The sequence below is a fragment of the Falco cherrug genome, chromosome 7, assembly GCF_023634085.1.
Source record: "Falco cherrug isolate bFalChe1 chromosome 7, bFalChe1.pri, whole genome shotgun sequence".
Classification (NCBI taxonomy): Eukaryota; Metazoa; Chordata; class Aves; order Falconiformes; family Falconidae; genus Falco; species Falco cherrug.
Genome location: NC_073703.1, coordinates 9326141 through 9398229, shown reverse-complemented (window position 1 = coordinate 9398229; position 72089 = coordinate 9326141). Strand labels below are relative to the sequence as shown.

The 72089-nt window shown below is 40.3% G+C and overlaps 1 long non-coding RNA gene across 2 annotated transcripts; it reads right to left on the bottom strand.

Annotated features, from left to right (window-relative positions):
- Nucleotides 1-26162: 26162 nt before the first annotated feature.
- LOC114015237 (uncharacterized) lies at nucleotides 26163-44364 on the bottom strand. Of its 2 annotated transcripts, none has more exons than XR_003559042.2 (3): nucleotides 44260-44364; nucleotides 36550-36665; nucleotides 26163-27567 (listed from the first exon to the last, which is right to left on the bottom strand). It is a non-coding gene; the product is annotated as an uncharacterized LOC114015237 (long non-coding RNA). The 2 variants fall into 2 exon arrangements; XR_003559041.2 differs by lacking the exon at nucleotides 26163-27567 and adding an exon at nucleotides 33413-33585.
- Nucleotides 44365-72089: the final 27725 nt, after the last annotated feature.

Below are 72089 nucleotides of genomic sequence, written 5' to 3'. Positions count from 1 at the left end.
CAGTGGGAAAAGTGTGAGCAGTCTGGGGAGATCAGATGAGGCTGTCGGTGTTTGTTTGCTCTCAGCTGCATGCTGAGGGACACATGTGTGATCTTGGGTGCCTGCAGTAACAAAACTACTCGGGAGTCCAGGTGGATCCAGCCACCACTGATTTTTCAAGGTTTTCTGCCTTCCTTGGGTGTCTCTGCTTACTTTTGTATCAGTTACAATTTACGGTTATTGATGGACAATGGTTTCTCACCATTAAAAGCTTTTCTGCTAGATTTCTGCCACTGAAAGCCTTTGACAGAGAGAGTGGTCTCAGACACTTGAATTCAGGACAACACAGGTCCCATGCTGAACAGGGCTGGCAGCCCTCTCCTGAGAGGCAGGTACCAGGAGCAAGATCTAGGCGTCTTGAGGCACTGTAATATCAAGCAATATGTTTTCTTAATGGGCCCAGTACACTTTGCCTAATTTTTCTTTCAGTGCATGGGATTGTTATTGCTAAGTGGCCTCAAACAGGTGTTTAAGCAGCTCGGTGATGTGATTTTTTTCAGTAGCAGCATAAGATTTTATTGACTGTTACCTAAAGAGCAACTTCAGAGGAAATGAGCATTTGCAGCCAGTTGTGATGGGTACATGTGGAGCTATGACAGAACGCTTAGGAGCCGGTGACCTCTCTGTCATGGTCTGTTGTGTTTGGGGTAGGAGTGCAAAGTAACTGAAAAAGGACATGGCTTTTCATGCAGCAAGAAGACTTTGGAGGAATGAATTTACTAATTTATTTGTTTCCCCAGAAAACTGTTGGCTTCTCAGCTCTGATAATACAAACATACCAAGGATAGGTCAATAGGTAAATTAAATTCCAATGTTTGTGAGGATATGAGGGTGTGGGGTTTATTTTGGTCTATGAACGTGCATTACATGGCAAACTAGGGGACTCTGGTCTCTGAGTGGTTGCCTAAATTATAGAGCTTTTGGCAAATAAGAGACATCTGACCCACAGCTTGGCCTTGTTCCAGTTCTATAGTAGGTCAAAACTCAGGTGCGTAACAGCCATTTCTCCTCACTGCCACCAGCCTGTACCTTGCCATCCACAAAAAGGAAACCCAGGTGCCTGGCTGGTTGGAAACCCTGCACCCTCCAGTAGGACCCACTCAAGGCATGTTCCACAGCTTGTTTCTCTGGACAAGATCTGAGACTGTGCTACTGTGTCAGCAGCAATGGAAACATGAGTTATCTGATGAAGAAAGATTAATACGTCTATTTCAGAATACATAATCTTACCACATATGTGAAGTAGTTTAACCATTAGCAAGTTGTCAAGCATTATTGAATGGAATTAGCCTCTTTATTTCTGGTCAGGATCAATCTTTCTTTCCCCTTCCCAGTACAATGAGTGCTTATATGTTACACATTGCAGTGCCTGGGGCAGATGACACTTGCCAAAGGGTTTGATGATCACTTCTGAAACAAATCTGACATGAAGAGACTTGAGAGAATCTGGATCAGATGATCAACAGCAGAGGTAAAGCCACATTTAATGCTCTTAAATATCTGTGTGTGTTGTATCCACCTCAAACGTATTAGTATCCAAAAGCAAGAACAGTGCGCAAGGATGGCTAGTATGTGGATGAAGTACAGGGGTGAGGATGATATTTCACATGGCTTTCTGAATTGAATATTGTGGCAGTGTGGGATTGACAGTCCTCTACAGAAGTATGATATTAATTACAAAACTGTGGGGCAAAAAATAAGATAATGGCATCTCGTCCACCAACTCTGTGGTACGGAGACCGTGGGCAGGAAAACCACTTTCCATGGGTTTTATTCATTGAAATTCTCTGCTAGATTTGCACCTCCAACTCGGAGATGAAAGAGAGACCTATTACCAGTCCCAGACCTTGGAGCCATGCCTTCATTTACCACCAGTCGGCTTTGCTCCTCTCCCTTTTTCTTGCCAAGCCTGGCTGTATATGAGTATTCATGAACGCTCTTTATTATTTTTCCCCTCACAGTTGCTTTTTTCTTCCCACACCTGCCAATATTAGCTCCTTCCTTTGAATCACGCTGCTGTACAGCCTAATGCATGTGATCTCCATGCCAAGATGTTATTTAATTTCCCAACAAAGTTCTTTTGGCGTGGAATGAGCCGAGCAGTAAAAGCACAGGAGGGGAGGCATAGACGAGGGTGGGAAGGGGAGCAAGAAGGAAGGGGGACTCAAATTCACGTTGCCTCTGGCTTCGCGTATCAAAGTTTTGTTGCAAGTGGCTGGGGAGCGGTGTGGGTGGGGTGGAAGTGGCAGCAGGGGGTTCATCGGTGGCAGGTTGCTGAATCAGGAACCCTGACACTTGTGAAGTACTCTGTCAGGAACATTAAGTATCCAAAAGTGATAAAGCTTCAATTTGCTAGTCCATTAGACTAATTACTGCAATAATTAAGTAACTACTTGATTAGAACTAATGGGTACCTAATTATCCAGGAGAAAAGTATCAGGTGGCAATTATCAGGTGGCAATTAATAGACTGGAGTTAATGTCTTAGCACTGTCTTTGTATGAATTCATAAGCAAGGTAAAGAAAACAAACAATAACTTATTAATATTTATTGGTGCCACAGTGTTTTTCAGCTTGTTTCATTTACACAAAACCAATTAGTGAAAAGACAGTTAGTGTTGCAAAGATGTAAAGTGACTGAAGCAGGAGTTTGATTTTAAAGGAACAGGATCACATTAGCACTTATAAGCAAAGACAAATGTGTATCAGCCAGGGAGTTGGTTCTGGTGCTACTAATTCATCAACAGAAGAAATCGGAGTAATTGAACGCAATATTAATAATGAAACACACAGGAAGGAAGCTCCTGTCTTAATGGGGTTTACTTTAGTTTTGGTCCCTCCCTGAGTCTTCATCAGCACTTTCTACATTTCACGGGAAATGGAGGGAGCATCTTGGTGAACGAACGGGAACTTCCCGCTGGCGTGGGTGGAAGACACCATAATAAAATCTTCTAGATCAATGCTGCACACTCTATGAAGGAGACAAATTTCCTGGGCAGCTAATGCTTGTTGCAGTGCTGCTACAAATGCAGTTTCCACAATAAAGGCAAGGTGGTAGAACTGAATTCCTGCCCATATGCTGTGTTTACCTGTGTAAAGAAACCATAATGACATCTCTGTTACCGGCAATTTCCCCTATAGCTGAGCACCCATTTGAAACATCACTGCTAGGTCCCACGAGTGAATTCTAAAAACAAATCTAACCTGATTTAGACCTCAGATCTTTGGGTGGATTTGTGTTTCTTATTTTTTTGGGTTTGTTTTGGTTTTTTTTTTCACGCCTGTGCAAAGGGTCAGCTTCTCAGATTACATGTATTGACATCGAAAAAACAACAGCAATTTAACTGCAGTGATTTATGCAGAATCAAACTATGGCCTAAGATCTACTTTTGCCACTCTCTTCCCCAAATTCAAGAGGTTTTAAATTTCCCAGCAGAAAAATGAAAAATCCCAGGGAATTCTTTCCTACAGATCTTTATGGCCCTAATGATCATTGCGCCTCTTAAATGAGCTTCAAACCAAAAACCGTTGTGCATGCAAGTTGTCTCCTTGTCTCTCTATGGGAGCGCTTATATTAGCAATAATTACTCTCATGAGTAATAGTTTTTACAGTGTGATATGCAATGAGCTGGCAACTGCTTTTAGAGCACAAGATGGAGAATTCCATTATAAACCTTAATCCTTTAAAATTCAACTGTTGGCAAATGAAAGACCAAATTCTTAGATGGATTTATATCAGTGTATTGAGATGCAGCTTTGCACACTACATGGGTTTCTGGAAGTTGAAGATCTTGCCCCTACAATAGCTATTTCCCCCCCTCCATCCTTTTCTCTATGGTATAAATAAATGAAAGGTGTCCTAATAATATTTTAGACTGTGCGCAGAATCACACGCTAAACTGTAATGTCTGTATATTAGAACATGAGGAATGATAAATGGAGATAAATCTAAAATTTATAGAACGTGAACATTTGCATAAACTGCAATATCCAAACATATAGGCTGTTAAGTAACAATTGTCACAAAGGGCATAAAAAATTCAACTTTGTTTCATGAAAAGAACTCAGATTCCTAACATGATTAAGATAATATATCATTTGTTCCTATCTTATTAAAGACATAATTGTTGTTAGACACAGAAGTGGCATTAACTCTAATCTGGCTTTATATATGTACAAATAGGACGGGAGGTGAATGTGAAAATTGATGCTTTTGGTGATCCATAGGCATTTTATTAATGTTTGAATAATAACTGCCTGGAGGGCCTGTTATAAATTAAAGGGACGAATTGAGATATAAATTTTTATGAGGACTAGTTATACATTTCCATTATGTGTTTAAAAATGAAGGAATTACTGTGAACACAGCAGAACTCACATTTATTTGAGGTGATTTGGACGGGAGGGAAGGTGCAGTGAAGGAAGCTGCATGCTGGCTGTAAGAAAGATGTATCTGTCCCTTTGAAAAGATATATCATATGTCATGCGTGAACTCTGTTCTACAGGAGACTTTTCTCTGCAGCTGATTTTGCATGATTATTTATTTGACAACAGCAAGTGATGATATAGCAGCAAGTTTTAGGCCACTTAGAGAAGAATTCTTATTCCTAAATCATAGAGGAGTTCCCAAACCCCAACCACTGTCAGACTAGAGTTAATGTAAGAGAGGAACCCGGTAATCTCTTTGGTATTTATTTCTCATTATTCCTCCTGTCTGGATATACACATCTTCATTTGCTGTGCATCTCTGGGACCAACAGCATATTTCAGAGCTTTCTCCTGCCTGGTGCTGTGGCTCTTTGTGGGAGCTCCGCTCTCATTGCTCCGCGAGCACCAGGCCCCCTGTGTTATCCACCAGCACAGGTGCCCTGCAAGATCCTCAGATAGTCCCATCAATGTGCTTTTGATGTGACATAGTGGGTGATGATAACCCCCTGTCTTCACTCAGGCAGGCACTTTCACCCCAAACCACGTCTGCTCCTAAGGGAGAGGATGCACGATCCCAGTACTCAGCCAATCACTTAATATATGGGGATCTGTTTTCCACCTCCTTGTTTATTGTGACTGACTTGGAAGGGCAAAGGCTTTTCGATCATGTTATCCAGGTTATTTAGTGTTTAACCCCTGTTTAAAGGCTGGATTGCTCTTGATTTCAATAGGTGCCAGCAAACTGATGCCTTGGAGGTGCTGAGCTGTATTCTCTGTGCCTCAGTTCCCTGTCTATAAAATGACAAGAGGCACAGGAGTGGTTTAGGGGGGAATGTGTTTGTTGCCATGATGCCTGGAGAGACGACGACGTAATATTACCTGCAGACATGCCACACCACTGTAGCAGCGGCACTAGTGTGTTCCAATGGTGCTTTACTGTAAGATCTGCACAGGGACCTTCCATTTTGCAGTCTTTCCTGTGAGTGAATTAATCAATTTAAATTTTATAAGCCTTCCCCCCCCCCCCCCCCCACTTTAATCAGACTCACAAGGGCTAGGTGGGTACCTTCTTTTTGGACTAGGTCTGACTCATTGGGAAATGAGTTTTGCTGATGCTCTTGTCTTGCAGAGAGCCTGAAGCATCAATGAATCTGATAACACGTTGAGACCTAGCTCAACCTCATTTCCCACCTTTGAAGCATTGCCCTTGGCTCTACCGTTCGTGGAGATCACTGTGCACACTGGGAGAAGAGTGGTTGAGAGTGTCTTTTGATCTACAAACAGTAATATTTCCCCACCACCACCACCCCCCAAGGTGGAAATGAGTTGGTCTACGAGAAATATGACAAAATGTCCTCGTGGTTGTCATTAAGGTTCCTACTTTTAGCAGCCCTTGGAATTTGGCCCGGGTCCCCAGGCAGCTCACTCTACGACAGTAAACCTCAGCTCTACCAAGTTTCTTGTTCGTTGGCAGAGTTGGTTCAGCTTTCCATGACCTCAGTTCTTTGCCTCCAATCTTTCAGCTGAGGAACCCAATTTCTAACACTCCTAATGTTACTCAGGTCAGGTTCCTTCTGCTACTTTCAAGGATAGTACCATGGCTGTGTCTATCCCTTCTCTAAGGCTACTTACATAATGCAGGTTATTTCCCATAAAATCATACAAACAACCTGATTGCCTGGAGTTGTGAAAATATCATCCAACAAGCACCAAAGCAGCAAAAAATATTCTTCAGTCAATAGGAGCTTTTTCTAACTGCATTACAGTGCTGGACAAGTGACTAATTAGGCAAGAGTCGTACTGTCTGTTTTTCAAAACTATGTTTTTTTCTGCTTGTGTTATTGAAGGGACAGCTTCACAAGAGTTTCTTTAAGGAAGGTGCAGGGGAATGTTGTAGAGAGTAAGTTCTATGACAGAATTAGCAAATGTATTAAGTACAGTGCCAATCTGGTATAGCAGAAATGACTAAATACCCATCAGGGCCTGTCACTCGTCAAGAAGTGAAATCTTAGACCCATTTAAGTCAATGACAAATGTTCACAGAATCTGGCTGCAAGTTAATAAATGTTTGGAGCCTGTATAACTCAAACTCTGATATTTGTCAGATTAATTATTTGATTGATCTTATTGTCTGTCAGATAATTTCTTTGTAGAGTGAGAATGCTTTGTGTTTTATTATCCATAATTTTGATTAAGAAAACATCATACAAGTACAGAGATACATCATTGCAAGTTTTATATCGGGTCATAGACAGTTATTATACATAATATGAAATCATATAAATAAATACAGGACTGTAAAATGTTCAAAATGGGCCACAGCTGAGGCTGCATCTTCTGCCTCCTTTGGGTCATTTCCTGGATTAGGAGTGCTTTACTGGGCGACCTGGATTTTCTTTTATCTTATTCTTCTCATTAGGCTGCATATATGCAAAATGAGAGAAAACAACTCTACATGCTCACCAATTCCTTCAGCTTACCCTTGCCTTTAATACAAAACAGAGGATTTCAAGACTATATACATCAGGTGTTTTCAGCAAAGTAGCAGCAGCAAATCATAGACATTTGTCATTCCTTGGAGCTGTCTGACAGTTCTGACAATTCATTAGGCTGGGCTGAAAAGGGGTTTAGAAAGCAAAGGAAGGATCACAGGTAGTGGAGTTGCTTTTGCATGATCCAGTAATAGCTGATTTCTATCATTTTTGGTGATGGATACACTGTTCAGATTAAACTCAGCTGAATTTTTCCCCTTTATTCTTCTCTTTTTTTTTTTTTTTTTTCCTTTCTCTTTTTCCTCCAAGAGGAACTTCTGGGCACATTATTCTAGATTTAGACTTCAATTTATCCTAAGAAGGAGATGCCAAGGAAATTCTTTCTGGTAGCTACTGATATTTGTGGCTTACCAGAGCTAAGGGGAAGTGAAGTGACTTGCTATTCAGTTTCTACCTAGCGAGGTTTTTCTTTTTCATCATGTTCGAGTTTCATTCTTTTCTGTGTTTATACCATGACATGTGCCATTCTTCAAAGTCAGAGTCATTCCTTCCTGAATGTATGCAAACCAAACGCATGACTCTGTTCAGCAGTAAGTGCCTCCATTATCCCACTCCTTCCACTTACTGATTTGCTTTTGAGACTCATACACAAGCAAATTTTTGACTTGACGGGAAATCCTTTGCAATAACGCTGAATCTGCAGAATAGGCCACCTGGAAAACATTTGATCTTCTGTTGGAAAACATTTCCCTTTTCCAGGTTGGTGGACTGTCTCAAATCATGCGACAATGTAAAATGCTTGGGTCAGATTCTGAGTTGATGAGGCAGTGCTGTTCGGCCAGAAAGTGTCTGTGGGGTCCGACAGATGATGGTCTCAGGGATCAACTATATCACGGAGCCCACTTAGCCCTGCAGAGAGTGAATAGCTTTCTATCTCCATTCTGTCTATTTTATAGCTGCCACAGAAGAAGCAGTCTGAGGTTGATCCTGACCCAGTAGTATTATATGCAGGTTCTACAAGAGCAATATTTGCTCTTGGTGACCATTGGAACATACTCATTTTAAGAACTCTAAAATACCCTAAAAAAACCCCCTCTAAAATAAAAGAAGGCCTTGTGCACAAGGTTTTTTTGTTTGATTTTTCACACATGAGGTATCCCAGACCCTCAAAACCATCTGAAAGTTCTAAGTACTTTCAATTATTTTTTTTTTTCTCTAAGGTCCAAAGTGCTGACAGCACCACCTCACCATCCATCTTGGATGCAATTCCTTCAAGCAGAGTTGCCTACCTGTCTCAGCCAAGGGCTTTGCAGCGTTTAGCTGCTGAATACCCGTAGAGACATGAATAAGGCTTTTCAGCTGGACAATCCCAGAACTAACTGCAAATTATGTTAGCATGCTGCTTCTTCCAGTGTGTCTTTCTGGGCATAAAGTCAGCCTCTTTCTTGTGGAATTAAAGATATTTTTGGCTGCCTGATCCTATGTGCAGGACTAGGCAGTATAAAGCAATTGATGCTGACACTTGTGGATGCTGGCTTATGTATCATGTTGTCTGATGTGCCTCCGTATTTGCTTGTAGGTTGTGTGATTTTTGCAGTTGGTCGTGAGCAGCAGGCTGCACTTGCTGGTTTATTATTCTGGTGTTGTGCATGTGGGTTGAACTGTTGGCATTAATTATTTTTAATAGTGAGTCAGACACTGAATTACAGGATCCTACCCACGGATGTAAGAGCAAACAAAGAAACAAATGGCCTTCCTCTCCCTCCCCTGACATAAGTCATATTTTGTCTCCTACGACCTCAACCGGCCCTTTAAATTTCATATCAAACATTAGAAAGAAAGAGGTCAAAGTAAGAGCCCTGTTGGAAAATAACCCACAGCCAACCCAGATATGAACTATGGGAACTTGTCATCTTATCATCCTAATTGAAGTCATTCTGCAATGTATGACAGTCCATCATATATTCTGCCAGTCAGTGTGTCATACATGATGTGTAACAAGAGAGCTCATAAACCCAGAGGGGAAGCCCCTTCTTTTTTATTACTTTATTTGATCATTTTCATAAAAATTCCCCTTGCTCAATACAGAGGGACGTGTTTATTAGCCCCATTAAAGCTTTGTCCATTCATTTGACACTGTGATTTACACAGCTTTACCCACAAAAGAATCCCATTATTTCCAGTCTGGAGAGGTGTCTTTTTTATTGTGTGATGAAAAATAAGTATTTAATTCCACAGGTGAAGGCAAAGAAAGAGGACGTTGTTGTCAGAGGCTCAGAAGTAAACAAAAAGATGCTTTAGGTATAATTGACTCAGAGAAAGAAAACATGCCCAGTAAATATAGAAAAATAAATAAATAAAGATGCTCTTCCCAAGGAATAGGAATTGCACCGGGCTCAGCTGAACTTTTTTTCCCTGTGTGCCTTCATTAAAAACAGCAGAATTTGGCAGAATTTCCCTCTGTGTTCTACTCATGAATGTTTCTAGAAAATATCAGCTTTCATACGCAAATATTCTTGAAGTGAAATTGGTGGCTTCCTTTGAACACAGTTAGTGCCTCAAATCCCATCTGCTTTTCCTACAACACGCCCACTCATTATCTAGCTTATTTGGCTTTATTTTATTTTTTTAAAATGAACACAAATTAAGCTATTTAATCAAATATGTACATGATTACATGGCATTTTTGCATAAGAGTTATACACCCACGGAAATCATTAATCACAGATAACAACACTATGTTAAAATTAGACATTTTGCTTTCTTTTTGTGTGTGTGCTTTTTAACATAATATCCTGTGTAGCTCTAATTTCACCTCTACCCTCATTTGAATAAAGCAGGACAGTTCTACATCAAATTATTCATTTGTCTGTAGCTCTGATAATTTGTATTTATGTTTAGGCTTGATCTCAGAGGAACAAAAATGCAGCCCTTGAAAATAAAATTGGAATGGGTCAGGTCTCTTTTCTTACTTACTTCTTTATTTATTTTCCCTCTTTTGCTTGCACAGAATGTCATCATGAATGTCCATTGGCAAACTGGATAAGAAAGAGTGTCACAGTGCAGGACAACCTAGAAGATGACAGGTATTTCCAGGCATAGCAATGATGAGATCAAATTCCCCTCAACCTGCCTTGTTTGCTGATCTTTTAATCAGATTCAACTTCAGTGCAGCTACAGCACAAGATTCCCTGACAATGTATGACAGCATGTGACAGAATTTTTTTTTTTTTTTGGGGGGGGGGGAGGCATTTGATACTATTTCAGATAGATGCTGCTGGGGCTTCAGATTTGATAAATCTACCAAACTATTTTAGTGGAGGTTTTAAAATGTGTATAATTGAACCGGAGAGTTTGGGGGTTCTGTTCGTATGTTTTTAGTGAAATCCAAACAGGAAAGTGGGGAAATGATCTAAACCCTTTGAGGTTAACATGCCATGAAAGAGCATCAATGACCGAAGAGGACATTATTAAAAAGCAGCCAGCCTAGCTCAAAAAGAACCACTGTGTGAAGCAAGAGCCCACAGAACAACACCCAGGGCTGTCTGTGATCCCACAGGGATATGTATTTCATCCCCTGTCTTCATGTCTCCAAATTTCCTCTGAACTGCTTCTGAGCTGCATTCTTGAAAAAGAAAAACACCAGCAACTATTGAATGCGTCTTATCAACCTTTTCCCTACAATCTGCTTCTTATTCCTCTCACACCCGTGTTCTCACAGTGTCTTGGGGAAATGCTTGGATCAAAGATAAGAGAGAACAAGGAAAGGAATGAAGCAAGAGACAAACAACAAAACAAAACCACCACCCCCCAAACTTTTTGACTGAACTCCTCTGTGAATCGTGTGCATGATTACAGCAAAGTTAAAACTGCCTTCTTCACCAGTACTTAATTCCTGCTTTTAAAATCAGGCTCTCTTTGATCTTGAGCATTGAAATGATCTGGAAATGAAACAGCCATTGCTTTGCAGAAAATCTGGATAGGCTCCCAGACATGGCTTTTACCTGGAAGCCTTCCAAAATAGGATAAATTTCTCTCTAGTTTCAGAACAAATTGCAAGATTTTTTCTCTATGTCTAGTCCAAGTGTGGAACTCTAGTCCCAATGTCTGCTGGTTCTCAGCAGATGTAATGACCTCTTAGTTGAACTGAGAGCATTATTCCCCCATCTTCTCCCCTCCAGCTCTTCTCTGAGGGTCAAGGGCTGGGAGAATTTTATTAAAGTGGAAGCTTAAAGTTCTGGACAAACTTAAGATGAGGAGACAGTTGGTTATAACCCAGGCTAGAGCCAGCCACAAGGGTTGGAAGTAGACAGAGGACCAGGAGCATCTGTAACATCTGGATCCTGCTGCAGGCACAGAAATATCTGCCTAGGTTCACGTGACCTGGTGCCAGAGACAAAAAGGCTGAGAAATGTGGTTTAGAGACACTGGAGCAGGCTTTGCCCTAGCAAATAAGTCCCACTGCGAAAGCAAGCACGTCGATATTTTTTTTGGAGTGTTTCTTTTAGTTAATATATTTCCATATGTTTCATGAATATTTCTATTATTGGTGCTTGTAAATCCATCTCATACTGGTATTGGGAGGGCTCGAGCTGACAGATCCCTACACTGTGCTGTTACACAGGGACCTGGACTGCCCTTACAAGCACGGGTAGGTGGTTGGATAGAGACAACTTCTCCTCAGCTGTCTTTTTAATTAGATGAACTTCTCAAATCAACCAGGACAACCAGGTTACTTAGTCGATAAGCTCCCACAGTGCCATTTTTTTACATTACAAAATGGGTATGGGCTCTGTAGCTGAGCATAGCAGTCCACAATAAAGAAACCTCTCTCTTTGTGCCGGATAGCCAGTTGCTGCTCAGTGCAACAACCCTGATCTAGGAAGTGTAAAGTAGAAAGGATGCCTGGACATCAATACTAAGCAGAAAATGTGCTGAAATATACTTTGCCAAGACAATAAGAATCACTTTCCCTTGTATGTGTTATTAAGGAACTGGGGAATAATTATCTACTTTAATACAAGCTTTTTCCTTCTGCATGATTAACTTCACTGATATCAACAGAGAGTGTGATGACTCTGAAATGACAGCTCCTGGTAGCACGTTCTGGGATTAGCAAAAACAGGTTGTCACTTTACCCCAGTCAGGAACAGTCAGTCACTTTGTGCTGAGTGCTGGACAGAAGAGCCGGATTCTGCACCAGACATCTGACAGCCGAAGCATGCAGCAGGTCCAGCCTCCTGCCAGGTGGCTCTCAGGTTGGGCGTGCAGGGCTAGCTGCTTTGGCAGGAGACTCGGCTTTCTGATGCAGCACCATGTGATTTTTGCCTGTGCAGCTTCCAGACTGAAAGCACTATGTCCTCCTCGTGCAAAACTCTGACCTGTATTAGCCTGGAGTTCTCTGATCAGCCCCACTGCAAGGCACAGGGTTCTGTCTCTCCCATGTTCACTATTCTTTACAGCAGCGCACAATGCATCGGTTTGAGTTGAAAATATTATGTATTTTAAAGTGACTGGCTCTAACGGTAGCCCTAACTCTGACTACTCAACATGCAAAGGGACAGCGCATACACCAGTCCATGGAAAGGATGGAATGAGAGGTAGGACAAATGTGCAAGAGAGTAAGTCAGAGCAATGACGTGAAACAACTAAACGATCCTTTCATTCTTACTAAAGTTGTAAAAGGTCTGTCACGGCTTCTGTGGAAATTAATCAATATATGGAAAACTGCATGGCACCTGTGGGGACAACAGGAACCTGCCTATAAATTAAAGCAAGCTACTGTGAGTATGCAGAGCTATCAGGGGAAAGCACTGGGGCAGACTAGCAGGGCTCAGTGGAGCCAGGACAGGGTCCATGGAAAGGGATCTTTTGGTAAAGTCCATGTTTTGTCACTGTCAAGGTATGTAGAGGCTGTAAAACAAAGCAAACTGTGTGCATGGAAGCAAAATAGAAATTCAGTTCAACATCACATTTCTTTGAAAATGTCATAATCATTTTAAAAAGATGATGAAATATCGGTATATTTTTAAAGAAAAATAGCAGGTAAAAAGGCTAATTCTCAAAATTGGTGAAATAAGCAGTGATGAGTTATTGAGGATTGTTGGTGGGGGTGTGGGGTGTTTTTGTAATTCTGTAGGCATCTCAGTCCTCTGGTGAAATGATGTATGGGGCAATCGTCTGGTAGGGGCTGATGGGATGTAAATGAAACTAATTAAGGAAATGTCAAACATAATTAATAAAACAGGTTTAAGTTGCAAAAGCACTGACAGCTGAATGAATGGGGAAGAATGCTGCATTCCCATTGTTTTGGGGCTTGCTTGCTTATTTATGTATTTATTTATTTATTCCTTGCCCACCCCTTTACTCTCCCACCAGTTTTTCAGCTGCATCATTCAATTAGATCTCAGAAAGCTCTTGGTAGCCTCTTGCATTTCCACCTTGCCCCCCTTCTGAGCTGGGGTCCCATAGAAAAGGAAGAATATAAATTTACCCTGTCGGCTTGTAGCCTGGGAAGAAAAAGAAGAAAAAAATTAATTGCTAACTCCTTGTCTTCCCCAAGTACTACAGGACATTAACATAACCAATTTGCTTGAACTCCTCACTGGCTGCTTAATAGAGCATCTGACCAGCTGATAAGACTTGGGTGCTGCTGCCTGTGATACCTTGTTATTAGCATTTTCATAATATTCAAATATTACAGCCCCATAATTCACTAGCCTCTATTCATTATTGATAAGTACAAAAAAATAAATAAAAAGGGTTTATAAATAGCAAAGGGGGGTGAGTGACCTATAATTATGGCAAGCAAATTAGGGTGCATGGTAGAGTCAGTTACATTTGCCTAGGAGTAATGATGCTCAAGAACTTTTTCTCCCCAAGGACCAGAAAAATAATGGATTCCCTGGCAGCTGCAGATGGCTAGGAAAGGCTGTCACCCAGGACACTGTTTATATAAGTTAGGCCGAGCATATGGCTCTGCGTCCTGCCTGTAGCCACCTCCAGATATTGCAGTTTCAATGAAAATAAATAAATACATAAATAAAAATAGCCCCTTGCTGGAAGGTGGTGGTAAGGGGATATGAAGAGGAGAAAACTGGAGGGGAGAAAACATCAAACAACCAAAGTGAGTCTGCTCAGAAGTTTCTGTTGAGAGCAATCCCAGCAGCTCAGGGATCAAGTTGGGGTGATATCCTTAAAACCAGAGGCTGTTTAGCTGCATCACTGAAGACAGAAAGATGAAATGTGACTTCTGCTAAAGCAAAATCTTTTCCATGTTGCAGTCCAAGACAGTCGTACTTATACATCGAAGCTTTGAGCCTGAGATGATAAAAATCATGGTTGCAGTTGAAAGTAAGATCTACTAGAAATAACCACTGGATACTTTATAATTTAATCCCTGTGGTTTTATTTCCATTAATCCAATCAAAGGCCTTTTTTCTTTACTAATGAAACTGGAATGAAACACAAAAGGGAGGCTGACCTGTTAGCAGGTGACTGCTTCTTATAAGTTATTCATTAAAAACACCCTAATGCTCTGGTGCTGAAGGAGGCTGTACCCGCTTCTGTATAAATTAAACATAAGTGAGTTAGTTGCAAGGAAAAAAAAAAATATATTTCTCCTAACTCCAAATCATTGTACAGCATGCATGTAGAGGAAACTGAACCCCTGCAGACAGCTGCAGAAGACTGAGGACTAATCCTTACATACCATCTCCCCCATAAATTTCAGTTCCAAGCAGCTCTGAATGTCCAGTTCATGCAATACATGAATATTACCAATACCAGTTACTGTACTTCAGGTACGACAGGAATGGGCCTTGGCTTGGCCCTTCTGGCCAACGTTATAGAGTAGGCCCAGAAATAGAAGGGAAGAACTTTGGCAGAAAAACTGCAGTTCAGTGTTTTCTCCCTTTAATTTGTCTTTATTAAATCTAATTAAAATATTAATGTGACCGGTTTTGGTGTTATATTGTTGATCTGCATCATCCAGTCCTTCTATTTGGAACTTTGAAGAATGTGCCGTTGACATTTCTTGAAAAAAGTCTTGGAAAACGTCAGCTTGCCTGTAAACTTAACAGGGTGGGTTTTTTTCCCCAGTATTCCCAGTGTTATTTTTAGACTCTCCCAGCATCCCTATGATCCAGGATTATTAGCACGTATCCTCTCTGGACTGCATTCTTGTCTGAATATACAATTCCTGAGAACTTCCCTGCATCTTAGCAAAATGAAGAGAGGATATTTATCAGAGCAATCTTCCAGTTAGCCCCCCTCAATAGCCTGTGCCTGCACACTTGTCCATTTTAATGTATGCAACAAAATTTTCAAACTGAAACTTATTCATCTTTATTCTCTGAACTCTGATGAGGTTTACAAAATAGACACAAGCTCAGCAGTGGACCGTACTTCTGCAGCAAGCTTTCTCCCCAGAACATCCCCATTCCTGTGGAGGCTCAGGCCTGGGTCTGAGCTGTCCATCTTCAACACATGCATCCATCTTACAGAAGGATCCTTAGGCGTCCTGTAGGCTCTGGTCTGCCTTAAACCTCACATTAACATCATCGACAAGAAATACAAATTTAAACTGACACAGACTTGCTTGTCTCTTCCTTTGTGTTTAAACACAGATGGTTGCTTTTGTTGTGCCGCCACATTTCAGTCAATGCAAGCAGCAAAGTACTTAAGTGGAATTTATATCTCTTCTCCAAACATTCAGAATTTTTTTTGTAGGTGAAAAATCATTCTTAAGAATATATACAGTGTTTTCATGCATCTTGATCTAATGCACTGGTCCTTATAATTTATTGTTAGCTGCTTGGATGTAGGAGCCATGAGAGCTTTGAGTAAAGCATTTAAGCAGGCATCTGCTTTGTATAAATTACAGGAACCTTGGTCACAGAAGTTTTCAGAGAGAGGCAAAGGTCACTTACCAACGTCTGTAGCTTTTGGGATAGCAATTTTTTTTTAAATTTTTTTTTTTTACTGTAAGAGGCCTTCAATCTTGGAAAGAATAAAACTACCTGCAGACTTGTTATTTGCATTTCTATTTGGTATTGTGCTAATGGCTCTAAGGCAGAAGGAACGTGATTGACAATGGGGTTGGGAGCTGGAAAACACTTTGTTAGTCTCAAATCAGCTCCTTGGAGGCTAAAGCCCTGATTAACTGTAACTGGAGTGGATTGTCTTAATCTGACTGTTGTAGTATTTTATGTCTAGTCATTTAGGCTTATTTCTGTAAATAAATAAGCTTGAATCAATTACTTCAATGTCTCCCTTTGTCTCCTGCCATCAGAAATGGCATGGTGTCACGATTATCAGTAAGCAGAATACCAGAATCAGGGAAATGACGCCTTGCGTGCACTGAGCAAGGAAGGTGTGTGTTAGAAAAACTTTTCCTTGGAAGGTGGTTTCTCATATGTGAAGAAAGACATTTTATGTTCTTGCTTTTTTCCAAAAGAAAACCTGATAACCTGGTAAGGTTAAAAAAGCAATGTTATTCTGAATATTAAACTGACCCAAAATAAAGTGACAGGCCTTTATCTCCTCTTTTGATCACTCTTTCTGGCTTTAGACTGGCCATGAGACATTTGAAAGGGCAGCAGGACTTTTGCTGCTGATACGCAGTGGACCAAAGGGCTGATGTGCATATGCTCTTGTTGCCTTCTCACTTGTGCTGCTTAGATTAATTTGGTTCACTCATGAAGCTTTACACATTGCACATCTCCTAACTAAAACCGAAGAAGTCTGACAGAGCAAACTAATTGAAACACAGTACTCCGCATCTCACTTTGGCACCATCATTCTGTGCTGGAGTTGTGCAGTTCAAAGTTAATAGAGTGCCATGTCAGGCATGCCACTCACCGAGGTGAAATGCAAGGCAATGGTGGACAAGCCTGGTGAGTGGTTTTCCTCTTCAAATGTAGCTTGGAGACATGACTTCACTCTCTTTAGTACCTCTGGATGCACAAAGGCATAGCTGTGAAGGTGACGGGATCATATCAAATCTACCCGAGTGCAGAGCTTTGGTTTAATTTTTTTTTTTTTTTTTTTTTTTTTTTTTAATATCAATGGCTGGTCTCAGCTCTAATTAACCTACTCCCCTATCAGTCCATTCCCTTCCCACATGCTGCCTTTTCCCTTTCCTCTCTGTGATCTCCATTTCACTGCAGAGATGGCCTGGCAAAGAGACATTATTCTATTTAGAAGCTGAGCACCTCACTAGGGGTGACAGGCCTGTTTTTAGGTCATTTATCTAATTGCTCTTTGCAGATAAGAATTAATTAGCCCGATTATTTTTCTTAGTTTTTGGATGGGTTCCCCACCTGGAGAGAAGAAATTCCTCTATGTCAGTGATTAATTGCTGAGCCAGAAGCTTTCTGCCTTGCATTTGTAATAAATGCCGACTGGTTCTTTAGGTCGCATTAGGAACCAGGCAGATTGTGGTTAAAATGCACAGGATAATAAAGCATTTGTACAAACAAGATCACTGCCATTAGATTTTGATTAAATATTTTAATTTATCTGGAGGTTGAGGGACTGCGGGAATCAAAAGGTTTAAGGTCTCCTATTCCCAGCACTTTCTGATGAGAGCCGCCCTATAGCCCTTTGATCTAAAACAGATGAACCTCATGGCAATGCTTCAGTTCAGGATTTGGCACAGCTGGTTTGTCTCATACTGGGCTGAGTGCTCAGAGGGTCGTGAGTGTGTAGCCAGCTCAACTCAGTTGTGATAACATTTTGTGAACTACAATGGAGCAGGAGTTTGGTCGAACTGAGGGAGGAAAGGTTAAGATTTTGTGTGAAATTATGGCAGGTTTATATCCAGCTGAATTTAACACAGTAGAAGTACCTCTTTTTCCCTTTCCCTTCCTTTTCCTTCTCTTCTCTTCTCTTCTCTTCTCTTCTCTTCTCTTCTCTTCTCTTCTCTTCTCTTCTCTTCTCTTCTCTTCTCTCTTTCTCTTTCTCCTTTTTCTTTTCTCTCTTTTCTTTTCTCTCTTTTCTCTTCTCTCTTTTCTTTTCTTTTCTCTTTTCTCTTCTCTTCTTTTCTCTTCTTTTCTTTTCTTTTCTTTTCTCTTCTCTTCTTTTCTCTTCTTTTCTTTTCTTTTCTCTTCTTTTCTTTTCTCTTCTTTTCTTTTCTTTTCTTTTCTTTTCTTTTCTTTTCTTTTCTTTTCTTTTCTTTTCTTTTCTTTTCTTTTCTTTTCTTTTCTTTTCTTTCTTTTCTTTTTTCTTTTCTTTTTTCCTTTTTTTTTTATTTCCCTTTTCTTTTTCCTTTTCTTTTTTCCTTCTTTTTTTTTTATTTCCCTTTTCATTTCCCTTTCTATTTCCTTTTTATTTTTCTTTTTTCTCTTTTCTTTCCATAATGATTCTGAGCATTCAGCCCAGAGAAAATGGTGGGTTTCTGCCAGGATCTACTAAAGAAAACATCACAGTGGCCCTGAATCACAAGCTGGTCAGGGGAGGACAGGTTTCCTTTCCAGGAGCACACAGCAAGTCAAACAGTATGATCTCTTGTGCCCTTAAAACATGTTTTCTGCCCTAGACAGTTCATGGGAGAAAATTGGAGTCTTGCCATTTATTTCTCTGTGCTCATGAACTGTTTGAAGCCCCTGATGTCACAATAGGAGAAATTAATTGCTGGAGTTGGAGCAGTTTCTCTAACACAGCTTATCACAAAAGACTTCGAGCTGCCACCTTTATGGTGATCGCTACCACCTCGGAGAGGCGAGGGCAGAAGAATGGGATCCTGTGTCATCCCTGGGTCTGGCTCCCTCTGTCTCACAGCTGAGAGACATTCGGAGGGCAGTATCAGGGCATATAGCACTGAATGCCTTTGCTGGGTCTGTTCTCTAGAAAAAATAAAACTTCCTCATCCTTACACAAGCTTTAAATTGGAGAGAAGTAAATGATGGTCCGTGTGTGGAGTTTCACTGTTAGTAGGAAGAGTCATTTTACTGGGGGCTTTGTCTGGTTGGTTTTTAATGGAAAGGGGGGGGGGGGGGAAACGAGAAAAAAATGAAAACATGACAGTTTTTCTCCTGACAAGTGGTCTGAAGACAGAAGAGGAGAACTGATATTTCTCTAATGTATAGGAACAATATTGCATTGTGAAAAGTAACTTTCTATGGAACTTTGATTCTTACTCAACGACAGTATTTTGAGAATACCATTCCCAACTGTGAGTTAAAGACAGAAAAATCTAGTGCTTCACTGATGGTTAGTCAAAAATCAATGCTTAAAAATTGCTCCTACCTTCAGCTTTGAGCTATGGGATGTTATTTTGGCTTTAAGTATTGAGTAAAGCTCATGTGTATTGGATATAGCTGATATTTCTCACTACCTACAGAACGATCAAAATTCTTTTACCTTTTCTTTTGTTAAATTGAGATTTCATTCTGGTCACTGTTGCTGCCTACATTTCATAACTAGACTGGAATACACACTCAAGACAGAGCACCTAGCTGTTTTCTTTACTGGATACCCAAGGGGAGTCAGATACTTGAATTTCGTGGGAGTAGAGCTGCTAAATACTGGTTTTGATCTTAGCTATTGGACTCTATTTTAACTAATCCATTACATAATAATTTGGGAATAAAGACAATATCTCACCATGTCACTGGGATGTTACATTACAACCAATTTTTCAGATGTGGAAATTGAGCCCCTGTAAGTCTGATCTTTTTCCCTAATGCTACAAAATGTGTCACTGGAAAAACTTCACACAAAACCTTAGCAATGTCTGCTCTTGTTTTAAGCCCACACCAAACCATTTAATTTAAGCAAGATTTACCTCCCCCACCTGCAGTGTCATTTCTGGCACCGTACATGAGGAAATTTAACAATATTGAGTGGCCTGAGTTATGATAATGAAAGATGGTTGCTAAGAAAAACCATGATGATAGCCAAGAAATTAATATTACAGAGATGAAAATCTTCTTATAGAACCAAAATAATAGATGTTCTGTATCAATATATGACTAATCAGCACTCAAGGATTTATCTTTCAAATTACAGAACATAGTGGAGACATTTAATGCAATATGGTCTCCCTTCAGAGAGATACAGTATGTGACTAAATATCTCCAGTGAGTAATATTCACACTTACTCAAGTACTGTAAATATATCCCTGATAAATCTGGAGAGCGAATTCTTGTAAATTCTTGTTTAACACTGCAAGGAAGCTTAATAACTTTCCAATCTATCAACATGTTTTAATTTCCTACTGTGTAGTTCCTAACTGAAACAGGGCATTTAACAGAAGAGATTCAAAACTAACTGAGAATGGGCTATCATGCGTTACAAAACCTTGGTATCAAATGTGCCACTGAATTGTGTGGGTTTGGGCAGGACGTTTTCAAATGTGAATATTTCATTGCTGCTATGCCTAATTATGCATGCAATTTTTCATGTAGAATTAAGTGCATGTGCAATGTGCAGATTAAAAATAAAAAATCTCTTTCCACTAATAAGTGGAAATAGCTAAAGACCTGATAGATAGCTGCAGCCAGGTGGTTACATCAGCAAGTTACAGTATATGTACTTATGCATGTTTTCTAAGGTCCAGAATGCAGGCTGAGTAGAATACTCAGTAAAAATCATGCCACACTTAACAAAACCAAGCTATTTTTAAGTGGGATTTAATAACGTTAACCTACATGTATTTTACAGGGCTTGGAAGGATACGGACTGGTTGATTAGTAAACCAGGTTTATGTGATGTTTCAAGCCCCTAATTTTGTCTGGGGTTTTTTTGGTTTTGGTTTTTTTTCTAAGCACGGGTCTGGTGTGCCTGACAAGTGTACCTCTACTCAACAACTTAAATCCAACAAACTTATTGACATCAGGCTAGGTTTGGTTTTTTTTTTGTAGAAGACTGAACCTAATTTCTTTAGCCTCTTTTCTGAAAAAAAAAACCAAACCAAAAACCAAAAAACCCAAACCCCAACCACCATTGCAATGGTGTGCACATGAGCTTGTCAGAGGGAAGCCAGGGCATTTGGGCTTGCTGGGTCTGGAAGGAAGCAGGTTTTGGAGTGAAGATGCCATTGCTGTGACATCCTCAGGACAGGGTTCATCTCCCTTAAAGCAGTGCATATTCCTAGGTTAGGGTAAATTGCATAATGCTATGTTCTCCTCCACTGCCGTGAGCGCAGACGAATTTATACTCAGGCCTTTAAAACAGCTGGGACATAGGCTGTGCAAAGCTGTAAGGAGCACTAAGAGGAAATCTGCGCAGCTCCTTAAAATCTAGGCGACTGCACTGCAGTAAAGTGTCAGCAGCCATGCTGCCCAAAATCTGAGCTGCCCAGTAGTTTTCAGATATTGCCCCAAGAAGGGAGATCAGAAATAATCAGAGCTGGGGTAGCTAGATGTCTGAATTATAGCTGCTACCATTGGGTGTTACATGAATCAGTCTTTACTGATAAAACTGAAAATACCTCATCTTTTTTTTTTTTTTTTTTTTTCCATAGGTGGTAATTACCTTTGGTTATCTACATTTTTTTTCCCTAAGCATTGGGAAATTTTCTAGGGAATGAATTTCAGAAAGCTGAAGTGGCCCTTTACATGAGCAAATATGGCAATGCCTGTATACTATTTTACAAGGTGTGCAAGGTTTTTTAAAAATATAAATTATTCAGTTATGATGCTGATGCTGCTACTGTGTATATAAACATTTCCAGTCCCAGAATGGGCATAAACTACTTACTCTGAATAGCAAACATCAAAGAAAACAACCGAGCTGAGAATTAATGATCACTATTTCTGTTTTTTCAGCTCTAGGGGTCTCTGCAAAAGAAACATCTTCCTACAAGTGATAGTATGAAATCTTCCTGTTCCTCCTACTTGCCTTTTCCTCCATGGGGTCTTTAAACTTCAAGTATTTGAAAAACTTCCTACATTTTTCTTATAATGTTCCAAATCAGGTTTCCACAGTTTGTTGAAGACATTTTAATCTCCTGCTACCTGACAGGATTTTCCACTGTTCTCTGCAAAATTGATAATATCTGATTTTTCTTCTCTTTTTTTTTTTTTTTTTTTTTTTTTCCCTGCATGAAAATGTTAGATGGGGAAATAAACACAGAAAACCAAGTACTCAAAACTTTACAGGACACCTGCAATAGGCCAAAGAATGAAATCGTTATTTCCTGACCCCCTCAAGTCACCTTTTGCCTACCACAGTGCAGAGAAACTTGGGACTACAGAGAGCCACCTCCTTTTTGCCTGTTAGCCATGTGATTAACAACGTTGCAACAACTCACAATAGTCTTTCAAATGTGATTATTATCAACATTGGTGCTTCCATTTGAATAATACATTCCTAGACATCTCTTGTTATGATTCACAACTGTCTGGTGCAATCGAGCCCCTGGTAACTCTCTCAGAAGTTCTCGAGACTTATATTTATTTCCATCATTTCAGGGCACTCTTTGTAAAGATGAATATCTTTTAATACCTTTTGCCTGGGTGCAAGGGGTGACCCTGATTTTTGCAAAATCTCATTTTGCAAAACACATGCTGAGTATATTAAGGCCCTGATGAGATACAGCACTGGCGAGAGAAACCTTCAAACATTACTTTTTTTCCTCCATAAAGTGGAAAGCTCTAAATGATATTGTTGATTAGATACAACATATTGGTAAAGGTCTGGCTGGCTCTCCTGAGCATGTCTGCTTGACTTCTAAATTCGCAGCACTAAAATGTTTTCATTCCCTTTCCCTTCACTCCCCACTTAATCCTTAAGCATTTTCACCTTAATCCAGAAGTTTTCAAATGCCCTGACAAACCAGCTAAATGTAAAGAAATAGCTGCTTCTCTTAGCTTTTTTCCTGTCAATCATTTAAAACCCTGCAGAATGTGTGATGAGGATGACTCAGTTTGTAGAAAAGCAGCAACTTAGCAGTTGGCTAATGTTTTGCGAGCTGCTCGGCTTAAACAGATGGAATACTTGTATTTCATATCTTAGCACCATCCCTGATTATGGTTTTTCAGTAGTCCCAGGTACTAACTACCTCGGCATCAGAAGAGATTGGTGGCAGTCTGGTGTTCACAGCTTACTTGTGATTCTGTAAGGTTTTCTTATTATATTCAATAGTTCTGTCAGACAGGTGTTGAAGGGAGGCAGTTGTGCTTTGGGGAATAGCAGGTAAATTTATGCATCTTTAAAGAACTGGCAGATTTAGCTGCCTATATATGATTTAAGGGCCTGATCCCAAACCCATTAAACTTAATGGGAGTTTTTCATTGACTTAGTTGGCTTTGGATTAGCTCCTAAGTGAATTTCCAGTAGAAGGCAAAAACCCAGCCAACAAACCTGTCGATTTCTTGGCACACTCAGATCCTTTTAGTGAGCAGTGGCATAGCCAAACCTTGCAGAGCTGCCCAGTGGAATTATTCTGACAAACACAACCTTTACCTGCAGAGACTTTTACCCCTCACCTGGAACCCCCAGGATACTTGTTAAAAACATGAATGAACAAGTAAATATATTACAGGATTTTCCCCACAGAAACGTTGTTAAAAATGGGGAAAAAAAGAAATGTAGGCTTTATTTAAATAAATTAGCCTCTGTTGCCTTAGAATAGAGAATTGCTGCATCATGTTGGACCTAAGGGCCATATAACCCGGTGTGCTCTCTGGATTTGGCTAAGAGCAGCTGTGGAACAATACAAGGATATTTTTCTAAAATACTCTGCTGTTTTTCAGTGACCTGTGGCTCAGAGACTCTCTGAACAAGAGATCTCTATGCATTGAATAGCTCTCAATGTTTTTTTCTTCCATGAATTCCTCCACAGATTGTTTTTGAAGCTATGCAACCACCCTAAATCTTGTTGCAAGGAATTTTACAAGTTGCCTTTGTGCTACAGAGAGAGAAGTCTTGTTCGTTTTGAATATACCCCTTGCTAGTTTCATTTGATGACTTAAATCTTAGACTTCTAGAGACAGTGAACACTCATTATCTATTTGCCATTTCCAGGCCAGCCAGAATGTTAAAGACCTATATCTGACCTCCTCTTCCCCCTCCTAGGTTGTTCTTTTCCAAGAGAAAAAGTCTTGATCTATTCAGTTTAACTCGGAAACTATAATGTAACTTTTTCTAACCTCAAATAATTATAGACCTGCAATTAAATTTTGTGGTCAGCTTGTATTCCATCAATACATTAGGCTTACTGGACATGATGATATTTGTTCTGGCTTTTTTTTTTCTTTTTTTTTAAATACCAAAATTAGTCTGACTCAGCCTCTCTCATGAGATATTGCAGGGGGAAATGTGTGTGTGTGTGATTTTTATTCTGAGGATTCTTGCCATTGCATTAGTTAATAATGAGGGATATATTAGTATTCTTGAATTTCCTATAGTCACTATGCTTCATACAGAGCTGTAAAATAAAACATCCATAGCCATTAATATGCTAATGTTATATGCTATGACCATGTTGCTCTCTCTCTTGAGTATCTCCACTGTCTTCCTATCTCTTCCCATATCACATTAACACTCCCTGGGTGAAATCCTGACCCTGTTGAAGTCAATGGCAAAACTCCCATTGACTCCACTAGTCAGGATTATCTCCTCCAAGAAGCCTTATGACTTTGCTCCTGACTGCTTTTCTGTTTTCACATCCTACTGTATCCCCTCCTTGCTCTACTTTTGTGATAAATGCTCACCTTCATGCTCCCATTTATTTTGGTCTTGCACTCCGAATTCTGCACCATTTTGAAATGAGTCTGTCAGCATGGAGAAGTCCCCCTCTGCTCTGCCTGCCCATTGACTCCTTCCTCCTGTTACCAGATCCTGCTTAACTTTTGTAGGGCTAATCTCTCACTGCTAGCCACTGTTCAGGCATTCTCCTCTCCTTTCCCTGTATCCGAGCATCATCTAGGATATAGTAAAACTGTGAGAATAGGTGAAAATTGCCTGCCTGCCTCCTTAGATGACTTCAGACAAAGTTTTCATAAGCAAGGCATCTACAGTTAAGGAAATGCTTCCCATGCATTTTCTCTCTCTCATTTTTCCACCTTGTATTCAGTGCTTGCATTAGATAAACCTGTAATATTAATTCCTCACAGTCCAGCCTTATATTTTTAATTTAATTTTATTGGAGTTATGCACAGTTATAGAAAAAATAAATTACCCTAAAATTTGCATGTTGAATAGGCTAAGGAGTATTTAGAAATGAGCAGAGAATAATGCTTTGTAGATAATTTATCATGCAGGCAAGAAGAAAGGGTTTGCCTGACTAAGGACTTCAGACTCTTCATGAATATATAGTGTAATCAGTAAAGAGTTTGCATGATCAAGCACTAACCAGGAAAAGGTCACAATGCAAAGTTCATTTAAATCAATAGGGAGTCTCCAGTTGTCTTGGATAGAGGGCTAAGGAAGGATTTCAGGATTTGACCCATTGCATTACACTGCACAGAAACCTTGTAATGTGGTTGTGAGTTGGTTGGTTGGTTGTTGTTTGTTTTTTAAAAAATTAAGTACATAGGATGAGCAGCTTTATACTGTTGACTTTGAATAGTTTTGAGTCTAAGCTGAAAGACCCCAGAAACTATTAATACCCTCCAGAGAAATATCAGCCTGCAATAGTGAGTATGGATCCCTCTTGTTGACCTAGTTTATATCTACAGAATCAACCTACACAATTCTTTCCACCAGCTGCTCTGTGGCTTAGGGAGATGGGGTGTTAATTAATGAGACATTTGTTGAAATTTATAAGGGCTTTTCCTATCCAGGTTAGACATAAATTATGAAGGCTCTGGCAAAGTGGGCAGAATATTGTTGACTGTAACTGTTCTGCTTATTTTAGCCAGTACTGGAGAAAATAGGTCTTCAAAGAACAATTTACGTGCAGAAGCAAGCTTGATGAGAAAAAGAGAAGAACATTTGGGAAAAAAAAAAAGTCTCAATATGAAGTGATTTGTTTTTTCCTGTTCGCTGTACTATTACTTTTTGAAATTTCTTTTTCAGTAGGGCCTCTTAGTCGCCGATCTGTTAGGTAAAGCATAATCGTATGCTTATGAGATTGTGATCTGTTTCAAATGGGTATGATGTCATACAAAATTCAGTATTATCTGCTGCCTGGATTCCACAGAGATAAATACATTGGAAATGCACACACAGAGAGAAAATTAGATAGATTCACTTTGAATAATATGTAGTCTCCTTTTTAATGTTAATTTCTCACAAATATCCTAGCATGGGAATTTAATGGCAGACGTGTTTGTAGAAATAGCTACTTTTAAGTGAGTGTTGGAGAACAGTGGTTTTCTTAATAATGAAAAGCAAATTTCCATTTCTGAATCATAACTATTGTCATTGTCAAGCTAATTCAAAGCCTGACATTTTATCAGTCAGGAAAAGAAACATGTAACATGCATTTAATTATTGTCTCCCTCTGAGGGTTCGAACACACACAGGAGTTTATGATAGCCCTTCATTTTGCAGTCTTTCAGTTTAAGCAGTATATCCAGATCTGGAGGTCCCTGTTCCAGTTCACCCCCAACCCTTTTCATTTTTTTATTGCGCGTGCCAGATTATACATTGATGGAGCAGTTATTTTGCAATGAAATATAATTTAATCAGAAAACGCTGATTCACAAAAAGCAAAATGTTACGTGGAAACATATTGCTTTTGATGAGCTTCTAAGAAAATACAGGTGGGCTCTGCTAAATGTTCATGTTTTTTCCATTCAGCTTGCTTGATTAGCTTCTAGGATCTGCTTGAAGATCTGCAAATGTTGAACTTTCTGGTCTTGAGATCTGATTATCAGTGAGATCCAGTCCTAGCCATCCCCCCACCAAGGAGACAGCAGTGCCTGAAAACCCTAATTCAACATTCACATCCTTGCAAACCTAGAAACCTTAGGGAAGCCTGTACAGAACTACTAATCTGGGGGCTTGGCTTCTGAGTTCCTTTTTTATTTTTAAAAATTTGCTTTTATTCCTAGTTTTGTAGAAAATTTTGTTTCATTCTGAAAGTTAAAAAAACGAAAACCAAAACCAAAATCCTTAAACAGTTACTTTCTTCCTGCTTTTTCTCCAGAATTTCTAGCAAAATGACATTTGCTTGATTCATAACAGTTTTGTCGATGAGCGCCAAACACAATTGTCTTACAAACCATTCTCAAGATGAGAATCTGAATTCAGTTATCAGATGGTTCCAAACACTAAAAGCAGCTACAAGCTGAAAGCACAGAGTTAAATCCATCAAGCAAATATCTTTCTGAATTACTGCTGTGGTAAATTCAGGCAGGAGCAACTTTCTTTCATGATTACTAGACCATTAACAAAAAAAAAAAAAAGCACAAGTCTATGTCCTGAAGGCGATGGTTCAGCCTTGGTGAAGGCATTTCATGAGCTACTGCAAATCCTGTTTTCCTGAGAGACCATAGGTTATCACAGACTCCGAAATCAAAGGCGGCCCTGTGTTCAAATCGCTCAGATCGTCCTTTCCTCTTTCCTTACCACAGTCTTCACCCTGGGACCCTGTTTTCCTGTGAGCCAGGTGGGCTCCTTGCTAGTCCTCAAATGCAGTCATCTGCAGGACAATCAAATAAACCATTCCGTGTTCCTTGTCAGGCGCTGGGCCTCCTGATCTCTTATCAATTATCTGTCAAAAGAAAAGGGTGTTTTTCTTCATTAACACTTTGCAGTGTGGTAATTAACAACCAGATAGCGCGGGGCTTAAAAAGTGGCCTCTCTTGACCGCATGTCAATAAATATTGACATAAGCACCAGTCATATGGGTCTGGGCTAAAAACAACAAGCAAGAAAAGAGAAGAAAGGCAAACAAAGTGTATCCACGAGTTGTTTTTTGGAGAAACCTTTATCAGGTTTTAGCAGCAAATGGAAACAATTTGGGCATTATTTAAGGCCAGGTTGCGCTGTTTCTTGTTTCTCTCCCGACTAAAGATGTGTCCCACTCCTCCTGCTTTTGGGTGGGGGGCAGAAAGGGGAGTTACCTTCCTGTTGAAATAAGCCAGCAAGAACTTTGTCAAGGAATGAACTCTTACTGTAACCCACACCTCATTTGTCACCCTGATGGGCTGAGGAAAAGTGACATTTACAAACTGAGAATGAAAGTACATCCATTTCACCAGTCTGACACCCTGATATAATAACTATTTACCTTGAGAAAGAGGGACTGAGATTTCCGATTCTTGTGAATCTTCTCACTTTGGCACTTATTTTCTCACTCTGTCAAACAGCCCCAGATTAATGGAACAATTTGTTCAACAAATCATATTAGCAGAAAGCGCACAGGGTAAAGAGAAGGAGGCGGGGGAGCAGGAAATTTTTACTCATTCATAGCAGTGGTATCTCTGCAAATAAAAATGTAGTTATGCCTGACATTTACAGAGGTACAATGTGAAAGGGAAAAAGTGTAATGACTTTGGGCAGTTGAGAGATCACTTTGCAAGAACAGTAGCGCTCAAAAGGGAATAAGATAAAGTTACACATAGCATCTAGATTGAGCTTCTTTCTGGAACATATTTGTCAAACACAGCAGGATCTGTCTGTTTAAAAAAGAGTTTTCCATTAAAATTAAGCACCGTGTGCTTTCCTAACCATAAAGGAATGCTCCCTTACAGTCTGTGTTTCAGAAACGTTAGGTAAAGAATTAAAGTAAGCTGGAGCTGTATGGTGAATGCTATGCATCCTCCTTGCTGGCTTCATACTGTTCAAGGGACTGATATAAACTCCATCTAAGTCAATGGAGGTTTTTCCATTTACTTCACAGGACTCCAAACTGAGCACAGAGCAATCAGAAACCAAATGTTTCTTCTGCATTTACTCCTCATTTACACTGTATTATACTGCTGCAATAGCTAAATAGGCAAACAAGGTTTCTTCTGTTTTCCTACACATACGTAGTTCTTACCGTGGAGGTGAGAGAACTGAGGAATGCAACAGTAGTTATTCCAGCTTGATAGGGGCACAAATGTAAGTATAATAAATCCTGAAAAGTCATCTTGGGTGTATGTTTTGTTTAGGAATTGGTAATGAGTTAAGACTGTATTGATAAGTAATTCACTGGGCAGCAAACCATACTTAATCCTCTCAGTGCTTTAACCCAGAGCTCCCTGCAAAACTGTGTGTCGGTATTTATAGTATATACAGAGTAGATTATCTTTAAAATGTGTTTCTTTTTAAGTCTGTGTTGCCCGTTTCTGCTAGCCATGAAAATATACAGAGCAATGTGGCAACATCCCCCAGCATGCACACTCACACACTTACAAACACATTTTAAGAGGACACTCTAAGTTTGCCATCACGTTAATTTATTTCTGTTAGCTTGGTACAGCAGCACTGTACCCTGCATCTTCAATGAAAATTGACGCTCCCTTGTTCCACGTTTCTTTATGCCATGACCTTGGGTGTCAAGGGAAAATATTGCTTTGCATCCTTGTGTTGCTTGAGTCCTGCTTCTCTCTTTATAGCTTATTACTTGGCACACTTCAGAACACCATGTACTGCAATGAGATATGCACTGTACAGCTGGCAGCGTAGGGATACTTCAGACTATGGAGATAGGAAGAGCTGAGTCTGCTGCACAAATAATATTTTGCCCCAAATTCAAAAATTTAAATGTATGGTTCAAAGATTTCTGATGGTAAATTTTTGCTTCCTTAATAAAATTTCTTCTTTTATTGCTTGTTCCGTAGCCCAGTGAAATCATAGATCAGCCCTTCTCCGTGAAGATGCTGATTCTCTCAGGACATTTTAGGTATTTTTGCATGCTGAGCAGGATGAATGGGGAGGAACCTTCTACATGACTAGGAAAAGCTGAAAAACCAAAGTCATTACTTATTAATTCAACTGGGTTTTACTTGTGTTAGTGAATAAGATACATGCAGAATTTGCTAAGGATCTGAAGGAAGGAAATCAGCACAAGGAAGTCAGGATTTACAGTAGCACCACAGGGAGCAGAATCTGTCCTCTTCAAAATACGGTATGGGTAAGGGTGTTCACTGCCAACATTTCCCGAGCAAGCACAGAGAATGAACAGTTGTTAAAGCTGATCTGATTTTAAGTGGCTCAACCTCTTCAACCTATTTCAGTAAATTGAGAGCTTCTGAGAAAATGTTGCCCCTTCCCCTCTCCACCCACACCACGCTGAGCAAGACCCAGACGTTAGGAAGGCTGCATAGTCTCTCTGCTGACCCTTCTCCTCCCTTTGCCCCTACGTACAACTTTACTCTTTATAGGTTTTGTGAATTCCTGTTCTAGATGGCCCTGAGGGCAAAAACACTGACATCCCCTATGGCTTGAACAGTGACCAAGGATGAAAGTAGCAGAGACTTCTTGGCTGCTCTTCCTTGGAACCTCCAACCTAGCACACACAAGAGTAACAACATAATTACTTCAGAACAAAGGAAGCTTTGTACACTTTAAGGTTTACACCTCACTGATCCTTCTGGATGCATCCCTGTTCCATGGAAAGTAAATTACAGCACAAGGACTCAGTTGCAAGAAGTCTGCGAGACTTGGCACATGCTGTGGTCAGATGGCAGGTTCTCCTGCCAGTCTGCAACCCCCGAGGTAAACAGAGATCAATCACAGCCTGGTAGGAGGAGTTTCTGGGTATTTTGTTATTTTTTTTAAACAGCAATCCTTTTCTCTTATTTTGGTAAACTACCACAAGGGGGAAAAAAAAAACCCTGGTTTTCTATCTTGAGGGTTCAAGAGACTATTGGATTTTTTTGGCAAATTTTAGATTTTGTGGATGGAGCATCTGGACAGTTTTTTATGTAGATGTGGAAATGATCTCCCAGTGAGGGCTAGTCTTCCTTATGATAGCATTAAAAGAAGGGAAAAGGAGGTGCCAAGGTGGCTATATTGCAACTGGAAATATGCCATAGGGAGGCTAAAACCAAAACAAAACTAAGAAACAAAACAGCCCTCCCTCTCCAGAGAACTGGAAAAGAAAGAAACACAAAGCACTGATTGTGGGTCTGTCTCTCCCAAAGCATCTCTGTTTGCCAACATATTCATATTACAGAAGCAAGTGCTCTCATCTTTTCCCAGCTGGGGATTCTCCAGCCCTCCAGGCCTGTTCAATCCCATTTAGTCACAGACGTAAAGATGGGCTAGAGGTGTTTGACACCTTTTCTCATTTTCTAGGAACGACTAGAAAACACAAAGGACTCTATTTCAGAAATGGGCTCCACAGCCGAGGTCAGTTTGAAGGCTGTATGAACAGTGAGGTATGCTCTAAGAGATGGCCCTGAACCTCTAAAAACAAATAAAAGCCCTGAATCTCAAAATCTAAAATCCACGAGGGGTCTGTGTGTGTGTCGCACTTTCTTCAAGAAGAGTAAATCGTGTATTTTAATTTTGACCTCTTTGAATATTTCAATTTTTATTGTCATGGCAACTGGTATTTTTCCTTTAGAAATATCAGCAATTCAAACCATAATTCTTTTTCCTTTCCTGGCTTCTCCATGTCACTGGATCATTTGCTCCAAAAAGAACTCCAGTAAGTTGTCTGTGCTCCTACTGTAACAAGGAGATGAGGCAGTGGAATACCATGTACCTGGGTACAAACGCTTAACTGGGCACTGCGGTAGCTCTCCAAGTCAGAAATGGATTTTGGCAGAAGCCAGGACTTCGGGTGCAATCACAGCTGGCTGAGTTGGAATTTTTTTGTTTAAGCAACACTGCGGCCCAACTCTTTGTATGAACCTCAATACCAAGGCTGTACATATATATTAAAAAAAAATATCCCACAAACAAGCAAACAAAAAAATCACGAGAAAAAAATACTACTACTTTCCTATATTAAACCATATGTTAAGCCCCATGTTCATAATTGAATCTTACGGGGTTTAATCTTCACGGGCTAAAGCTGAAGAAACACCCAGGACCATCAGCAGAAGTTGTGCTAATCAGACCTTATTCTGGAATTTTATTTTGCAGAGCATATGGGCTAAAGACCTCTCTCATGCATCACTCTGACCATTTGGAGGGTAGCTTTAACTCTCGAATAGTAATATTAGTCCTTGGGTCATGTGAGATAGTTTGGGTCACGTGGGAGTGCAATGTCCTGAAAGCTCAGCTCTGCCCAGAGCTGCAAACGTACTTGTGTATAGCCCAGAGGAGAATTTTGTAAACTGAAAAATAAAACCCTTTTAAAAAAATAAATTAGATATATGTACTTTATTTTTTACATATATATATATATATATATAAAGTATATATCTTGCAGTAAAAAGAGTAGCAGATTAATGTGAAATATGAGTAGCATTTTGTTTCTGTGGTGGCATCCTTTATGACTTCTTATTCACAATAATTCTTTAGATGTTGAGCAAGCAGTTCCACAAGTACAGGATTTAACAAAGCCTAATGAAGATTTTTAATGGATACATGTCTTGTAGCTGGGTTGTCTTTGTTTTCTTAAGGTGAAAATACTGACAGAAGCTATTTCTCCAGGAAGCTTTTCCTGGGCTAGGGACATTCATAATGCCTCTCTCCTGTGTAAATTATCTGATGTCTAATGGTGACAGACGCGTACACACATACACAGACTGTGATTGCATAAGCCTTGTTTCCTGACTAAACTATGCTGAAAGAACCCATCAAGAATGCTAATCAGAATTTGAGACCTTCAAATTCTGTATGATGTAACATAGCTACAGCTTTCCATGTAAAGCTGCAAAACATATATGCCTAGGTCTATATACGTGTGCATTTAGAGTTTGTAGATATATGTGTACATATTTGTGTGTGTGTGTGTGTGTATAATATATGCACAATTTTCCATGTACTAGAAAGTCCTTTCTTCAGGCAGCACATTACCCGTTTTGTTGCCTGTGCCATTGAACGTGTATTACTGTGATGTGACTCAGCTTGCTGTATGATTCATCCCAGTCATGAAAGGGGCCAGTGGGTGGATTGCTATTTACCCGTAAATGAGCCCTGGAAGCCCATGTATTTAGAAATCCGACATACCTGTGGAACTTTTTTTCACCCCTCTGATTAATTTGGAGACACTTGTGTGAGTTTTATACACTCTACTCATCAGGCCAATATATAGAGACTTGCTGAGCTGAGACATAAATATGGCCTAATCATCAAATGTGGATTCAGGTCTCCCCTGCTGAGCAGGTAACAGTCTAAAGTGTTTAAACTGATACCTGCCCAGCATGTGGTATCTTAATCAGCATCACATTCCTGCACTTCCTCCCTCACTTTGGTCTACAGAGACAATGACCTCAGTAAGATGATTTTATTTTAGTGTTCAAATTTGCCTATATGAATATATTTTTAACTCCTGCATTGCCTTGTGGATGAGCACTGCAGCATCTGTGCAAAAGGTCGTCTGTACAAAGGGAATTATAAAGAGAGGTCACCAGACAGAGAGTTGAAAACCGAGAACTTTAACAAGCAGTTTAAGAGTTCACGTTTTTTTTGTACTTTTCATCATTTTAGGCCAAAATCAGAAGCTGGGCTGGTATGGAACAGATTTACAAATCACATTCTTCCTCTGCAAACCACAGAGTCACAGCATGGCTGTACACAGCTGTGGTCAGCCGGGAAGGTCTGAGCAGGAGCAGCTCATCCCTGAAGATGTCGTCTCCCCATCCCTCCTGCCGGCAGAGATCCAGTGGCTGGGGACTGCTGAAACCTGCATATACCATCGTCCTTCTTTCTGGCAGCTCCAGCCAGAAGGGAAAACTTGTTTTTCCTATTGCTACGCAACTCCTGTTGGGCATGGACAGGGTGTGTCTGGACTTCTAAAGAGGTCCAAATTTCAACCCTGTTTGTTGTGGTTAGGGGCATGTTTCCTTGGAGGAGGGCTGGTGTCACATTGATGCCTGGCTGGAGGCAGGGACCAAGCCCCCAGACACCCAAGGATTTCAGTTATGACTGGAATACCCCTTTTGCACCCCAGTTTTAGGACAGGCTAATGAGCTGGGAAGGGATGTGAAAATTTCAATACCTGAGCCCAGACATGAGCATCCTTCCCCCATGCATCTCCCCAGAGGCTGGGGGGTTCCCCACGCACCCACTTGCTCCTTTCCAGCAAGTTGCCTAGTCCCTGTCCTCCTAAACCAGGGCTGGAGACACTGAGTGTCCCCTTCCAGGTAGAAGAGGTCCTGGGAGAGCAGGGGGAGGCTCCCGGGTGCCGTGGCTTTGTTTCCCACTTTCACCACAGGCAGCAGAGCCGGGTGGCAGCCGAAGTGGCGGGAGGGCTTATCTCCAGCTCCCAGCATTTCCCCCAGCGTGCGTGTGGGAGCTGGCGTGCCACGAATTTCCAGAATGAAGGGGGAGAAGGGTGGCCGGGCCAACAGGAAGGCTCTCTCGCCGTGCGCCCGCATGCCCCGGCCGTGTCCCGCCGGCCACAGGAGTGCAATCGGGCAGCTGCAGGGATTTCCCGTCGCTTCCGCCCGGGCGGGTGCAGGCCTCTCCATCTCTTCCTGCGAGGCCGGCGGTGGGTCGGCAGCGGCCGCCAGGCCTCAGGAAGCCGCCAGCCATGAGCAAGTGGCGGCAGGCGGGCAGGCGGGGGCGAGGAGGTGATGGTGGCCAAAACCTATTTGTTCGGTGGCCGCCACACGGACACGCGCTGGCCGGGCCGGAGGAAAACAAAAGGGGGATGTCTGCTTCAAAAAGGCAGGAAATGAAGCAGCATGGGGGACGGAGAGACCTACTGGGACTGGGCTGGGGCTTTTCTCTCTTAACCTATTGTTTCATTATATATTAAAAAAAAAAAAAAAAAAGAAAGAGAGAAAAAATAATAATAAATTGAACACATCCTGTGACCTCTTATCAAGCCATCGGGAAGAAAAACAAACAGCTCATTCATCTAAAGGCTGAGGGTGTTTTTGATGTGGCTGCTGGACTCGTGAAATCCATCAGGGCAGACGGGCTGCAGAGGGGTCGGAAGCATCTCCCCTTCCCTGCCCCCCCCCCCTCCCCGCAGTCCCCCTTTTTTTGGCTTCAGTGCCAGGCAGGAGCTGTTTGTTTGCGAGGGTTTCTATATACGGCGCCGGGCATTTCCCAGCTGGCTGCAGCCCCCAGCCCCCTGGCCTCTGTTCCCAGTCTGCAGGAAGTCTTTCATTCCCCCCCTATCTGCAAACCAGAAGATTTTGATGGCTGATGTTTCTCCTGATCTGTGTCCCCTCCCTTTTTTTGGCCAGACACCTATAATTTTCCACTCCTCTTTTTCTTCCAAAGGAGGTGACATTTAAGGGAAAACAGTGCCATTGCTTTATTTAGCTCTTACCTACATATTTCTTTTTTAATTTTTCTTTTATGGCTACCATACTCATGAAGCATGGGACTTACAGTCCAAATAGCTACAGATCTGACCTGGCAAAACCTCAGTGAGTCCTGGTTCACAAGCACATCCACATAAACTTGTTTACATCTTGCCTATAAAAAAGCCATATTCACTTCTTGGATCTTTGGCTAAGCTCTTAGATTTTTAAAGCCAGAAGGGGTCATCGGGTGACCTATGCAAAGGTGCTCTCTACTAGTATTTCACCCATTTCCAAGTGCAGTAAGCCTAATAAATCATTTTTAGCTAAACAATAGCTTTCAGAAAGGCATCCATTCCTGTTTTGAAGGCTTCAAGAGGTGGAAAACCCACCATATCTGCCTGTAGCCTGGGTTATTCAACTTTTGCAAAGCACTTAAAATATCTTCGGAGTAGAAACTGGTGTACTCTTCTGACACAATGCAGTCTTGCAGACAGATCTTTTTCAGATTCGGAAGAGCACAGTTAAGTGACTAGCTCTACTGACCAGACATGTTAAGGACATAGTAAGGAGTCATATTATCTGATTCAACCAACTTAAAACTAATGAAAGTTGCAGTTAGCATAGATACAGCCCTTTCTTTGTGGTGTACAGCATGCTTGCTGGCTTGCACTGACCTCGCCTGAAGTCCCTACAATAATGGCCATGAAAATGTAAAAGGGAACAGTATAAGTATTATTGAAATCCCAGGGACTGGAAAGGTGCCTCAGGCATAAATGTGAGGACTGTGGCTTGGGCAACCTGGAGGAAGGGAAGCTGTCCATCCAAAAGGTCTTTCATGCGAAAGAAGAATGTGTTTTTACTACTATATGACCTCCACGCTGAGAGGAAGCCCAGGTATTCTCAACAAGATATTTTATTCCCCTGTCTGCTGCAGATGGACAGTAGGGATGTGGGCTGTGCTGACTTGGTCCAACATCAGAAAATCCCACACCTACACTATCTTCATACCATAGCCAGTCTGTTGAATAATTAAAACATCAGCAGGTACCTGCAAACAATTAGAAGGTAACCCCAAAAATGTAGGCTGTCTAGGTGATAACACTGATTTAAAATTTCCAGCTGAGATAACAATCCCTACAGGAAATGTAAATGAAACTTATAAAAGCATAACAGAAAATCGGTCCATAGCACAGTTAAGGATATTTCTTTCAGTGCATCATGGCTACTGGTCCTTCATTTTCTCGAAAGCAGACCATGGTAAAAGTGCAATGATATATCATTGTGAAACATTGTTTGGAAGCTCACTTGACCTTTCAATCTTAGTACTTTCTATATTAATCCCATGATGCATAAATTATAAGAAGGAAGATAAATATTTAGTTTCTTACTGTTCTGAACAAAGTCCCACAATGTTTTCTTTGCAGGCTGAAGCAACTCAGGCAACCAGGAAGGAGGCAGACAGCCCAGTTGTCTTCCCATGATACTGGTAACACAGACTGCACATCTAATTGGAAAAACAGAGAATAAGGAATGGAATTGCAGGCAGGGTTTTTTCAGATTTTCAGAGAGACATAAATACAATAGAGTGGAGGAAGAAAGGGAAATAGAAGACAAAGAAGAGGATTTTATGTAATTCACTGTCAGTGTGGTACCTCAATTTGCTCTAGATTTATGGTAAAACTTTCAGAAGGGCACAGAGGAGTTACACGCACACACACAGAGCTCAATTAATATTCAGTACAAAATACTCCGAGAGGCTTTGAAAATTTCCCCAACAAGTACTTTAGAAAAGAAAAACAAACAAAGAAACAAACCTGCAAAACAAAACATACAACTCGGAATCTGATTTTTTTTCTCTGATTTATCAGCCTAAATTAGGACTGGTTGATATGAAAATTTTGCCCAGAGGATTTATATATGTATATATATGTATATATATAAGCATTTTTCCTTATATATATATATATAAGGAAATATATATATATATATATTATATATATATATATATAAGCATTCCCACCACACTGTTGCATTCAAAAGCATTTCAAGAACCTGATAAAGTTGCCCAGTAGGTTTAATGTTTAACTCGAACTAATTACCCTGAGTAACATCAGTGTTTTCTTTAATTTATCCTTGGCTATCTTCAGTGAGCTAAATCTGTGTCCTAAAGCTGCTTCTAAGTTGCCGTGAAGTTTAGCTCCAGTTTTTGGCTTCAGCAGAAGCAGAAATTGCACAGTGCAAGGACTGTGAGTTAAATCACTATTGCAGACGATTGCAGATGTACAAGGGAAGAGGTCAAGGGCAGGTATTTGGTGTCATTTCTGAAACTGGAGGGACAAGCTAAAGCAAAGCAGCAAGGAGGGAGGGAGACAGCTAACTGGAAACTGATAGCCTGTAATTTCTAGGAAGTTTGAAATCAACTGTTTAACTGTCTCTGTTTTTTACTGATCTTGCTGACAACCTTAATGGCTGATGTTCCGGACTTCCCAGTTTCCAGACTCTAGCAGAATCAATGCATATCAAATAAGCATTCAATTTTTGTACGGGCCAGACTTGGAATCTGTAAGGTCCGTTCATCTGCTGAGTCTCCTTGCCTCTTAAAACCTCTTCACTTCATTAAAATCACAATATACTGATGGTCCTGAGACAAAAAGGACTTCCAGAGCCTTTAGAGGGAGTCCTATACAAAGAGCAAGTGTGAAACTCTTGAAGGCTATCTTATCCCCTCATCGAGTGTTAATGGGATTTGTATTGATTCATTGATGGGAGATTAAACTCCTTAGTGTCTTTGTCATTTATACTTATTGGTAAAATGTACGACATGTGGAAGGTCAATATCTCATCCATATATTTTTTTTTTCCTAATTTGGTTCCTCATAGTTGGAAAAGTGGCTCTGAGATAACAGCCAGCTGCAACAGGGGCAGTTAAAAGAGGCCGCAGCTACCAGCAGCCAAAAGGAAATCTTCAAACATTGATTTTCACACACAGATTGGCTCTACTTCTTCCTATACATACAGTACCAGAATGATAAAAAAAAAAAAAAAAAGTTAGATAAATATTTATACATATGGCTAATGAGAACACCTGGCATAGCAGGCAAACAAGCTAATGGGAAAGAGATGGAATGGATGAGGATCTCACAGTGTGTATTGCATCCCAAGCAGCTTGTTTTCTCTACTGATGTCTCCTTCAAAGAGCCTTTTGCTCCATCGAATGAATGTGCTAGATCTACTGCCCTTGAAAGCAGTTGGGTTCCCACTCTACCTGAGGGCAAAAGTGAAAACCACCCTGCTTTGGAGGAAAGCTCATTAAAACATTCAGGTACCAGTCCTTTGCAGAGATGTCTAGCAAGCTGGTGATGGCATTCAGATACAGACAGATGTCTCCTAGGACCTGGGCTGGCACCACCAATTTATCTCATGTTGACCACAAAATAACCATCACCTTATAAAGACTTTCATTTATTAGTAGTGACTGGTGAACCTCTGGAGGTTTGCTTGGGACAAATACCAATTCAGCTGCCAAACCTTATCTGAACTATCTGAACCTCTCCTGTCTAAAAAAATTGGGCTGGAAATCTCATCAGATAAGGATTTGCTCTGTGATTGACTGTAGTTATTGCTTCCAGATGGGCTAGAATTACTGACATAACTGCCCTTTCACTTGGCATTTGATGTATCCAATTCTGGCTCAGAACCTAGGAAAAAAGTATAGGTGACCAAAAAAAAAAAAGTATTACATATAAATCTTAATTGATCTTATTTTTTCTAGGTTTCCTTCTCCAGTTTCTAATTCCTAATTGTTTTGAACTGCAGAGAAATATATTTTTTTTTCAGCAGACAGTCCTCTGATTCCAGTGAAATCTTTTGACGTTGGCCTGCCTTGTTTTGATAAGAGTCACAGTAAAAGTAGGTAATCAGGAAGGACAGGAGGATGGTCATACTGGCTCATTTGTGAGAGTTAATGAATGAAAAGTCAGTATACATACAGATAACTGGAACTGCGTGCCTGAACTTTGACTCTTTTTTAAAAAATTTCTGTTATGAAAAGAAGCCAGATAAATATTCTGTTCAAAAGATGCCCCAAACAATTCCATTTATAAATATTTCCTTTGATTATTTAAATATTTGCAGTGTACTCAGATCTTTAAATGTAATGTTTCATTCAGTCAAACAAGTGCTTTTTTCTTTTTTCTTTTTTTTTTTTTCTTTTCCTTTCTCATTTGTTGGTTTACTGGCATTTTTGGAAATCATTTATTGGTGTTGATTGACAACAGTTCCCACCTCTTTGGCCAGACTTTTTCTGAAAAAGCAGAAAACTAAAAATTCCTTTGTCTTACTCTTATGGAATAAAACAAAGGCTACTGTAACAATAAAAAAGCAATCAAAATCCCCCAGAAAGACAATATCATTGGTAGGAGGGAAAATACTGGTACTGATGATGGGCCAGGACCCTGAGAATGAGAAACTTGAACTTTACATCAGAATTGCAAGGATCCAGAGAGGAGCTGAGGTTGTTTGGGTAGGTTTTTAGTGTCAAATCTTGGCTTAGAACGTGTTAGGGACTAAAAAATGCACCAGAGGGCCTGGGACAAAAAGGTAGCAGAAGCTGGTAGGTTTGAAAAAGTAAAGTGTGTCTTGCAAATGAGAGGAAAACCTGTCCATTACTGTAAATCTGTGGTATGTCCACAAGCACCATGTGATTTTGATGGTGCAGCATCTTCATGCAGGCTCACCTAGTGATTAGAAAGGGAGGAATTCCCAACTGAGTACAGGTCAGTGGTCCTGCTAGTTCTCTAGCCTGCCTCTGACAGTGCCAATTTTGAAAGATGAACTGTAGAGTGGTTTCCCAAGGGAAGCAGTGGAAGTCCCTTGTCAGGGGACTTTTACAACTAGACCAGACAAAACACTAGAAAATGTACTGTAGCTGTAGCAAGCAATTCTGCATCAGCAGGGAGATGGGTTGAATGATCTAATATGGCTCTTCCATCTGCAATTCCTGTGAGTCTATGAATCACATTTCTGTGTGGCAATGCAGCCAAGTAAATACAGTGCAGAGCAGCATCATCAGCTATCTTGGTAACTCTGTAACAGTAACATGAGTAAATTAGGCAGACAAATTCCAAAAAGGGATATATTTGACTCTCTGGTTCTAAATCCATCTGTTCAAACTGGCTATAGTACAGCACGCTACTGCTAATTCCTAAGTGGTTCAGGCTGGATAACAAGATACTTTGTGTCAGGTATGCTACTAGCAAAGAACTAAACCTTTATTAGCTCATGTTTAGTTGTACAGAGCTAGTGTTTCCTGACTGAGCCAGCACATTTCGGATTAGTACAAAGACTGACCCAGCTATCTATAGCCTCCATGAATTTTAACTTTAAACATATGGAAGGATCTTGCAAAAGTTGACTATAAAAATTGGAAATATGTCAGTTTAAGATGCAAAGTGTGTTCTGACTGGAAAAGCAAGGGTGGAGGGATTGAAACATCTTATTACCAGACAAATGAGCTCAAGCTTTATCCTGGTACCGTGCCCAGATGATCCAGACATAAATGAATTCAGGGACGGTTGGGTGGGTGACAAAGCTAACCAGATGTCAGACTAAGCAAACATTTCTTTTGTGCACCCAACCAAGCCCAGTGGTCCAGCTAGGCTTGGAAAGACCTCTAACTTGGTTGATTAATTTGGGAAAGGGAAGTATCAAACCTGACAAACTTCACCTTCAACAGTAGTCACTACTGAACAGACTTTTGTGAAACATATTTGCATGATACTTCTATGGAAATAAAGGCCATACGCAGAGTATGTTATACAGTAGACAAGTCCAGTGTTTTACTCTGACATATCTACTTAACAGAAGAAATTTCTCTAGCAGCCAGGAAGATACTTTTAGCTGTTTTGCACAAATCAACAGGAAAGCAAATTTTTATGACTTTTTTTTTTTTTTTTTTTTTTTTTCTGGTTGCAGACTCCTACAATCCCAGCCACCAAAGACTTATTTTTCTCATCACAGCTCAATCCCTCCCCTTACAGCCGTAATCTTTCCATGGCACTTCTTAACTACCTTCATTAAGCGTTACTGCATTGCCTGGGTTTGTAGTGTGATGTTTCTGCCATGCCTGTGGGATCATATTTGATGACTTGTCGTCCCCAAAAGCTTTGTTCCCCTAACTGGTTTCCAAGAGTGCAAGAAAGACTCGCCTCCAGAGCATCACTTCTAATAGTGGAGGCCTGCATTCCAAGGCATTAGAATGGCCAACCTCATTAGATTTCTGAGGTTTGCCATTACATTTGAAGTTCTTCCACCTCAATTGCAAATAGTGTCATTTGGGAAGAGTGATTATTACTGCATACATAGCTATCTGCGTAGGTCTGTCCATGTAGGTGTATGCTCACAGGATGTACAGCACATCTGAACAGAAGGGCTGGACATTTACATGGGACATCATTTGCGACTGTACGCCTACATATCTTTGTGCATGTGTATTCCAACCACACCACTGAATGTGCAGATTTTCAGTTGTCAACAGGCCTTCATGAGTACCCTGACTGACTATTCATGAAGATACTGGAGAATTCAGTTTCATGACATTTAGACCTGTTGATTTATTCATTCTGAACTGCAGCATCGTTTCTTCACTATTCTTCATTCATTTTTCCCTTGTTTAAAAAGTTTCATTCACCCAATCATAAATAAGTAAGTAAATAAATAAATAACCAGCACGTGGCTTGGGTAACCAATTCCACACCTTCGTGGAGAATGAAATTGAACTGTTTATAAATAAACCATAAGCTGAAATGTGTTTGCATAAACTATTTGATAAACACTTAGGAAAAGAGCTATTGGGGGAAAAAATCCATCTTCATATTTTTTACTGCGAAAATGAAAACCATTTTCAGGGAGGGGAAATGTTTGCACCTTTTCCTCTATTTTTGGACTGACTCAGTATAAAATCCATTAACAGAAAATGTTGAAATTGATAACAGATTGCTGCTTGAACTTAATAGTTAAAAACATAAAAACTAAAAAATTGGGTTTTCCACTAATACTAAAAAAATGAGTTGGTCATGTTTAATAGTGTTAAGGGGGACTGTCTGCCTGTAGCTGTCTTAAGATTTACCATTTGATCTGGACAAATCAGCCAAATTCCCTTGACAGTCATGGAAAGAAACAGGACTACCCAGCCCAGCCCAGGAAAGATGTCTGCAGAGGATGGTATGAAGAGTTATGGAGAGACAACCTGGACAAGTATCTTTGACATCTAGCTTTTGGTTGGCTAAAGCTGGATTAGATGAGCCAAATTTCCTCAAATTTGGGCTCCTCAAATTTAAATTCTGGAAACTTGGTTAGATCCCCTCCACCATATGACCGTTGAAGTCTAGCAAGGGATTCATCCATGTCTTTCTGAAATTCAGGGCCAGCATCAACAGGCCCTCCAGCCTGCTTGCTCTTTGTGTTGTATTCTCTGATCTTGCCCAAGGTCCAGTCAAACCAAGATAATATTTGTTTCTGACATTATTTACAGTTGTTACTCAACTACCAAAGGACCTATGAACATCAGATGAACTATATTTGTACAAACCCAGTAACAACAAAATACAGGATCTTTGCCATAGTTGTATAATGAATGCCAGTATTTAATAATTAGATGTGTATGTTTACATTATACCTGTTTTGTACCTGGTTTTACTAGAAAGGAATCTACAATTACAACAAACAAACTGTTTATACAATTATGGGGCAAAACAGATTGCAAAGGCTGCAGAATTCAGTAAAGAATTTTACTACCTGTAGGTTTCTAGATTAGGCAAGGCATATGCTGAGAGGTTTGTACTACAATATAGCCCCCAAACTTAAATGTTGTGACATTAGCAAGTAGCTTATAATTAAAGTATGTTGCCATTTCACCAGGCTTTCATTTATAGGAGAAAGTGCAAATTCTATTCTATGTGAACTTTAGATACATCCAACTTTTTTCTTTGTTCTTTTCTTTAAAGCTTTGCAACAAATGCATCTCCATATGCTTATATTAGTTAATCTAGTATTAAACATATTGGCTGTGCAAAATGTTGGCATGCATTAATAAATGTTTTCATTTTTTTATTCTTTTTTTTTTTTTTCCCTTACTTTAAATTCTTCCTTTGACTACACAAGCAACAGCTGTCTAGCTTCCTGTTCAGTACTGGATCTAATGCCTCTACAGAAATCTAGGTCAAAACACTTGGAATGCATGAATATCAAACAGAGTTTTCAAAACAGCAAATGAATACATCTTTAACTGGTGACATTTTCCTGTAGCATATGGCTGCAAGCTCAGGGGACTGCATGCTTTTTTGATGAATATGTTCCGTCAAAAACTAAGGAATGGCAGTGGGCTTATATCACCTTCTGTTTTGCCTTATGAAATGATAATGCAAACTCATAAATGGATACTACTATCACAAGACTTCTGCCTTTTGTCCAATCCCAAAGTAGTACAAGGCCTAGTGGTTAAGAGCCTAACTCTTTGGTCATGTTAAAGTATAAAAGATAACTGTCAAAGATGCTTTTTTGTAAAGCACTTGCCCATGTCACAGAGGGCATCAGATTACCCGCATTTCCATACTAGTGGAAAACAGCAACATACGGTACCAGGAAAGAGGTACCTTAGATTAATTCTAAAATTCTGCAAAGGCATTAAACCACGTATATAATTTCTGCAAAAGAATGTCATGATATAACAAAGGTAATATTAATATAGTTTAGCTTGACAGCACAAACGTGCAGGAAAAGTTGTACTTTCAAAATGAGAAATAAGAGAATAAAAGAATAAACTAGAATTAAAGTGCTGGCATCTCAATAAACCCCATATCAACATTAAAGTGACAGTCCAAAGAAAGCTGCTCTAACAAGCTTGTCTGTTATTCTCTGAGAAGAAAGCATGGGTTTGGCAGCAACACCAGAGCCTGTTGAATAATTAACCAACCACCGATTCTGACCAGTAGGAAATGATGGAGCTATTATTCCTGATCATGCATTTATCTTCTCAAATAGCAAAAAAACCCGTTCATGCCTAATATCTCTCTAGGTTGATGAAAAAGGCAGAAAATCACCCAATTAAATGCTCTCAAATATTCCATAAGACCTAGGGCTGGAGATGTATGTCAGCTGGAAGCAGAGTGGCTCACTCGCTGGACGTGCAGGAGGTTGTGCAGGGGTTTAAAATGTGGCTGTGGCCAAGGTCTTTGCAGGTTCTGACCTCCAGTACCCTGTGGGATGTAGTGGGCAAACAAATGCTGACTTCAGGCTCTGTTTAAAGCAGCCAGCAGCTTTTTTTTTTTCTGGGTTGACACACATGGAGCAAATGTGAGAGCTGAGCACATCTAGATAAGCTATGAATATGTGAAATTGCACTTTTATATGAAAGTCTGATTTGGGTGGAAGATGGAAGGATGGACAAATGAAATGTACAAATAAAGAAAGGCTATCATTAGCCTGCCTATACACTCCTCACAGTTTATAGGAAACATACATGTTTTTGAAGCCATTGCAGGTAAATGATATATATTTTGCAAAAAAAAAGCCATTGGTTAAATCAAAAATGAAAATTATCAACCCATTTAAAACAATTTTATTTCCTCTTTATTTTTCTACCATTTCTAAAGTGCAGCTTTGGAAACATGCAGCCTCTTCCCCCCACCTGTGTCTCCCTTGCTGTCTTTATGCATCTTACTGTCACTGAGATGAAACTTCATTACATTTAACCCTAGAAAGGGAACAGTATTTAACCTTCACACTATGAATAAAAGTATTTCTTATAAATATCCCTATCAACATAATATCTATAGTAGGGGTTAACTGATTAAACTATGTATGTATTTAGTCACTGGTGAGCCCTTCTTTCTGTCACCCTGTGGTCCACTTAATATTTTGTCTCAGGTTATATATGAGAAATACTAACAATTAATCCCATATTATCCATTTGAATTATGGTCCTAAAGTTAAGCAAAATAAAGAAAGTCCATTTTCACAAAACTTTTCTAAGAGGTTGGGTAAGATTTTTTGAATACATTCTCTGCTTTATAACACTGCAAAAATTTATTTTTGTAATGGTTTAACTTAGGTACATTTGTTCTATCAGGAAAGTAGTCACATCTACACTCATTTGACGTTAGGTAAACAAACCAAAATGCCTGTTTGGTACAGAATGAAAAGTAACAAATCAACTAATTTCATTTTGAAGGTGAAGATATATTTTCTCTGAAATAACAGAAAAAATACTACAACTTAGTTGTACTTTCTTTAGTTCTAGAATTCCTCTATTTAAACTAAACAGAAGGATCTGTATACTTGCATATCTGTCTAGCTATGGGAAAGAGAAGTATAGCAGAGCTACACAGCTAAATGAGTAGGGACAGTAATGTTTGAGCTATGAAAGCAAAGCTCATTTATGTTGTAAGCTTATTTTATTTTTCTTAAATCAACATTAAGAAGGAAAAGTTGAGATATTAATTACCCGTTTACTGCCAATGTAGCGGAAAATGTAATTTATAGACCACTTGCAAAAAAGTGCTTGCTTAATTTAGGAACTCAAATTATTCAAATAACATTTTGAATTTGATTATTCGTATAATTGAAATGTTGCTCTTGCAGCCTGAATTGCTTCTCTGAGTTACAACCTGAGCAACAGTTAACTAAAACCACACTCACTGTAGAGGTTGTCACAAATGCAAGCAAGAAAGGAAGAGAGACTAAGCCAACGTACAGCATTTACCTGAAGAAATTTATGGGTGAAGCATCAGGTGTAATTTGAATTTGGAATTTCCACAGGCTTTAGCAGTTCTGTACACACACAGCTGTTGCCACTCCCGTTATTTTTCCATATGGACTAGGACCAAATTTGTTTGTTCCCACAAATCTGCATCCCTGAGATGAGTGATGTGAAGAAGCCAAATCATCTATGTCTGAACTGGCGACCTGTGCCTTTGGTCAAGCACCAATCACTGCACTGTAACCAAAGCGCAACCAAATTTATGTTCTGTTCCCTCAACTCAGAGATTTTGGAAATGCAGCTGTATAGATGTCTATCTGAAGTTTGCCCGGTCCTGTAAGACCTTCCTGACATGTCTACAGAATCCTGCCACTAAATACATTCTGTGGAAAATTTACACTGAAAGCAGGGATTCCACTTCAGAAATTCTGACATGAATAATATAAAATGTATTTCCCTTTTCTGCAACGCCAAGAAAAATGGGACAGAATCAATACAGCTAGATATAGGCTCTCTATTGAGCAAAATCTTTATTTTGCTTAGCAAGGATGCCTTTGAATTCAAAGATGTCAGCGTGTATCTTTTCAATTTCAAAAATGTTTCTTGTTTGTAATAAGAGGGAGAATGAGATTAAATGGGATGAAGGATAAATGCAACATTTCATACTTGGCACCTAAAACACCTCATGGAAATACACCTTCTGAAGCACAGAGAATAGGAGGCTTTATAGAAACTGGAGAAGACATAATTTATATTTTAAAAATGGAGTAAGATATTTAAACAAACTTGTATTTATAAAGAAAGAGTACCACCTGGCCTAGGGCAATTTTGATTCCAATGCACCTGGATTTTCTTAGTAATAGCATCTCAGCTTTTCCACGGTTTAGAAAAGAGATTCAGAGACCTAAACCTGATTTTTAAATTCTCTACAGTAAATGCATGTCAATTATTTTTTATTTAATATGTAAAGGATATTGTAGTTATTTGTTAGATATAATAATTATTAGTAATTTATTATTCTTGGCACAATTTCCATGATATTCCTCTCCTCTGTCTCCACCTGGTTGTAAGTGAAGCCAAGAGATCCACCGGAGATGCAAAAGCTTATGGTTGGGTGCCTGACTATAGAAGAAAAACCTTAAGGTTTTCTTCCCACCAAAGAAGGAAGCTCAGGTACCTGACAAAAATCTATAATGGGATATACATCCAAAAAAAGTTTCTTATTTCTCATGTGTCTAGGTGGAGATGAATGGTACACGTTCTTTAACTTGGGCAAGCAATGTAACTTCTTTCAGTTTCTGGAATGACTGAAAACTTCTTAGCTGAAAAATTTAAATAATAAAAATGAATACCTCAACCTGAGGTATACTCAGAAAGCTTAGGAGGTATTTATAAACAAGTGAAAATAAAGGATTGTAATAAAGAAGTGCCCCACAGCTTTAGGTGTAGGTATTTTTGCTTATGTTATATATGACTAGAAGTTCTCAGGAAAATGTCCATCATGAAAACTCTTCAGACCCTGATATTGTTATTACAAATCTAAAGGCATCCTGTTAAATCAAACAAATCAAAACAGACCTTAAACTGTGGCATTTTCAAAGGAAATTTGATGATTCATGTCTCATTGAGTTTAAATACCTAACTGCATCAGAATCTGAAAATCTTATCCATAATAGGAGCCTTAGTGTATAACATGTTGGAAGGCTTTTAAATGACAGATAAGCTTTGAGAATTATGGATGAAATTAAGTAGAAGCTTTTTTTTCCCAAATTCTCAATGTCTCCAACAACTATGCTTCTTACTTTGCTGCCGAGAATATGAAACACTTGGACAGCCAATGGCATGATGGTTTCTGGTTTTGTTTTTTTTTTCACACCCTTCTTTCCCAGCTTGTCTTTTCTTGTCTAGTCTTTTCTTTTCTAAACAAGTCTAATTCAGTCTTCACATTTCAGCTTCCCCATCCTCCAGTCTTTTTTATTCTTTCCTTCTAGGCAGCCTGCCTTTCAGCTAGGAGAAAGAGGGGTTAATAAAGCCATGATTAAGCTGTAAAAGGCTGACATTTTCGATATCAACTATGAATCAACAGCTAAAGCATTAGTGGAAATTATTTTTCAATTTTCATCTCTAACATGGGCACCCTTTGCTGCAGCTCTTGTCTTTCTTATATTCCACTTTTTCAAGGTGCAAGGGAACAAATTGTAGGTTTTGTCACTACAGCCATGGTCTTCCCTATCGGATGCTCGCCTTCCAAGTCTCCATGATAAAAATCCAGAATCTTTTTGCCCTGAAAAACTAAAGGTGGGGTTATTAAACACAGTGGAGTGGCTTATCTCGGGAGCGTTTTAGCCTGGCTCACAGGCAGCCAACGGAGGCACAAGCCAAACTAGACAGAGAGAGACGGAGGAGAGAGGCGGCACAGAGACCCCATTAGTGATTCCCCTGCCGCGGTCTGAGTGGCAGCTGGGAACAAGGCACTAACTGTTTGCCCGTTGCCCATTCTTGTGTTATTGGGTAAAATAAAAGTTCTTTTCTCTGAGAATCTTTGTACAATAAAACAACTCTCAGTCATTCGCGAGTCAGGGGAGAGGAGAAAAGGGCCTCAGTGTAAAGTGCTGCAAACTGGCACATTGTTTCCAGTCATTTTCTCACTATTCACATATAAGGGGAAAGAAGGGGGGGGGAAAGGGCAGAGGGATGAGAAAGGAGGGGGAGGGAGAAGGGGCGACTCAGGGTATCTTTTGACAGAAATGTCAGATGCGTGGGGCTGCTGGGGGAGGAGAGGGTGAAGTGTGTGTCTAAGGAGGGCAAGCTTCGCCTCAAAGTCTCCAGCTGAACTGGCCACACGCTTTCCCCAGCTCTGACTCTTTGCCCATCCCCGGTTTCTCTCCGTGGCTAAGATGGCATAGAAACCAGCTTCTCTGAGACCCAGAGGTCGGAGTGATCCAAATGCTGCTCTGCAGAGAAAGGAAAAGATGGGCACTTCTCTCCCTCCCCTTGCTGCATTTCTCATGGTTTTCCTAATAACAGACACACTTAGCAATTTAATTAGCCGAAACTCTACAGAGCTGAAGGTCTGACTCCTGCACATGACATCTTATATTTCCAGGGATCAACAGCATAATAAATAGCCAGACAAAGATTTTTAATGAAATCTTTTATTCAAGAGTCTCACATGAACTTGGCTCATATTACGCGTTTCCACAATAATAATAATTAAAAAACAAAAGAGCCACGTGACACTAGTTAAAGCACAAAGTAGGGCACAGCAGCTCCCTAAACCACAACAGAATAACTTCTCTACCACCTGGATGAACGAGCTTCTAGAAACCCTGACCACAGCTCCTCTGCTCAGAAGCTACCTGCTGAGCTTGGGAGAAAAGCATTTCCTCTAGCAAAAATTCAGGACCTTTAAAATCGTTGTGAACTGATAACACAAGTGAAGACAGGATTAGTGGCACTACAGCAAAGGTTTTGGTATATCCTTCAAGGTTCATCTAAAGTAGGAACGACAAAATCATCCTAAAAAGGACAAGAAAAGTGTGAATCTGAAAGTAGGGGGAACTTAGAGGAGTTATGAAGAAGTGGTAGGTAAGAGTAAGGCATGCCACCAGGAGACATGGAAAATTATAGCACGCTGTTAGCTTGATGACTAACGTAGTCTCATGCCATGGTCTGGGTGCAGACCCAGTCTGAACAGAAAGGCTGCTGGATTTCCTGAACATGCCTGCACCAAGCCACCGCTAAGACATGGTCCATGGGTTGGTACCAATGGGAGGCTGCAACTCCCCCAAACCTCTCACTCAGAAATCCCATATATGATTATACACATCATGAAGTCCTCAGTGAATGTCCCTTGTTACGAGTCTCACTGTGTAACTTAAGTTACTGTAAGATTTTAATTCAGTAGAGGGAGCTGTGGGTGAGAGTGATGCAGTTCCAGCCCAGGGAAGATTGATTGTGTTCATTCAGCCCCCACAGCCTGAAAATGCTCCCTATTTATTTTATTCAAGTTCTTGTTACAACACATCCCTGAGTTGCTAAGTCATTTTTTTCCACTAGCAAAAGTCCTTTCCTTTTCCCTGCTCAGCTATGTGATACAATCAATCCCAAGAGCACTCTGGTATTTCACTCTATTTTTGCCCCCCAGTGCCTAATCTGTTTCATGATGGCTACGTGTATTACACCAGAGAGAGTTCAATATTTTACAGAGCTCATATAGGTTTGGCTGCCACTTGTTTTATATTTAAATAAGGAACTGAGCTGGATCAGAAACGTACCCAGCTTTGGGATAGCCAGGACCCATGATGTGAGCAATTCAATCTGGGTTCCCTCTAATGCTATTGGCAAGCTTCTTTGCTTGGTAAAGTGGTCTTGAAAACAACATATACAGTGATATTGTGTCATGATTACAATGATTTCATAGCTTCATGGCCACCAGTTGAGCCATACTTAATGCTAGAGAAATAGGTTTATCAATAGAACTGTCATCCAGTAAAAATAAAAATTATTGGCCAGAGACTAAAGGATAAAGTAAGTTCAAGTATTGGAACAGAAGTTTGTGAGCCAGAACTGATCCAGCAGAAGCTATAAGTACATTTGCACATAAGCTAGTAAATTATGTATTTGTCCACTCAGTAAGCATATAAAACCTCAGCCCACTCAGCAAGAGAAGAGTGTTTTGCAACAAGACGGGTGCCGTTTCCATCAAAGCAGTGGAAGAGCCCCTGTCTTTCCACCTTCCCATGGTATCTGAAAGGTTTCTTTGAGCACAACCTGCAAATTGTATTAGGCAAGGGCTGGCCTCTCCAGACTCTCTCAGCAAAATTGAAGTAGGTTTCTCCTCATGGGCTCTTATCTTTTGAACATAACCAGTTTTCTGAATTCAAAATTGGGCTGACTAAATAATGCTGTCATTAATAAGTTTCACAAAACTTTTCAACAACTGAACTAAACAAGAAAATAAAAAATGGCATGGGAGCAACAGTCTATATGCACTACTTTTCCATGAGCTTCCATTTGTCCCTTCCTCTTGCTTCACATGTAGTCTATCAAGGCTGAAAGCTCTGCAGAGAATGAACCATGTCTTTATATTTGTAATTAACAAATGCAATCCATGCTGATGTCTATCCCCATCACTCAGCAACACTAATGCACTAACTTGCTCCATGAGTTCAGTTGTGTCCTTACACAAGACAGTGATAACAGTTTTCAACAGAAAATTGCAGATTAATGGTACATGAAGTAAGGACATCCTATCAGCTCACATCTGATACTACTTTTTGTCATGTTCAAATTTGGAAAAACCCATGAAAAGTCAGTTTTACACTGAAATTCCTTGGTAAGATTCCTGTGCTGTTCCTGATCTCTACTTGAATTCGAAATGAGGGCTGTAGCACTGGAAGCAGTGGTGGAGAGAGTTTCACATTCCAGCCCTGTGGCTGAAGGTGGATCTACTTTCCTATAGAAGAGTAGAATAAAGCTCAGACACAGGTTTGGAAAGTTTCAAAGAGAGAGAGTTGCCCGTGGAGCAGAAACACTCACTTGAGAGTTCACCTCTGTTTAGTGTCAGATGAAAATGACCCGTTTTGTGGTACTTCACAGCACATTTGAAACTGCTTTGTTGCATTAGCCCAGTCAACAACCTCTTGCCTATATGAACTATGAGAAAACTTTATGTTCATCAGCACTGGATTTAAATATAGTGAGCAAAGCAGGCAGGAGTCAAACATTCACAGGGACTTATTGAGTCTAATTTTGTGCCATTAAAATTATCGCCACTGTCAATACTATTATTACTATTACTATTATTATTATTATTGTTACTGTTATTATTATGTGTAGCTCTACCATGACGTCAAAAGGCTTTAAAACAAGATAAACATGAAATGTGAAAAACACTTCGACATCAGCATGCAGCTATTAGAAAAGTCTGTAAAAAGTTATGGCCCTGTTAATGCAATGTTGTGTGAAAATTTTCTTAAGACCATTTGCCTTGCAAGATATCACAATGAGCACACAGGAGTTTCAAAAAGATGAAGGGATGGAGAATGAAGAAAAAAAAAAGTGCCCATTGAACTAAGAAAAAAAAAATCAAAGATTTTCCAGTATTAAATTTGCATCTGGCTCATACATCTATTCAGCTGTGTACCAGCATGACCTGTAGTTTTTCTTTTTTTATAATTATTACTCAAGGATTTGCTTTATTTAAACCTATACAAACCTCTCTTTTCCCCTGGGAGTTCTGGGTCTAGAGCCAATGAAAGCCAGGGGTGTCAAGTCTGTTGTTAGGAGCTCCTGAACGTTGATCCTGCCCCTGTTGCTGATTCACTAACTGATTTGGAAACCATTCTTCCACCTTCCTTATGAATAACCACCCTTACCCAGCAAAACTAGCGGCTGTATCCTTATTAATCCCGTTACTTAATGCAGCAAGTACATTTTATGGAGGTAGAGGTGACATACAATTTGTAGTGATTTTTTTCTCCTTGCTGTCCCATCTTCCATCTAGTTAAAAATCAAAGGCCACAGAAAAAATAGGAAGGAAATAACAAATTCACCTTTTAAGTGTGAATTGCAGCAGTTTTCCACAGGCCTTTGGATTCTAGCACAACTTCATGATTTCAGAGGCTTATAAATGGCAGTAGAAATTTAAACTTAAAATAGATCATAAAAATGAAACTGGAGAGCTTGCTATGCTATTCTGACTTTGGAAAATATGCTATATGGCAGAACCTTCCAGCTCAAACATCTTTTAGAAGTCACAGTCAGAGCCATGACTGAGGTACAAAAATGTGCTGGTGCTGTCTTGAGCAGAAAGTTGAGAAGTCTGCATCTGTACCAATGAAACTATACATCTATAAGCAATATAAGCTATATATATACACAATAATATAAAAGCTATAACAATATTTTATGCTATAAATAAATTTGTATTAGTTATTGTATTTATATAAAAATAATATTTGTGATTGTGATCATTGCATTTTCAAAGTGGTTCAAGTCTGGCTCTTTGTGGGTCTCCAGGAAGTTTTGCAAATGAGTTCCATATCATCTGAACTATTCTTTATACTCCAGCTTCAACTTTCAAATTACTTTCGTGAATACCACTACAAATGCAAGCATGCCCATGGTCTTTCCTCTAAATATGACCTCTGGGCCCCAAAGGACTGAACTTAGTTAAGAATCATTTATCTGAAAAGCAGTCTTTGTAGGATTATCCTTCTATCTTTAAACAAAAGCAAGTATACACAAACACACATCCATACAGATCCCCGAATCTCTGAATAAACTCATAACTCTTTGTGTACAGTGTTACTTGGAAGAGCTATAGGGCTGCATAATTACCCCAACTCCAGCATCAGGCAGGGAAAGTTAGTGACATGTTGAGTGAAATGCTACACTGTGTTAATAACGGTTTTGAAAGAAATCAGAAAAGTTAATCATGTGTGGACACAGGGTTAAGAAGCAATGTAACAGACTATTAAGTTTAATATAGATATGTGATATAAGCATATGCAGACAGCCATTAGCATAAATTCATGTTACAGAAGAGCAGTGCAGCATACCGCGCAATGGATTTATAGCATACGTGGTGTGCAGGGCGGGCACCAGAATGAGGGAGAAATGGGTCAACAAATTCATAGACAGGTCTTGAGTCAGATTGGCAGAACCAGGGCAAATACAACCAGGCTGCTTTTCAATGGTGATGTCTCAGAGTGACTATCTATCATATAACAGTCAAATTGCTTGGCTGCTGTTTTCTGTGGGTTTGAGCATGAAGACGTCAAAGTCTGGAGTGCACACAAGGTCCTTTGCTTTGCATTCTTACTAGGTGATGAGGACAGCGCTGCAGATCAATTTCTGCTCCCTGTTTCTGTAATGGAAATGCTGACAAATTCTGCAAAAGCAAAAAGTTTGATGCTGCTCACCAAGAATAAGAATTGCAGAAGCTTCTTTACATTTGTCTCATTTACCTGATTTCAGGATCCCTCATTCATAGTGTTGATTTTGCCTATTAACTAACAGAGCTGAGTGAAGAATCTGTACCATGTTCTGTGAATTTGCCTCCTTTTTCTTTTCACAGAATGTCAAAATTATTCATTACACAAATTCACTGAAGAATTCCCCCAGTTTGCTAACTGCCTGCCTTGCTATTTGACATCATCTAAACATATGTGGTTAAAACTGGCTCCTGCTAACTATTCTTACTTGTAATAATTGATTGCAAGCACATTTCCAGAAGATGACTAAAAAATTAGTTCAAAATAATTTACAGTTAGATTGCCCCCAATGAATTGTGTCATATCCTAAAAGAAAACAAGATGGAATAACGGGAACTCCTGAAGTTTGTTTATAACAACCAGCATTTTCCCTCCTCATCTCATGGTTAGTGCAATGAAGAGTAATTGGTAAGAGGCTACAACTGGACTTTTGACAACATTTATAGCATGTATAAATTGCACAGAACCACTTGTCCTTCATAATCCCAGAAAGAGCTTTTATACTTGAGATGCTTCCTGCATTGTGTGTTCCTCCCAGCAATAAAAGCCCACAGCAAAATAGTGGTAGGGCCTGATTCAATTTAATAGTGGTCTCCTCACAATACCTACAACTGTTTAATGTTATGAATCCTCAGAGCTATGCTACTTTTTCATCAACAAAAGAAAGGGTTACAACCTTCCCCATGTACAATGTTTTTATTGTATTTTGCCTTTGGGAATTTCCAGCCCAGCCTAATCTCTAATTGTGTGAGGGAGAAAGTCTCCCATCAGCTCAAAGGATCATTGATATTCAGGTGAGATTCAAGCTGTTTTCCAAAGTTTGATCATTCCTTCATCTTCAAGGACTGTTTGGCATCTTGTCCCTCACATGTGAAAAAGGACACAGACTGTCCTCTGTGAACTTCAGGGTGGGTCCAAATTTTTTTGTATTTGCAAAATACAAAAATGTATTTGCAAAAATCACCAGATTTTACGTATGTTAGCTGACCTTTAACTTGGAGCAATCTGCAGCTTGCTAATTGTTATTTCAATGAATTAATTAAGACAATTTTTGTCCCTCCCATAACCCTGGTGCCAAAGACCAAACCCATCGAAATTATTGGTAGCGTATCTTATTGGGAGTGCTCCAGAGACAAATCTACAACGAGAACAGGTGTAAATTTAGTGCTGAAGCACGACCTTCAGTTCTGAAACACAAGTCTTTGGCTGGAAGAAAGCGGTTTTCATGGATGCAAAGTTGTCTAACGATTTTGTGACATCTGGCCTTTCCTGCATACGAGGTTATTCTGGATTCTAATGAACTCCTGGGTTCTGCATCACATATGCTTTCTGAATGCTGGTTTTACTACTGCAATTAAAAGGAAGAGGATGGAGAATAGCTGTGTGACTGAAAGGACACCAATTGGTGGACTAACCAAGCAGACTTCTGCTGACTGTGTACTGATTGCCAAAGAGCAGTTTGGAGCCAGCCTTCTTTGGGGATGGAAAAGCATTGGCTGGGACGATTCTTGGAACCACTGCTGAGCCACTGGTTCTATATCATAGGCTCAAGATGATAGCAGCAAAAAAACCTTACACTGGCATATTGACATACTAGTCTAACACAGAGAAGAAAAGGGTTTCTCATTTTTGGGGGGAAGGAGAGGAGAAAGAAGGGAATGATAGACATTCTCAGCCATTTGTGCCAGATATCTTGAAAAATAAGGAGAAAAGAATGGCTGAGAGAAAATGCAACCTCTACACTGGAACCAAATGCAGGATATGTACAGATTGATTTATATAGTGCAGATACTTTATAGATATTTTATGGCAGAATTTTAGTTATGATATTCAGAATTTAGCATTTCCGTGCTATGACCCTACTATTCCATGCTGGACATCTCCATTTGCCTCTACCACACAAATCGATACATCAGTAAGAAAAGAAGGTAGATTACAGAACAAGGAAGATTTCCAAAGAAGCCCAAATGCAGGTTTCATAAGAAGAGAGCACCAGTATTGTATTTGCCTTTCAGTGGCTGAAGAGCTCAGCTAACTGCTCTGTATTCCCAGCCTAGCTCCTTCTTCCCCACCTTAAATAAAGCCCTCCCATCATGCTTATTAACATTCCAATTCATCAAAGCAATTGTTAAAAAAAAAAAAAAAGGAAAGAGAAAGAAAAAAGTTATTTCAGTGCTGGCGGAAATTATTCTAACATTACATTTCAATAAAATACCCCCTCCCCCGGTCCTCTGTGTATAAGCAATCAATGGGTTAAGTTTAGATCACTAACGTATGTTCCATGACCCCAGAATGCTTCATCAAATGTACTCATTACCAACTGAGCAAGTGAATGAGTAGTTGTGAGCCGCAGTTTAAGCGCTGATGGGATTGTGTGTGAGCCCCAACGTGGCCGAGGTATTTAAATTTTGATTTTTGTAATGGGCTTTGACATGTTTCATTTCCTCCGAGGGAGCACTCAAGACCTCTGAAAGTAAATGTTGCTAAAAAGTCATCAAGGCAGAATATTAAAATGCCATCAAATGAAAATTTCACTAATGCAATCCGGCTAGGCCTTCAGGTACCCGAGCGAAAAGGGGAGTGTCAAAGGTCCCGCTTCTTTTAGTGAAACATTATTTGTTCCTCTTCACTGACTGTTTCTCCAAAATAAATTATTTAAAGTCTTATTTCTTTTTTCTCCTGGGCCCTTTAAAGTTCAACTACGCTGAGAGGAGATGTGGGGAGGGGTGCCGGGGGAAGGAGGTGTCATATGTAGAAATTTAACAAATTGCTGTGCATGCATCACGCGCCTGTGAAGATTGGTTTACGCTTGCTGGATGTCTGCAGCCTTGATACGGGCAGGGGACAGGCACTGACACGCTCTGGTACAGGGCTTCAGACAAGTGTAGGGGCAGAGACCCACACACGTCACTGTAGGATCACAGCTCAAGGACAGGGTTCAGCCTAGAAGATATTAAGCACGTTCCCTAGGAAATGGGAGGGCTCGGGGGGCTGGCGAGCTTACCCAGCACCTTACAAGGTTCCTCTCCTCCCTTGGAGACAAGAGGACTGTTGTAAATTTTTCGGACCCATTCCCCATTGAAATGGTAAAGCAAGAAGCATTCAGGGAAGAGTAATGAGGTGGTAGGAAAGCAATGTGGTGGTGGGTGTAGGGATCTTTCTTTTCAGTGGAAGGCAGGGAAAAGGCAAAAGGGCATTGTGTTCGGGATAAAAGAACTGGAGACTCTGGTTTCACTTCCACTCATTTATGCCTGTGTAAATCTGCAACTCTCTTGCTGTTCCTCCCGACTTACAACACTGGGCAAAACTTAAGCCCCTTGTTCCCAGGACTCTGGAAGCAAATCAGGAAAAAAAAACCACCAAAAAACAAAAAACAAACCCCACAGCCACTTTATTTAAGAAGCGTCATGCAACTGAGCTTCATTCAAACTTTACGAGAAGGATGAAACAGAGGCACCCTGACCTTGTGCAGAATCCCTTCCCGGGTGACTCCACCAAGGATATTCAAACAATGAACTCAACCAGTGGAACAGTGAAGAGGAGAACTGCACCATCAGGCCAAACGCTGATTGACTGAGTATAGGCAGGAGGCTTGCTACGGTCAAACTTCATAAAGCTGATTAACACATCTCTGCCCTGATACACATACCACAAAGAAGGCGGCAAGCAGAAACTGTCGGGGGACAAGCAACTGTTAAAAGACGGTTGCAAAACAAGGGTTTCCAAATGATTCATAACTACCCTTTGTAACCCTCTTACTGATGTTTGCTTCCAGTGAAGGGAGCGAGCGGGGGGATTTTTCCCTCTCTCAGACATCTGTGTATCACTCTTGACTTGATGCAAATTCTGTGCAATGTAGTTAATAAAAGCAAGTGAAAAGAAATCTGAAGCAATCTCCCCAGAGGCTCCCCAAGTCCTGGAAAAAAAAAAATCCCCTCTGCACACCCACAAAGTAAGCAATCTCATTTCAAAACCCATTCTACCAGTTCCTGACATTGTCTGATTTCACATTAGCACAACGGATGGAAATGGCATTCAAGCTAATTATCTACAGGAGACTGAGCAAGAGGTTTAGGTGAGCTCCAAAAATTAAATAGGAAAAAGAAAAGAAAAGAAAAATACCACAAAGAAAACACTCCCCCAGAAGGCCCTGTAAAATCCTTTCAAAATAATTCAGGCTGGTTTAGACAGAAAGCAGCATGTATGTTTTTTGGGGAAATGCCCTGAAAACTAAGCTCTGCCTGGGTGCCCGAGGAAAGGACCAGGCTCTTTGTCACCAGGGGAGTGCTGGAGTTTACAAAGCATACAGAAATGCTTCCGACTTTTTGGGGGGGATTTTGCAAACACCTGATTTGTGAGCCATCTGCCAAAGTTGTGGCTCAGATGCATTTCATCTCAATTGGGATTAGGGTGAGTGATCCAAAAATGTGCGTCTCAATCTAAATGTTGCGGGTCATGTCCCACGACATTGGTACCTTGTCTCTGCTGGTATTCAGTATGCAAATGGGATGCAGCACGAAGTGATCCAACAGCAAGATGTGATAGGGAGGCAAAAGATAGGACAGTGTGTCAGCAAAAGAGGGAAAAGTAGCAAGCTGCAAAAGAATGGAAAAAAGAGACCGGAGCAAAGCTGTTACAAGAAATAGAAGGGTGCAGTACTGTATGCTTGAGAGATGGAAAAGCTGTTGGGAGAGTGCGGCCAGAAAATGATACAGAGGCTGGAGACGACAGCATCCCAACCTATGCAGGACGTGGGGGATAGGAACCTAAAGTCAATGGGAATATTTCAGTGTACTCTGAAAAGAAAACAGACCTCCAATTAGGAGAAAAGGGGTTATTTGCAATTAATGCTACTTCTTTTTCTACTTGCAAGGGGGTTTGTTTGCTTGTTAACAGAGTTTCAGTTAATCTTGAAAACCTAGGATTGTATTAAAACAAACAAAAATAGTTCCCCTTGGTGTACTTGAGGTTGCTTAGAACCCAATGTTTTCTTTCAGCTCACTTCTAATTTCAATATATCTTGACATTTAAATTAAGAGCTCAAGATCTGATAGACAAAACCAAAGACTTTAAGAATAACAGAAATTACAGAAAGGACAAAACTCAATTTCTTCATGCTCAGCAGTCATTTTGAGCAATAGTTACAGCTAGATGAACGTTTTGGTTGTAAAAGCTTCTTTCAAAATGCATTTTTGGTTTAAGAGCAAAGAAAAAGAAAAGTCAAACTAAACCAAATTGTTTCTTTTGAAGAAGTCTAAGAAAAGCTGAAATGTTTTGTTAATTTTCTTTTTCAACTTGAATTGCTCTGTTCTCAGAACACTTTAAGTTGATTAAAATTAAAAGTTCGTAAGAATAAAATATTTCAGTGTGGATTGTTTTTTTCTTCAATTCACTGAGGCATTCAAAACTAACAAAGGCTCTTTTTCAGCTGGACTCTAAACAGTCTATTTAAAAAAAAATCACAAACAAGCTGAAAAATCAATTATTCACACAAATCTAGTATTGACCCTCTCTATAAAGTACTCAGCCATCCAGTTCTGCCCACAAATTCATATATAAGTCACAGTGAAACCAAAGGAAACTGTGAATATGAAACTGTCTGTTACTAAACTGTTTAGCAAATCTTACAAGAAAACACATCCTCAAAAAATCTAGCAAAGAAAACATGGGGATTAGCAAAAGAAGCTACATTTTCATTGGTTTTGGAAACTGAATATTTGAAACTTCTGAAGATTTCCTCATCAGTGAACAAGAAACCACAAATTTACTTCTGCTTCACAGATAACTCTTCTTTATGGTTTGTATTTTAAGATTAGATTGAGGGACTGAGGGCCTCTGTTGCCTGGTGATTTCTGTTGTGATTTTAACATGCCCGGAAAAAGACAGGGAGTCATTTGGAACTGCTATAGGATGGGGAAGCATTGGAATGGCACAGGCAGCCTGCAGGTGAATTTTAACCTTGCTGATCTAAGCAGACATTTGACCTTTGCTAAAGCCTGGTAGTGTCTGTCTTCATAGTTTCAGTGTCACGCTGCGTTCACAAGGCTGATGGCAGAAGAGCAACGAGGGATGCTTAAACTCCATCCATTTGTATACTGCCCTTTTGTTTCTGTGCTTTAAACTCCACATATACTTGGAAGTATTTTGAATCTGAAACAGTTGGAAACCATTTGGAATTTTACAGAGAATCTCTGTTTCAAAATCAATCAGGACTATTTTTGTTTGGTTTTGGTTCTTTGGGTTTTTTTGGGTTTGGTTTTGGGTTTTTTGGGGGGTGGTGGTGTTGTTTTCTCATTGTGAGCTTGTTGCTGCACAGCAAATGGTATGGAAAAGAAGCAAACCCCCTAGAGACACCATTTTGGGAAAGACTTTCAGTTGTCAAGGGGAGCATTTGACAAAATTCTATAGCACAAATCCTCTGGCCCTGTTTTATCTAACTTGGCACAATGAAGATATGATGCTTGCAGAAAGTACTGTGTTTACTTTAGTTTCTCTTCCAAAACCTCAATCAATATTGCAGCCTCACCGTCTCCTTTTATAATTGGCAATTACAACCTGACTGCCTTGACACCCAAGTATTTTCATGTGTGCTGTTCTCTATTCCCTGCACAGGCAGCTTAAAGCAGGCAGAAGCGTATCTGCATTAAGGAAGGGAGGCATCGGTCCGGTTTAGCCACTGCCTGCCTGCTTGAACTTCCCCCACATTTTTTGCCTTTCTTTGACCTTTGTGTATCTAACTGGGAAAGAGCTTTTGAAAGAAAGAAGTACTGTTTGTTAGGGAAGGTTCCTAGACAGCAACCACAACATAGGGGTTAATAAAGCCTTCAAAATTTTCCATCAGGACTTTTGACTCAAAGCTCGGGAAGGTGAAAGTGCGGTATTTTTCTCTGGTTCTCTGAATTTCATAGTGTAGACTTACTGCAGCATTATGTGCACCCATTCAGTTTGGGAAGCTACTTCTGACTGACAGTTCCTCCAAGGCCCACATGAAACAACATGATTGCCTCAAAAATTAACCTTTAGAGTTTCTTTTGAATAACCTGCCTCCTCCACTCAATATCTGAGATCTGCTTAGGTGGGTTCTGGAAAGGACATTAGCCAGGAAGCACTAACAATGCACTTTAATTTTCTTCTGGACCAACTTGCTGCTGATACACTCGCAATCTGTTTCTTAGAAAAGTGTTTTCTGATAAATGCTATTTTAAAAGTTAGTGTCCTTTTCAGGAGAAGGATGAAGACAATTAGTTCTGGCTGATAATGAGAAAAGGACTCAACAAACTATTTGTACAAATGAAATTTTATGGTGAACTCAGGTTTCCCTAGGTAAAGAGCTTCCTCACATTCATCCTGCAAAAGCATTCTCCTTTCAAAGGCAAAACAAGACTGCAGCTGTTGCAAACCTTCAGGTTTTGTAAAAGGGAAATCCCATATACATTACACGGACCCACAGTTTTTAGAAGCTCCCTGGCATATATAATCTTTCTTTGGGGGGCGGGGGGGGGTGGCGGGGAAGATACAGAAGTTTGAGACATTTGGGAAAGGTGAATAAACCCATGGTTAAATGTCTAGCAGCAGTGAAAACAGCAGAAGCCAAAATAAGACAAAATTTGGATCTAACCTGTTAAGTAAATGGTACTACTTTGCTGTATGAATAAGCAGTTTATGAGCCCTTTACCTGCAAACAGTATATAAAATAGATACATGAGTTTATACAAATGTCACAAAAATAAAAAGGGACAGTGAAATCCTTTCTTAAAATCACAAATGAAAACCATCAGGGCCCTTTAGCATTGGGAGAAGATGAGTCAGAGAGAAGATGAGTAAAAGAGTTTTACAAAATAATGAACACCATAGAGAAGCTAAATCATGGATTGATTTCTCACTCTTCCTATAACACAAGAACAATGAAATTTATTTAAATCTGAGAAAATAAACACTTTCCTTGGTGTTGCTTTTGATAGTTTTTAACCCAGTGACTTACTAACTACGAGATTCAGTACCACAAAGTCTCTTTGGAGTCAAAAGGAAGATTGAAAAAGCCATTTGACATTTATTTTGATAATGATAAAAACTACTGTTCATTTTGAACGGCTCTAACGTACGTTTTTCAAGGGGTTGGGGTAAACCCTCGGGCTTCCTGGCAGAAGTCTAAACTAATTATTTAGGGTCAGGAAGAAACTTCTTCTCCTGGCAGGTCATCCCAGAGTTGCCCACTAGAGGGTCTCCAGGGTGTTCCTTGAAGGCATCTGGTCTTGGTCATCATTAATAGCAGAGAGGCCTTATCCAGGATAATCATTCCCTTTTCCCCATGTATCGCTATATTCCCACATGCGAGCCCTTTGCAAATGTCTGTATTTCACAGAACAGTCTTTAGCTGGGGAGCTTTCCCACAGCAGAAGGGGAAGCCTGTTTGTCCTTCTGTCGGATTTTACCTACCCAGTCCTAGAGGCTCGGATCAGAACAAAGAGCTGGGGGGGAGCGAGGGGAAGGCAGAAGCCAGGAGTAACAATCCTGCATCCCTTTGCAGAAATTTTAATGGTATATGTGTGGAAAAGTAATAAACGGGACATAGCCCATTAGGCAAGAACAAATTTTCTTCCCATAATTTTATCTTTGTTTAATTGAATATTTAATTAGTATAAATATGAAACTAATTTTTTTATGTGTTCAGTACATTTAGCAAGAAGTGTTGATCCCAGTCTGCATCTTGAGAGGCATTTATGCAGACACGGACAGCAGCCATGCCCTTCTTGTCCCCTTCTGTGTGCTAATAGAAGTGAGCGGGTCATTTGGCATTAGCAAAGGAGTAACTTAGCATTTGCACTGAGCTGAATCTTGCCAGACTGTGTGCATATTGGAGCCAGTAGACAGCGGCTCCTTTCACGTTGATGAATGGCTTTTTTCAAGCGTTCTGCTCCCTAGTTATGAGAAGGGTGACCCGGTCAGGAGACGACTTTATGAAGCTATAAAAAATGTATGTCACTTCGGACTCTCTAATGTCACAGAAAAAAAAGGGAGAGAGAGGGAGAGAGAGAGAGGGAGGGGAAAAAAATCCTGTGCACAAAAAAATAGCAGGGTAATAAGCCTGTTTTCAATGCTCTAAATAGCTTTCTGTCTACAGCCCCTGTGTACCCCTGTGAGCTGGGGCTGCTGCTTGCTTCAACAAAGCAGCGAGGGTTTTGTGTGTGTTTAAAAAGGTTGATTCTCTTTGCCTCCCTATCACAGTAAATGCTTATCATGATGACAACAAGGCATTGGGAACGCAGGTCGGGTGGCTGTTACGTCGGCTGCTGCAAAAAAGCTATAATGCACTTTAAAAAACCCTGTAATCCACTCAAGGTGGCTCTGACTTTTAAGTATGCAGAACAGCTCAAGAGAAAGGCACCATAAAAGCAAAGTAGCTTTGAAAGGGCCCTTTCATCTAATATTTTATAAAATATTTTCCTCTGTGTCACAAAGAATAAAAAGTAAAGGGTTGCCAGGTATGTTTGCCCCCATGCCTTTGGTTAATACTCTGGAGTTTAAAGATACTGCCGTGTAGATTTTAACAGACGGCCCTCTGTAGATCCATAATTTAGCATTCATTGAATTTTCCCATTTCTTTTTAGGCTTTGATATGCATATTTCATTGCATTAGATGCTTTCCCCCTCCCTCATGCCCCCCCTCCACCCACCTCCCAGAGATGTAGCACATTTTATAACTGATGTTAAAATGTTAATTTGCACAAGGTAAGTGGCCTGGAGGATTGAGGGCAGAGGCCTCTTCTTTATTAGGATTTCAATTAGTCACGGGCCAAGTTGGGAACGCCCAAGTTCTGGGTTTGAACACCGCCCTTGCCAAAGCTGAGATGCAAAAGCTCCTGAACTCCTAGACCCAACCACTGGTCTGCTTTCCTGTTTTTTCTGGTGGTATTTCCAGTTCTCACCCCACCCGGCACTGGAACAACTTGCATCACGGTAGAAACAAGACGAGCTGCGAGTCAAGTGCCAGGCTCAGATAAATCACGGACATGTCTTTGTAGAAACTTGGAAACCTCTGTGGCTTTTTTGACAAGCAAAAATTGTTCTGGGAAGAACACAAATCAGCAGGATTCAATAACAGCAACGTGCAAGTCAGAGTAAAATGGGCGGAGACTGCACAGAGATGTAACTTGCACCTTTCTGGTATTCTATGGGGGCACAAAATGGATGTAGCTTTAATTCATTTAGAAGTCCCTGGAGACTGAACTGAGTCCTAATGAAAGTTCCCATTGAAGTTAATGGACCTGATTCTTTTCTCATTGCAGGGAGTAATTCCAATTAAGTCAATAGAGTTACACTAGCATAAAACTGGTGTATGTGAGAGGACTAGCAGGTCTTGGGAGAGTTGAGCCTCCTAATGCCAGGACTAAAATTGGACCCTGAAAATTCCAATCACTCTTGCACCAAAATAAATTCAGCGTAATTGCATCAAAACACATCCAGCAAGCAGTGGCCTAAATTCTGCGGGATTCTTCCTCGGTCATAATTGTGTAATTCCACCCTCTTCCTCATGGAAGCAAGACTGGGGTTTTGCTTTCAGTGGTTGAAGTACAGAAGGAAATACAAGTCTGGAGAAGGGAACATTTTTACTTTGATTATTACTTATTATTTCATTGTTCTTGACTCTAACCAGCATATACTTAAATCAATAGCAAAGCTCTTGCTTCTTTCTCACTGAAGAAGACAGACCTTAAACGCTAAAGCAAATGGAAATCAAAAGGAAAGCGTAGTCCACAAGCTTTCTATCTATGGAAATGCATTATAAAGTACGGGACAGAGGAGGAGCTTACCCTGACATCCCTAAGACTGTGTAACAACCTGTGACAGTACTGGTTGTCACCACCGCAGCATCCTTCCTTAAATCCACTGGCATTTCTCATACCATGGAAGAAACAAACCCCATCACCTAGCATTAACACAGTGGCCCCCTTCTCCTGGGTGGGCTCAAGAGCAGATGACCCTTACCCACCAGTGTATAAGGTGGAGACAGGGCAGCAAATCCCAAGATAGCTATTTAAAGCCACAGTCTCTTTTTCTTCCATGCTTTTGTCCTCTGAAAGCGTTGAAGCTTGGTAATGCATAAAATATATATTTTTGCAAGAAAAAATTTCCCTCCATTTAAGAATTTATTAACAATTTACATAATTGCTTAAGTAATCTGCGTAATTGACAGAAAGTTTAATTTGACCCTAGTTCAAATGCAACACTTATGGTTTTAAATTGAAATGGGTATAATTCATTTATGAGAGTAATTAAGCCATAGTGTCTAACAAATACAATGTATGCTGCCTGAGGCCTTCAAGGCCAGAACATACTATTAGGATGTTTTATTTAAATATGTCAAATCTGTTCATCTCCAAAGCCGCCTGCGTTAAAATATATCAAATGTCTTACTTGACCTTTAAGGTGCCCTACTGAAAACAGGGCATTAAAAAAAAAATAAAAAATCACAGGCTTTTCTGCATGCCTAAGGAAACGCAGGAGTGGTGGAAAGGAGACCAAGGGAGGAGTGCTCTGAATGAGATTATCACACCTACTAGCAGCTATGCAGCTTTAAGGGACCGGTTTTGCCTTCCTTAAGTGAAATCCACTGCTGGGTGCAATGCCAGCACAAGGCTATTTACAAGCACGAAGCCGTACAAACAGAACTTAGGTGGTGCATAAGTCTTTATGCTGGCTCTCTGCAGAGACAACTGAGCGATCCCTGGAAATCCCTCGATTGCTCTGAGACCATCTGGGTTCTTCTAACGTGAGCCAAGATCATAAAATCATGGAATCACAGAATGGTTTGGTTAGAAGAGACCCTAAAGCTCACCTCATTCCAGCCCCTGGGCCCTGGGCAGGGACACCTCCCGCTGGCCGAGGCTGCTCCCAGCCCCATCCAGCCTGGCGCTGAGCACTGCCAGGGACGGGGCACCCACAGCTGCTCTGGGCAGCCTGTGCCAGCGCATTGCCACCCTCACAGAAAAGAATTTCCTCCTGATATCTAACCTAAACCTGCCCTCTTCCAGCTCAGCACCACCCCCCTTGTCCTGTCACTACATGCTGTTCTAAAAAGCCCCTCTTGAGCTCTCTTGCAGGCCCCTTGAGTTTCTGGAAGGTCTCCCCAGAGCCTTCTCTTCTGCAGGCTGACCAACTCCAGATCTCTCGGCCTGTCTTCATAGGAGAAGTGCTCCAGCCCCCTGATCATCGTCATGGCCCTCCTCTGGACTTGCTCCTTTATGCAAACACACATAGCATGGGGTCCCGGAGTTGAACACAGTACTCCAGGTGGTGTCTCATGAGAGTGGAGAAGAGGGGGAGAATGACCTCCCTTGCCCTGCTGGCCACGCTTTTTTTTGATACAGCCCAAGGTACAGTTGGCTTTCTGGGCTGCAAGTGCACATTGCCTTTCTCCTCAGGGCCGCTCTCAATCCGTTCTCTGCCCAGCCTGTATTTGTGCTTGGGATTGCCCCCATCCACATGCAGGACCTTGCACTCGGCCTTGTTGAACTTCATGAGGTTACCACGGTCCCAGCTCTCAAGCCTGTCAAGGTCCCTCTGGATGGCATTCCTTTCTTCCAGCATGTCGACCACACTTACTGAGGGTGCACTCAATCCCACTGTTACCAACAAAGATGTTAAAAGTGCTGGTCCCAATACCGACCCCAGAGGAACACCACTCATCACTGGTTTCCACTTGGATATCGAGCTGTTGACTGCAATGATCCAGCCAATTCCTTATTCACCAAGTGGTCTATCCATCAAATCCATGTCTCTCCAGTTTAGAGATGAGGATGTCATGCAGCACAGTGTCAAATGTTTTGTGCAAGTCCAGGGAGATGGTGTCAGTCACTCTTCCCTTCACCACCAATGCTGTAACCCTGTCATAGAAAGCCACCAGATTTGTCAGGCACAATTTGCCCTTAGTGAAGCCATGCTGGCTGTCACCAATTGCCTCTTCATTTTCCATGTGCCTTAACATCTCCATGTGCCTTAGCATCTCCAAGACAGAGGTGGTAACATCCAAATGCTATAGTTAGACAGTGATCTTTTCCCAGATTGCCCTCCTTGAGGATGGCTACTCAAAGTTACAGCTGTCCTTTAAGGACAGGTTAATTAATCCTTACTCAGTTTGACCAATGTTTTCCTTCACTTTATTCGTGTTGAAATTCTAGATGCCACTCAAGGTCCTAGACTGACAGGGTTTGCCTTTCGCTGTACTTGGATATATGGAAGTATATGAGGTCTAATCAGTTGTAATAATTTTGTCTTTAAGGTTGGTAAATAAAAGTCTGACTAAAGATGCTTCTGAAAAGCAGGTCCTAGATCTGTGGATGTGTAGTGTAGTGTGTTTTTAACGAAGGCCATCCTTTTTCTTTAGGGCTGCGGTCAGAAGAGTTAAGATTTATCTTGAGAAGGAAAAGTGTTGAAGATCTGTTCAGCAGGAAGAAGAGTTTTTTATTCTTGTTTTTGAATTTTTTGGTTTTGCCATGTTACTACACTGAGATCCCCTTGAGGGCCTGTAATTTCCCAGGGTTTAGGTGTCAAGCTGAACCCACACCCGATTTCATCTGGTTGTCCACATTGGACAACTTGGCTGACTCATCCTCCACATACAGTTCCAGACTTGCTGGAGTATAGCAAAGCCTCAGCTCCTCAGACATTTCAATGAGTTAAGTTACTAGTCAGATATTAAAAGGCTGATCATTCTTTCTTGACTGAACATCCAGTATCATCAGGTAGAAAAATTCATGGCTATGTGGTACATGCTATAACTTCTGATCTTTCCTCTGCAGTCAAAAGAAATGGAGTATGAAAGAGGACTTTGCCTTTTTTTGTCCTCAAGAGGCATGTTCCTAGTGTATTTCAAGGCAGACCTACTCACTTTTCTAATTAAGATATGATGCGATATACATGGGAGAGAGAGATGAGATGCAGGATGAATGTATGCCAAGTAGCAATCTCAATTACCAGTCATGTAGATTAAAACCATCTGATATTAAGGAATTTATTAAATGCCTTCCATAAGCTACAAGAGTGTGCAGAAGAGCAGTTTTGCCCACTCTTGTGGTTGTGTCGCTAGTTTTGTGATGGATGGCATTTTTATTCAAAGTAGCAGCCTCAGAGAATGAAGAGCATGAAAAAAAATCAGCTTACATTAAAAAAAAAACACAGCAGAGATGATCAAATCACAACAGTTCAACAAGTTACCATGAGTCAGCTAAGCTGCAGTAACCATCCCTGGGCATGTTTTTATCTGAAAGCAAATGCTACCTTATACAGCATTACGCAGCCTGCCATTAAAGAGGGCAAAGTGAAGTGTATTATTTTGCATATGCCGCAGGCAGAAGAGTGCACTTGCAGGAATTTGCTGCAGCCCAGCTGGTACATGGTAAGTCACTACAGCTCCCTGGTAGCAGGTAGGAAACACGCACTTTTAACTTGTTTGCAGGCATGATGTGTAATCAGAAAACACCACCCTAATTAATCTTAAATAAGTAAGACCCGTGCATGGAAGCCCATGCTGATTGACTGAATGATTGATTTTTTAATTTAGATCAAGAACTAATCAGCTAGTTATCTTTTCCCACCCCTAAAATGCAATTCATGGTTTCAGAATGATTTTCTGGGAAATTAATATTAGGACAAGAAAGAAGAAATGGCCCCTTAGCTGATGAGCCTGAATGACCATGCATTGTTCCAAAATGTTGGGAGTTTTACAGTCCTTGTTGACAGAGCCAAAGAAGTGCTTACGAGGACCTTAGAGAGCAGAGGTGAGATCCAGATTTTAGAAAAAAAAATAAAAATCAAAACCTCTTAAAACGCTTGTTATGTCATTGGATTCTCTTCAACTGCAATGGGTTAAGAATGTCAAAGCCAGTATCTTCTAAGAAAGAGAGTACATTGTGGGTTTAGGAAAATTTAAAGGTCAGAAAGGGGCTGTTTCTGGTACTATGTTTGTAAAAAGTGAGAGGGGTTATTAAATCTTTCTGTCAAAAACAGATCTACAGGCTTTTGCTAGTGTTGAGTCCCACCTGGGAGGAGAATTTCCCCCTGGCTGGGAACTCTATGTGACATTTCGATGGAGCACCCTGGGAGTGGGGAAGGGAAAGAAATGAGGCAGGAGGGTGAGGGTCCCAGGGCAGTTCCTAGGGGATTCCCATCACAACCACTTGGTCAGCTTGGTGAGACTGCTCGGAAAGTCTACAAGGCAAATGGAACTCAGCATAAAAATTAGGCCATTGCGCACATCTCTCTGAAAATCTTTGATTCCAGAACATCTGCCCAGAATCAAGCACCACCAGTGAATTACTGATCATCATTACTGATCTAATAATAATCTCATAAATAATACATCGCCATCAGCTTCAGGCAGCCAAGTCGGCAGCATGAAGTACTACTAACCCCGAAGGCACAGATTTCTTCTGAGGGGCCTCAGCTGAGCTTGTACCATCAGTTAAAAGTGCATGGTTTCACAGCACCTAATTGCCTGATTTGCAGTTTCCAGGTAGACATCTAGATAGTAGTTAGACATTAGGTAGCAGAAAACTCTTATATCTGTAGTAGATAGGCTATTTCTAGAATAAAAAAAAGAATTTGATATGTGACACAGAAAATATCGTATATAATTATTATATAGAAAACCAAATATTTTGGGGGGCTTAATCCAACAAAACCAGGAATAGTTTCCTATAGTATGAAGGTTTAACAAAGTCTTTTCTTTTTTTTTTTTTTTTTTGGTAAACCTGTAGTTCTAGTTTGATAAGAGAAGGTCTGTGATTAAATCAGTCAATCGATTGCTCATTGTTCAGTTCATTTCTTTCTGAACTTTGTTGACTAAATTCAGGAATCCATGTTTACCATTTTAGTCTATGTGGAATCACTGTGGGGAGCAAATCAGTGTGTGAACTTGTAGTCTGTTGCCATACATTATTAACTCTCCATCCTGCCATTCCTAGTCCATGCTTAGCATAGCTTTATCAGGATAAAGCTCCAGTATAAACTGAGTGGCTAAACAGACATCAGCAAGTTAGACCCAGCAAGTTAGAGTCTTGTTCCTGGTGTGGCTTTGCTTGTCCCCTGGAGCAGGACCCCATGCGAACACGGGCTGGACCCTCTCCACCAATTCACCAAGAAGTACTGCAGCTCTCTTCAGGAGTATCCTGGCAGAATCCACCTTGCTTTTCAGTCTTCCGGTTCAAACAAGGTGGAGATAAGTTTCAGATACTTACCCAGACCAGACTGACACATCCCTGAAATATCTTTAAGGTGTAAGTAACTCCTGCCATGGTTAAAACCCGAATGAAGGACTTCAAACCAAAAGCTTAGAAACATTGTGAATGAAGCAAACTTTAACTATATTTAAAAAGCCAACTACATTTAACGTCTGAGAAGTAGATTCTCCCGCCCCCCTTTCCATAGTCATCACTCCAGAAGAAATGCACTGAAGTCAGTGAGGGTACCAAGGGGCAGATGCCGTATGATAGGAAAGGCAGTGGACAAACTGAGGGGGAAGAGAGGAGGACTAGGTCCTAGAAAAACTAGGCTATCAGACTAAAGTAAAATGTCAGAAACAAATCCCACAAGCTGAAGTTTTGCTTAGTTGATTTTTTCTCTTCCATTCCATTTTTATATCGTATTCACCGCTCAAGCCCTGACACATTATTGTGTATTCCCACAAATAATTGTAAGGGCAGCTGACATCACTTAGACATCAAAATACCTGATAGGGCATTTAAATGTGCAAGTGACCTTAAATACACCCACTGAGAGTACAGAAATGGAAAGAGGGCTTTAAAGTCTGGCCTCTAGAGTTTAAGCACAGGTGATTCTGTATCATTTCATTTGAAGTGGCTCTAGCTGGGCTTGGAATTTGCATCCCTGCACCATCAGAATGGCCTGGAGTTTCTTAATTACCAAACAAATGGAGAGTAGCTGCTTGATTTTGACAGCTCCTTTGTGTATCATTCTTCACAGAACATGAATGATTAATGGAATTTTCCCAACACAGTCAAAGTTGTTTACTGATGGAATTAAAGCTGAAATTGGCAGTGCTCTTTAGGGAGGACTTTTTCTATAATGTCACCAGACCTGCCAAGCTCTCCTAAAAAATAGGAACAATTAGTGATGGGTCAGAAGGATTCTGGGTATTAAAAGGTTTGGTTCTCTCCAATGAAAGTGAAAAGGGGGGTGGATGGGTGAAAACCAACAAGAATAAATAAAAATAATAAAAAAAAAACCTTAAAGCCTGTTATTATTTTCTTCAGGGAGTAATATCTGTGGACCCAAGTTCTGTGCTTGAATTAAAAGGGGAAAAAATTAAATTTCAGTGTTTGAAGATATGAAATACATAGAAACAGCCAGATAAAGGAAGCCAATGTTCAATTCTTTCTGTTTCAGTACTTCTCACTGGACAAACAAACATGAAAACTACTTGGCCTCAGTGAGTGTAGGCTTCACATTGTCAACACACTTTATGTGTAAGAGTCACACTTGTGACGCAGCTAACTAGCAAGGGGTTGAAGAAGAGCACAGAAACTGCACAGCCAGAATGGCTGTGTTTAGAAGATGCCATTTGTGGCTTTGTTACCATTTTGAGCATCAGAAATGCCTGGAGAAACAGCAATCTGATACAGAAAACAACTGGAGGACATGAGATATTTTGTGTGTCTTGTCTTGTAGGGAAGATTACAGGGCTTCTAGATGGCCCAAGGAGCTGTTGTCACTGGAAATGTACTAGTACAGACTCTGGGGACAGGAATGTGCAGGTGAAGGAGACGGAGAAGAGGTTGGTGGTCCTGGCATGTAATAAGAGCATGAAAGGAAGCCGACTGCAATGCGTCAGCCAGACATACGATCTAAATCATCTGGAATTATTCTGAACATATTCATAAGTATTGTTTTTCCCCTGCATTTTCATCATTTGCCTTCTTGTTCCCTTACATTGCCAGATTCCACAGGCAGAAAAATTTGTGGGAGTAATATCCTCCCATCAGCAGTGGTTCATCTGGGACACACTTAGGAAGTTCATAATAAAGGCAAGCCCTACAGAGCGTGCTCAATGTTTAAAGTGTTTTATGAACAACTTCACACCAACCCCAGGAGATAGTTAGATAAGCATGTGATTTATTTTTATTCCCATTTTCCAGATGGAGAAAAAATGGTGAAG